This window comes from Panthera pardus, unplaced genomic scaffold, assembly GCF_024362965.1.
Source record: "Panthera pardus isolate Hobbes unplaced genomic scaffold, ASM2436296v1 HiC_scaffold_18, whole genome shotgun sequence".
NCBI lineage: Eukaryota > Metazoa > Chordata > Mammalia > Carnivora > Felidae > Panthera > Panthera pardus.
Window position 1 is genome coordinate 8,596,984 of NW_026526743.1, and position 72,089 is coordinate 8,669,072.

The 72,089-nt window shown below is 39.2% G+C and overlaps 2 protein-coding genes across 2 annotated transcripts; both read right to left on the reverse strand.

The window, feature by feature from the left end:
• Positions 1-20,792: 20,792 nt before the first annotated feature.
• LOC109260583 (KRAB domain-containing protein 5-like) lies at positions 20,793-34,954 on the reverse strand. Its single transcript, XM_053906467.1, has 5 exons — positions 34,940-34,954; positions 33,499-33,625; positions 26,728-26,855; positions 23,957-24,113; positions 20,793-20,922 (listed from the first exon to the last, which is right to left on the reverse strand). Exons 1-3 carry the CDS (start codon positions 34,952-34,954, stop codon positions 26,749-26,751), a joined length of 249 nt encoding a protein of 82 aa, XP_053762442.1. The 3' UTR covers positions 20,793-20,922; positions 23,957-24,113; positions 26,728-26,748.
• A 2,301-nt stretch (positions 34,955-37,255) lies between these two features.
• On the reverse strand, positions 37,256-43,908 carry LOC128772489 (zinc finger protein 429-like). Its single transcript, XM_053905825.1, has 3 exons — positions 43,633-43,908; positions 43,046-43,138; positions 37,256-39,341 (listed from the first exon to the last, which is right to left on the reverse strand). Exons 1-3 carry the CDS (start codon positions 43,664-43,666, stop codon positions 37,822-37,824), a joined length of 1,647 nt encoding a protein of 548 aa, XP_053761800.1. The 5' UTR covers positions 43,667-43,908; the 3' UTR covers positions 37,256-37,821.
• Positions 43,909-72,089: the final 28,181 nt, after the last annotated feature.

Here is a 72,089-nt window from a genome sequence, read left to right on the forward strand (position 1 = left end):
AACCCCCCCCCCCTTTTTTTTTCCTTCCCTTCTCCCATAGGTTTCTGTTAAGTTTCTCAGGATCCACATAAGAGTGAAACCATATGGTATCTGTCTTTCTCTGTATGGCTTATTTAACTTAGCATTACACTCTCCAGTTCTATCCATGTTGCTACAAAGGGCCATATTTCATTCTTTCTCATTGCCACGTAGTACTCCATTGTGTATATAAGCCACAATTTCTTTATCCATTCATCAGTTGATGGACATTTAGGCTCTTTCCATAATTTGGCTATTGTTGAGAGTGCTGCTATAAACATTGGGGCACAAGTGCCCCTATGCATCAGTACTCCTGTATCCCTTGGGTAAATTCCTAGCAGTGCTATTGCTGGGTCATAGGGTAGGTCTATTTTTAATTTTCTGAGGAACCTCCACACTGTTTTCCAGAGTGGCTGCACCAATTTGCATTCCCACCAACAATGCAAGAGGGTTCCCATTTCTCCACATCCTCGCCAGCATCTATAGTCTCCTGATTTGTTCATTTTGGCCACTCTGACTGGTGTGAGGTGATATCTGAGTGTGGTTTTGATTTGTATTTCCCTGATGAGGAGCAACGTTGAGCATCTTTTCATGTGCCTGTTGGCCATCTGGATGTCTTCTTTAGAGAAGTGTCTATTCATGTTTTCTGCCCATTTCTCACTGGATTATTTGTTTTTCAAGGTGTGGAGTTTGGTGAGCTCTTTATAGATTTTGGATACTAGCCCTTTGTCCAATATGTCATTTGAAAATATCTTTTCCCATTCCGTTGGTTGCCTTTTAGTTTTGTTGGTTTCCTTTGCTGTGCAGAAGCTTTTTATCTTCATAAGGTCCCAAGTTCATTTTTGCCTTCAATTCCCTTGTCTTTGGGGATGTGTCAAGTAAGAAACTGCTACGGCTGAGGTCAGAGAGGTCTTTTCCTGCTTTCTCCTCTAGGGTTTTGATGGTTTCCTGTCTCACATTCAGGTCCTTTATCCATTTTGAGTTTATTTTTGTGAATGGTGTAAGAAAGTGGTCTAGTTTCAATCTTCTCCATGTTGCTGTCCAGTTCTCCCAGCACAATTTGTTAAAGAGACTGTCTTTTTTCCATTGGATATTCTTTCCCGCTTTGTCAAAGATTGGTTGGCCATACGTTTCGAGGTCTAGTTCTGGGGTTTCCATTCTATTTCATTGGTCTATGTGTCTGTTTTTGTGCCAATACCATGCTGTCTTGATTATGACAGCTTTGTAGTAGAGGCTAAAGTCTGGGATTGTGATGCCTCCTGCTTTGGTCTGCTTCTTCAAAATTACTTTGGCTATTCGGGGCCTTTTGTGGTTCCATATGAATTTTAGGATTGCTTGTTCTAGTTTCGAGAAGAATGCTGGTGCAATTTTGATTGGGATTGCATTGAATGTGTAGATAGCTTTGGGTAGTATTGACATTTTGACTATTTATTCTTCCAATCCATGAGCAGGGAATGTCTTTCCATTTCTTTAAATCTTCTTCAGTTACCTTCATAAGCTTTCTATAGTTTTCAGCATACAGATCTTTTACATCTTTGGTTAGATTTATTCCTAGGTATCTTATGCTTCTTGGTGCAATTATGAATGGGATCAGTTTCTTTATTTGTCTTTCTGTTGCTTCATTATTAATGTATAAGAATGCAACTGATTTCTGTACATTGATTTTGTATCCTGCAACTTTGCTAAATTCATGTATCTGTTCTAGCAGACTTTTGGTGGAGTCTATCAGATTTTCCATGTATAATATCATGTCATCTGCAAAAAGTGAAAGCTTAACTTCATCTTTGCCAATTTTGATGCCTTTGATTTCCTGTTGTTGTCTGATTGCTGATGCTAGCACTTCCAACACTATGTTAAACAACAGCAGGGAGAGTGGACATCCCTGTCTTGTTCCTGATCTCAGGGAGAAAGCTCTCAGTTTTTCCCCATTGAGGATGATGTTAGCTGTGGGCTTTTCATAAATGGCTTTTATGATCTTTAAGTATGTTCGTTCTATCCTGACTTTCTCGAGGGTTTTTATTAAGAAACATTGCTGAATTTTATCAAAGACCTTTTCTGCATCGATTGACAGGATCATATGGTTCTTATTTTTCTTTTATTAATGTGATGTATCACATTGATTGATTTGCGAATGTTGAACCAGCCCTGCAGCCCAGGAATGAATCCCACTTGATCATGGTGAATAATTCTTTTTATATGCTGTTGAATTCGATTTGCTAGTATCTTATTGATAATTTTTGCATCCATATTCATCAGGGATATTGGCCTGTAGTACTCTTTTTTTTACTGGGTCTCTGTCTGGTTTAGGAATCAAAGTAATGCTGGCTTCATATAATGAGTCTGGAAGTTTTCCTTCCCTTTCTATTTTTTGGAATAGCTTGAGAAGGATAGGTATTATCTCTGCTTTAAACATCTGGTAGAACTCCCCTGGGAAGGCATCTGGTCCTGGACTCTTATTTGTTGGGAGATTTTTGATAACCAATTCAATTTCTTTGCTGGTTATGGATCTGTTCAAGCTTTCTGTTTCCTCCTGATTGAGTTCTGGAAGTGTGTGGGTGTTTAGGAATTTGTCCATTTCTTCCAGGTTGTCCAATTTGTTGGCATATAACTTTTCATAGTATTCCCTGATAATTGCTTGTATCTCTGAGGGATTGGTTGTAATAATTCCATTTTCATTCATGATTTTATCTATTTGGGTCATCTCCCTTTTCTTTTTGAGAAGCCTGGCTAGAGGTTTATCAATTTTATTTTTTCAAAACACCAACTCTTGGTTTCATTGATCTTCTCTTCTGTTTTTTTAGATTCTATATTGTTTATTTCTACTCTGATCTTTATTATTTCTCTTCTTCTGCTGGATTTAGGCTGTCTTTGCTGTTCTGCTTCTATTTCCTTTAGGTGTGCTGTTACATTTTGTATTTGGGATTTTTCTTGTTTCTTGAGATAGGCCTGGATTGCAATGTATTTTCCTCTCAGGACTGCCTTCACTACATCCCAAAGCGTTTGGATTGTTGTATTTTCATTTTCCTTTGTTTCCATATATTTTTTAATTTCTTCTCTAATTGCCTGGTTGACCCATTCATTATTTGGTAGGGTGTTCTTTAACCTCCATGCTGTTGGAGGTTTTCCAGACTTTTTCCTGTGGTTGATTCAAGCTTCATAGCATTGGGGTCTGAAAGTAGGCATGGTATGATTTCAATTCTTGTATACTTACGAAGAGCTGTTTTGTGACCCAGTATGTGATCTATCTTGGAGAATGTTCCGTGTGCACTCGAAAAGAAAGTATATTCTGTTGCTTTGGGATGCAGAGTTCTAAATAGATCTGTCAAGTCTATCTGATCCATGTATCATTCAGGGCCCTTGTTTCTTTATTGACTGTGTGTCTAGATGATCTATCCATTTCTCTAAGTGGAGTGTTAAAGTCCCCTGCAATTACCACATTCTTATCAATAAGATTGGTTATGTTTGTGAGTAATTGTTTTATATATTTGGGGGCTCCTGTATTCGGCACATAGACATTTATAATGTTAGCTCTTCCTGATGGATAGACCCTGTGATTATTATAAAATGCCCTTCTTCATCTCTTGTTACAGCCTTTAATTTAAAGTCTAGTTTGTCTGATATAAGTATGGCTACTCCAGCTTTCTTTTGACTTCTAGTGGCATAATAAATAGTTCTCCATCCCCTCACTCTCAATCTGAAGGTGTCCTCGGGTCTAAAATGAGTCTTTTGTAGACAGCAAATAGATGGGTCTTGTTTTTTTATCCATTCTGATACCCTATGTCTTTTGGTTGGCACATTTAGTCCATTTACATTCAATGTTATTATAGAAAGATATGAGTTTAGAGTCATTGTGATGTCCGTAGGTTTCATGCTTCTAGCGATGTCTCTGGTACTTTGTCTAACAGGATCCCCCTTAGGATATCTTGTAGGGCTGGTTTAGTGGTGACGAATTCCTTCAGTTTTTGTTTGTTTGGGAAGACCTTTATCTCTCCTTCCATTCTAAATGACAGACTTGCTGGATAAAGGATTGTCGGCTGCATATTTTTTCTGTTCATCACATTGAAGATTTCCTGCCATTTCTTTCTGGCCTGCCAAGTTTCAGTGGAGAGATCCGTCACGAGTCTTATCGGTCTCCCTTTATATGTGAGGGCACGTTTATCCCTAGCTGCTTTCAGAATTTTCTCTTTATCCTTGTATTTTGCCAGTTTCACTATGATATGTCATGCAAAAGATTGATTCAAGTTATGTCTGAAGGGAGTTCTCTGTGCCTCTTGGATTTCAGTGCCTTTTTCCTTCCCCAGATCCGGGCTGTTCTCACCTATTATTTCTTCAAGTACACCTTCAGCACCTTTCCCTCTCTTCCTCCTCTGGAATACCAATTATGTGTAGATTATTTCTCTTTAGTGCATCACTTAGTTCTCTGATTTTCCCCTCATACTCCTGGATTTTTTAATCTTTTTCTCAGATTTTTCTTTTTCCATAATTTTATCTTCTAGTTTACCTATTCTCTCCTCTGCCTCTTCAATCCGAGCCGTAGTTGTCTCCATTTTATTTTGCAGTTCATTGATAGCAATTTTTAGCTCCTCCTAGCTGTTCCTTAGTCCCTTGGTCTCTGTAGCAAGAGATTCTCTGCTGTCCTTTATACTGTTTTCAAGCCCAGTGATTAATTTTATGACTATTATTCTAAATTCACTTTCTGTTATATTGTTTAAATCATTTTTGATCGGTTCGTTAGCTGTTGTTATTTCCTGGATGTTTTTCTGAGGGGAATTATTCTGTTTCATCATTTTGGATAGTCCCTGAAGTGGTGCGGGACTGCGGGGCACTTCCCCTGTGCTGTCTTGAATGACTTGCATTGGTGGGCGGGGCCGCAGTCAGACCTGATGTCTGCCCCCAGCCCACCGCTGGGGCAACAGTCAGACTGGTGTGTGCCTTCTCTTCCCCTCTCCTGGGGGCAGGATTCACTGTGGGGTGGCATGGCCCATCCGGGCTACTGGCACACTGCCAGGCTTGTGGTGCTGGGGATCTGGCGTATTAGCTGGGGTGGATCAGCAAGGTGCACAGGGACAGGAGGGGCAGGCTCAGCTCGCTTTTCCTTCAGAGATCCGCTTCAAGAGGGGCCCTGTGGCACTGGGAGGGAGTCAGACCCACTGGAGGGATTGATCCACAGAAGCACAGCATTGGGTGTTTGTCTGGTACAAGCAAGTTCCCTGGCAGGAACTGGTTCCCTTTGGGATTTTGGCTGGGAGATGGGCGAGGGAGATGGCGCTGGCGAGCGCCTTTGTTCCCCGCCAAGCTGAGCTCTGTCGTCCGGGGCTCAACAACTCTCTCTCCCATTGTCCTCCTGTCCTCCCGTTCTCCAAGCAGAGCTGTTAGCTTATAACCTTCCAGATGTCAAGTCCCACTTGCTGTCAGAACACACTCCCTCCAGCCCCTCCACTTTTGCAAGCCAGACTCGGGGGCTCTGCTTGGCCGGTGGACTGCCCCTCTGCCCCGGCTCCCTCCCGCCAGTCCGTGTAGCGTGCACCGCCTTGCTGCCCTTCCCACCCTCTTTTGTTGGCCTCTCTGCGCTTGGCTCTGGAGACTCTGTTCTGCTAGTGTTCTGGCGGTTTTCTGGGTTATTTAGGCACGTGTAGGTGGAATCTAAGTGATCAGCAGGGCGCGGGGTGAGCCCAGCGTCCTCCTACGCCGCCATCTTCCCAGGATCCGTGAAAAAAATCTTTTAAATCAACTATAATATTATAGTCTTAAGGAATTAAAGCTGGGTTAGGAAGAACTAACTGCAATGGCCCCATTGAAATCAAGTGAACATTAACATCCCTGAACTCATGGAGGAGCCTCTATTTACCTGACTTGTTTGGAATGCAAAAATAGTGTTCCAGGAGCAGGTTGAAGGTTCAACATGTCCAAGATTAAGTTGTTCTTTTCTTAATATTTGAATTCGCTTTAACTTTTACCCTTTTAAAGATCATTGCTCCACCCAGACCGGTTCTCCAGCTTTCCAGGACAGTTTGAGGTGGGGGTGGGGGGTGATTTTGCCAACAATGGCCATTAGGGTAAATTTGTATGGACAGGTTTAATTGGGTAAGTAAGTCCGGACCCCATAATGATAGTGGGAGGTCAAGGACAAATGGGGCAATGGTAGTCTGGTATCCCTCCGTGTCAGTACAGACAGGAAATTTATTTCCTAACGGAAATCCTTTTCCCCTTATCCCATTAATTATCTGTGTTGTAGAGACAAGGGGGATTTCAGATGGCCAATCATGTGTCTTAATAACTGTAACATTGGCCCAGTATCAATTAGACCATTAATTGTTTGGTTTGCAATTTTTATTTGTAAAGTAGGTCTTACATGTTGTATGAGCATGGCCCAGAATGCTTCATCTTTAGGATTAGTACACTAAAACCTTTAGGGCCACGCTTAGCATTGGCAGTTGCCAGCACCCAAGAAGGTAATGTAAGAAATTATGCTATAGGGATATTTGCAGGAGTCTCTGTGTAAACAGAGAAAATAAGCATGATATGAATTTCTGCAGTAAAGTCAGAATCGGTAACTCCAGGTAAAAAAAAATACACCCTTTAAAATGGTGCTAGGCCTCCCTAATAGAAGTCCTGTGTAACTGGAAAGCAGGAGGCTGAAAATACCTGTAGGTCCCTTCTTGACTTCCCCCACAATGTTAAGGGTTAAATTAGATGTAAGGGCCAAATCAAGTCCTGCATTGTCAGAGGTGGCAGCCAGGAGATATGAGATTGTCTAGGTTTTGATCAAAGGGGTTGTTTACTTGAGGATCCATTCCTTGGCATTCACATTCCAAATTTGGGATGCCTGATTTCCATTTGTCTTGGGGCATGGGCACCCCCTTCAAGTTTCCCTGAATTAGGGTTACCTTGGGAATCTATTCTTGATCTGCATTGATTGTCCCAAGGATATCCTGTTTTACATTTCAGGCATTTTTTAATAGAGCATTTTAGGTCTTGTTTTCCATATTTAAAATATTTTGGGGGTTTTAATGCTGAGGCTAATAACACTGCTTTATAGGATTCAGTCCCCACATTTTGACAGGCTTTAATCATTTCAGCAATATTAAGGTTTTGTCCCCTTAAGGAAGCAAGGATCTTCTGGCCATCTTGCTTAGCATTTTCCTATGCCAATTGAAGGGTTAGGACATTTTGAGCATCCACATTATCAACCTGTCTTAAGATAGCTGTTTGTAATCTTTGATTAAAGGACATATAGGGTTCATTTGCACCTTGCTGGATGGTGGCAAAAGAAACCCATGGGTGTCTGAGTGTCAGGGATACAGGATCAAGCTTTAGATGCTGCATCTGAGATCTGGGGAAAAGTTCTGTGGTCCATGTTTATTTGAGGCTATATAGGCATATAGAGACCCTCCCCCAAAAGCATGTCCATTTCAATAGGAATTCCATTCTTTAAATTCCCCTTAGCTGGGGGCACCTGGGTGGCTCAGTCAGTTAAATGTCCCACTTCAGTTCAGGTCATGATCTCTCAGTCTCTGAATTTGAGCCCTGCATGAGACTCTCTGCTGACAACACAGAGCCTGGAGCCTACTTTGGATTCTGTGTCTCCCTCTCTACCTATGCCCTTCCCCTGATCATGCTTTGTCTCTCTCTGTCTCAAAATAAGCATTAAAAAATATTTTTTAATAAATAAATTCTCAATAGCTGTAATTTATAGGTATCTTTAAATTCTTGCAACCAGAGGGAATATTGAGGAGTACTGAGAATGATTTTAAGTAAAGTTTTCCAATCCCAAGGGGTCATCTCATATCCTCCCCCTTCTTCCTCTATAATTCCCCTGGTAAAGGTGCAGTAGAGTCCATTTTCATGTATGCTTTTATGGAGCTCCTTACACACCTGGAAAGGAAGGTGATCGTGCCAAAGTGCCTGACCTTGAGCCCATAGACTAGGGAAGGCCATAGCAAAATCTTCCTATACTTGTCCTTCCTTTAACATGCGTTCTACTAGAGAAGGTGAAGGGCTTGAGGGCATTAATGCAGGATCCACTGGCAGGACAGAGGAAGACATAGAGGAAAAGGAGCGTCCTGCATATTATTGGAGTTGGGGTTAGACATATTTGTCAATGTGCCTCAGGCTACAGGTTTTGGGGTCTTAGCCCTAACGGGAGATGGAGGCATTGAATTAGGAGGTAGAGGGACTAAGTCTTGGCAACTATTTGTATCCTATTTTTCTTGTAAAGCATGAATAGCAATATGGCATAAGGTGTGTAAACTAGAGATCATTATTGGGCCAAGAGCTTTTCCTTTTTCTTTCTTTCTTTCTTTCTTTCTTTCTTTCTTTCTTTCTTTCTAAGTAGTACCCTATGCACTCTCAATCAGCCACTTCAAGGGATCCCTTAGTGGAGTATCATGGGCATTGATGATAAATTATAAAAAAAACAATTGGGTTAAATCTTTGGGACTTTGCATCCTGATGAGTGCAAAAGCATATGGATTGCTCCTTGTGTATATTTTGCTGTTTAGATAGTGAAACTTCCATGACAAGTAAACATAAAAGTAAAAGAGACAAGAAGTTGAGGGGTTCTGCATGCCTGATTGGAAAAGGAAAGACAAGGTATATTTTGCTCATCGTGTCATGGGCACCAAGTGCCGGTAGACCCTACTTAAATGAGGTTTATGGGCACCAAGTGTCAGTAGATCCTACCTGAATGAGGGTTAGGGGCAGTGACTGCCAGTAGTTCCTACCTGAATGAGTGGATGTCCTTTTCCCTTTTTGGGGCTTGAGAGATGAACTGCATAGCTGGGAGCTACTTGATTCTGCTGGTCCCTGTTTGGACACCACTTGTAGCCATGTACTGAAGAAAAAGTTCTCAGATACTTAGACTGGGTGGATGTGCAGGGATGTCTTTGCCAGCAAAATAGCAACAGCAGCAGCCAACTGCACATACTCTCTGTTTCATGTTCACCAGGTATAAACATCCAAGAATGTTAAAGCATGGAAGGAAAACACAAAGAGCCTCAAGACATAGACCAAACACACATCTGGCGTTTACAGAGAAGCATGCAGGAAAGATGTGCAGTTTCAAGAACTGGTAGGTAGTTACAGTGGGTCAGTCTCCTAACTGGCCCCTGGGAGATAATGGGGCTCTGTTCTCATGGTGCTATCACGTCTGACAGCCTTGAGACCAGAACATCGCTGATGCTTCAGCAATTACCCCATTCACTTTCCCAGGGCTTACAATATACTTTCCAGAAATTACTTGATGCATTATGTGATCTTTTTTGGGGAATGTCTCACGTACACTTGAGAAGAATGTGTATTCTGCTTTTGGGTGAAAAGTTCTAAATATATGTGTTAAGTCCATCAAATCCAATGTGTCATTCTGAGCTGTTGTTTCCTTATAGTTTTCCTGCCTAGATGATCTGCCCATTGTTGTAACTGGAGGATTAAAGTCCACTACAATCACAGTATTATCATCTATACAGTTATTTATGTTTATGATTGATTTATATATTTTGGTATTTCCACATTAGGGTGTAACACATAGCTCCTCTTCATGGATAGACTCCTTGATGATGATATAATGTCCTTCTTTATCTCTTGTTACATTCTTTGTTTTTTTTTTTCATTTTTTTAACTTTTATTTATTTTTGAGACAGGGAGAGACAGAGCATGAACAGGGGAGGGTCAGAGAGAGAGGGAGACACAGAATGTGAAACAGGCTCCAGGCTCTGAGCTGTCAGCACAGAGCCCGACGCGGGGCTTGAACTCACAGACTGCGAGATCATGACCTGAGCAGAAGCCGGATGCCCAACTGAGCCACCCAGGTGCCCACATTCTTTGTTTTAAAATCTAATTTGGGGGCACCTGGGTAGCTCAGTCAGTTGAGTGTCCAACTTTAGCTCAGGTCATGATCTCACGGTTTATGACTTCAAGCCCCACATTTGGCTCTGTGCTGACAGCTCAGAATCTGGAGCCTTCTTCAGATTCTGTGTCTCCCTCTCTCTCTGCCCCTCCCTTGTTTGTGCTTTGTCTCTTGTTCTCTCTCAAAAATAAATATTAAAAAAAAATTGTAATCTAGTTTGTCTGATTAGTTATGGCTACTCCAGATTTCTTTTGATGTTCATTAGTAGGATAGATGGTTCTCCATCCCCTCACTTTGAATCTGCAGCTGTCCTTAGGTCTAAAATGAGTCTTTTATAGGCAGCATACAGATGGATTTATTTTTTCTTTTTAATCCATTCTGATACCCTGTGTCTTTTGATTGGAATATTTAGTCCATTTACATTGAGTGATTATTGAAAGATATGGATTTAGTGTCTGTTATGTTATCTAAGGTTTCATGTTTGTGATGATATCTCTGGTCCTTTATATTCTTGGCTGCTTTCCACTCAGTCACGCTTTAGATCTCCTGCACAGCTGGTTTAGTGGTCATGAATTTCTGTTTAGTTTTTGTCTGGAAAAGACTTAATCTCCCTTATTCAAATAACACCTTGCTGGATAAAGGATTCTTGGCTGCATATTTTTCCTATTTAGCACATTGAGTATTTCCTGCCACTTCCTTCTGACCTGCCAAGTTTCAGTGGACATGTCTGATACTCCCTCAGGTGTCTACCCTTGTAGGTTAAGGCCTGTTTGTCCCTAGCTGCTTTCAGTATTCTCTTTGCATTTTGCCAGTTTCACTATGATATGTTGTGGTGTTGGCCTGTTTTTGTTGATTTTGAAGGGAGTTCTCTGTGCCTCTTGGACTTGGATGCCTGTTTGCTTCCCCAGATTAGGGAAATTCTCAGCAGTTATTTTTTCAGGTAATCTCCTGCCTTTCTCTGACTCTACTTCTTCTGAAACTTCTATGATATGGATATTGTTTCATTTCATGGATTGAAAATGTCATTTCATGGCCTTACCACATTTTTCACATATATAGTATTCTATTTGAGTATGGATCCTGTGGTGTTGAATGAGACTTGAACATAAATTAAAGGGCTTGCCAAATTCTTTATATTTGTAACACCATCTCCAATATGCATTTTCTGATAAGTAATCAGGGTTTACATTGCCTAAAGACTTAACACAGTTTTTATGTGTATCATTATTCTCCAAAATGAATTTTCTAATCTGGAGTAGGGTTGAGCTGTTCTTACAAATACTGTCAATCTTAAAATTTGTAAGGTTCGCTCCAATATGAATTCTAGGATAATGAGTAAAGATGGAACTGTGATTAAAGGACTTCTCAAGTTCTTCACTTTGCTAAGAATTCTCTTCACTACAAATTTTGTGATAGTTGAGTAAGGCTTGAGTGGTAGGTCAAGGTTTTGGAACATCCTTTACATGTATTTGGTTTCACCTCAGTATGACTTCTGTGATGTCAAGTAAGAGTTCAGTGCCTCTTCAAGACCTTGTCACATTCTTTACCTTTGTAAGGTTTCTCTTGAGTATCAATCCTTTGATTTCTAATAAGGTTTAAATTATGGTAAAAGCCTTGCCACATTCTTTACTTTTATAAGGTTTGGGTTTATTTATTTATTTATTTACTAATTATTTAAAAATTTTAAATTTATTTTAAGGTTTGGGTTTTAAAGGATTTACTACATTATTTACATTTGTAGGGTTTCTCCATAGTAAGAATTCTGTGATGTTGAGTAAGGTGTGAGTGGCTCTTAAAGGTCTTGCCACATTCTTTACATGGGAAAAGTATGAATTCTATGACAGTGAGTAAGGTGTGAGTGGCTCTTAAAGGCCTTGCCATATTCTTTACATTTGTAAGGTTTCTCTTCAATATGAATTCTTTGATGTGAAATATGGTTTGAGTGATTGCTAAAAACCTTACCACATTCAGGGCACCTGGGTAGCTCAGTCAGTTGAGCATCCAACTTCAGCTCAGGTCATGATCTCACTGTCCACCAGTTCGAGCCCCATATCGGGCTCTGTTCTGACAGCTCAGAGCCTGGAGCCTGTTTCAGATTCTGTGTCTCCCTCTCTCTCTGCCCCTCCCTCACTCATGCTCTGTCTCTCTCTCTCTCTCTCTCTCTCTCTCTCTCTGCAAAAATAAATAAACTTAAAAAAAAAAAACAACAAAACTTACCACACTGTACACATTTATAAGGTTTCTGTCCCATATGAATTCTGTGATGTCGATTAAAGTTTGAGTGGTGGACAAAGGCCTTGCCACATTCTTTACATTTATAAGGTTTCTCTTTAGTATGAATTCTTTTATGTTGAATATGGTTTGAGTGACTGTTAAAAGCCTTGCCACATTCTTTAGTTTGGTAAGTTTTTCCCCCAGTATGGATTCTCCTATGTTCGTTTAGTGATAAGCCATAAAGTTTTACCACATTCTTTGAATTTGTAAGGTTTCTCTCCAGTATTCATTCACTGATGATAAGACAGTCTTGAGGGCAGGAAGTTCAGGGTGCCATGTGAAGATACAGCTGAAAGATACCAAATAACGAAAAGTAAAATCATTCTACTTCTTATTCTCAGAGGATGTGCTGACAACTTCTAATATACAACCTTAAAATCAGAATGTCAGCAAGGTGGCTGAGAAGCAATCATCAGGACATTATTCCTCCATAGACACATAATCTTGCACACAACTTAGTGACCACATAGCCTAATAGATAATGCTGTGGTATTGTTGTGGTATAGCACAAATCATTTTCTTATACCTCAAATACTCAGGAAAATACAACAGGAGCCCAAAACACCACAAGGAAGGAAATTTAAACAAAAAACGAAAATGAACAATATTGGATATAGCAAAACCAGGAAAATATCAACAATAGAGTTCATTTTCAGAACAAATGAACAAAATTGGCAAACCATTAACTAAATAATGAGAGACCAATTACAATCAGAAGTGAAGGCAGACACAGTATAACTGATATCATAGAAATAAATATAATTAGAAGAGGTAACAATAGAGAATTACATACCAAGAAACAGATAGTGAAAAATGGGTATAAATGTCAAAAACATAGAACGTACCTAGACTCTCTCATGAAGAAATATTTTTAAAAATCTCAACTGATCTTTAACTACTAGGTAGATTGAACAAGTAATTATGAGAAAGTACTTCAAATCTCTTCAAACATTTCCAAGAAGGAAAAAGAAGGGAGATTAAGAACACACTGTCTGTGACCCCAGCATTAGTAGGTTATCAAAGCAAAGGAAGACATCACAAGTAAAGAAGAGTACAAACTGCTACCTGTGGGAAATATTCATGGAAAGTCCACAATAGAACAAAGCAAATTAAATTTTAAAAATATTTTAAATCATTAGCAAGTAGGAAATCTTCTTGAAATTCAAGGGTGTTTCAATATATGGAAAACTATGAGTGTAAGCCTGTGCCTTAACAGAATGAAGATCAAAAATGGCATGATCGTATTAATCGATGCACAACAGGAAGTGAGCATATTGGACACAATTTCGTGATTAAAAACATTCAATAAAGCAGGAATAGAAGGAAACAACAGCAACTTAATAAAGGCCATGAATGTTGGAAAGCTGAAATCTCACATATTCAATAGTAAAACACTAGAAGCTTCTCCTGTATGATCAGAAACAAGGTAATGAAGTGACTTCACTACTTCCATTCAACATAGCACTGGATAGCCTATTCAGAACAATTAGGCAAGAAAAAAAATACATTAAAGGCATCAAAAACAGAAGAGAAAAAACAAAATGATTTCTGTTTACAGATGATTGATCTATAGAACTCCTACAGAATCCTTATTGTTATATTTTTTATGTTTTTGCTTTGTTTTGGTCATCACTTGTATTACTATTTCTGCTAATTTTATCTAGTAAACACTCCATTTTCAAATTTTTATTCTATCAATGCTTGAATCAAGTTGTTAATTTCAACATTTTTCTTTTGTTTCAATGTTTGAGAGAGTAAGAGGTGGAGAGAAAGAGCAGAGGAGGGGCAGAGAGAAAGAGAGAGAGAGAGAGAGAGAGACCGAGAATCCCAGGAAGGCTCTACACTGGCAGCACAGAGCCTGACTTAGGGCTTGAACTCATGAACAATGAGATCATAACCTGAGCTGAAATCAATAGTCAGACACAAAACTGACTGAGCCACCCAGGAGCCCCTCACTTTTGTTTTTGTAACATTACATCACAACGAACTAGAGAAAATAAAAAACTATAGGTAAAATTTAGTAGAGGAAGGAAATAACAAGGAAAATAATAAATAAGTGACAAATAAAATAAACAAATAACATTGAAAGTGATGACCAGTTTTTAAAATAAGCATAATAGGCAATGAGTTAACTAAGAAAACAGGAAAGAAAACTAAAAATCCAAATGAAAAATGGAAGAAAAAATGACACAATACCCCCAACAGTATATCATGTGATAACAGATTACTATAAACTAATCAGATAACTTAGGGAAAAAATAGATAAAATGCTTACGTTACCAAGATTGAAATATGAATCTTAAACCCAAGAAACAGGAACTCTTCTTAGACCACAAGAATGAAAGTTGAATTTGGAATAAAAACCCTCCCAGCACAAAAAAGCCCAAGACCACATGCCTTCATTGGTCAATCCTAACACACGCACATACAAACACACACACACAAAGATAAATAATGATCTTCATCCAAATCTTACAAGTACTGGAATAGAGGGAAGATGTTCAAAATCATTCTATGAGGGCAACATTACCCTGATAGCAAAGCAGTATAAACACAAGAACAAAAATGTCCGGTTTGTCCATCATAATTATTGTTACTCTTTCTTCTGACCTCCATTTGCATGATAAATGTTTCTCTCACCTTTTCAATCTGTAAGTGTCTTCAGGTCTAAATTGAGTCTCTCCTCAGCAGCATATACATGGGTCTGGATTTTTTAAGTCCATTCAGACACCTATGTGTTTTGATGGAAATGTATAGTACTTTTTTCATTCAAAGTAATTATTGATAGATATGGGCTTATTGCCATTTTATTACTTGTGTCAATATTTCTGGAGATTTTTTTCTGATCCTCTCTAGTCTTTGTCACTTTTGGTGTTTTCATTGCACTCAAAAAGTCCCTTTAACAGTTCTTGCAGAGCTGTTTCAGTGGGGATGAATTCCTTTAGATTTTGCTTATCTGGGAATCTCTTTATCTCTCCTTCCATTCTGAATGATGGCCTTGTTAGATAGAGTTCGCAGCTGCATATTTTTCCCATTTAGCCCATTGAAAATATTATGCCATTCCTTTCTTGCTTCCCAAGTTTCTATTGAGAAATCTCTAGCTAGCCATATGGTTCTTGTCTTCCCTTGCAAGTAAAGACTGCTTTTCTTTTGCTTTTAAGATTTTTTTTAATTTTTTTTTTCAACGTTTTTTATTTATTTTTGGGACAGAGAGAGACAGAGCATGAACGGGGGAGGGGCAGAGAGAGAGGGAGACACAGAATCGGAAACAGGCTCCAGGCTCCGAGCCATCAGCCCAGAGCCCGACGCGGGGCTCGAACTCACGGGCCGCGAGATCGTGACCTGGCTGAAGTCGGACGCTTAACCGACTGCGCCACCCAGGCGCCCCTTAAGATTTTTTTCTATGTCACCATATTTTGCAAATTTAATTCAAATATGTCTCCGTGGCAGCCTGCTTTTTGCTCATTCTGTGCCTCCTGTATGTGGATGTCTGTTTACTTCACCAGAATAAGGATGTTTTCTATTATTTCTTAAATTTCTGTTCCTTTTCTTACTCTGGAGCTCCTATAATAAGAATGTCATTAATTTTGATGGAGTCATTGAGTTCCTAAGTCTATTTTCATGGTACAAAATTTTTCTATTTTGTCTTCTAGGTCACTAATTTATTCCTCTGCTTCCTCCAGCCTGTTCATTGCATCAAGTCAATTTCTAATCTTGTTTATTGCATTTTTCTCCTCACTGCAGACCACTGATCTGCAGATGCTCTCCTTGCCTGCTGTGGACAGTGTTTTGTGCCTGGCCTGAATGTGGTTAGTGTTCACTAAGTGTGCTGAGGTCTCTTTGTGAAATCAGACCTGACACCAACTCCACCAGCACTGAGGCCCTGCAGAACTGTCTGGTCAGGAGACATGGTATGGTCAGGGGCTTATGCAAGTCTCCTGGAGAGGGGCTGACCTTGCTGGGCCTGAGGCAAGCTTCACTGAGAAGGACACTGCAACCACAGCACAGGGTGGTAGGACTTGGTGTAAGCAACTTAGAGAACCAGTCTCCCCATTGAGCTACTTCACTCAGGTAGCTCTGTGTTCATGATGAAGGGTGGGGGAAAAATGGTGCCACTCAGCTCCTTTGTTCTCAGACATCTCAGTGAATGCTGCCATTGAGGGAAGTGCTCATAGAACAGTGAATAATCTCACCCTTGTGTGTCCCCCAGTGATCTTCAGATCACTGTTTCTAACCTATCTGCCCCTCCCCCCCCAAAACACATACACAGATTGTATGCCTGCCTTCTCTCCAGGAGTAGTGCAGTGCCCTCCTATCTACAGCTCACCTTTAAAACTCTAGGCATTAAGCCATGCTGGTTCAAAGAACTCACAAAGTTCAACTCCTCTTGTTTCCCAAGCCACTGGCTTTGGGGAAATAGCCTCCTTGTGCTTCTCTTTCTCTGCAACCTCAGTTCTCTGCCCTCCATAGCAGTACAATCTGTTTCTCTCTAAGCCATGTCTCTGAACTGCCTACAGTCTTTGACGTGCTACTTCTCTCTCATTAGTTGGGTAGTTCCTCTGTCAATCTTCAGGTTTCTTTTTGGGATATTAATGATGATTTGACAGTCACCTAGTTGTGTTTTGGGATGTGATAAGCCTAGGGTCCTCCCATATCACCTCCATCATCCTCTTTTCTGAAGAATCCTTGCTTTAAAAAACCTGTTAAAACTCACACAAATTTTACAAAGTTGGAAATACAAACCCAAGACTTAAAAATTAACTGTTTCTATGCAACAAACAACAATCCCAAAATAAAGATAGATTTACAATAGCATTACAAAGAATAAAGTGTATATGGTTTATCACCTTGATAGAGGTCACAGCTACTGTGATGAAAACTATAAAATATTGTGCAGGATTGAAAGAAAAATAAGTGGAACCATATCCATGTTCCTGCATAGGAACACTTAACACTACTGAGCTATTGGAGTGCCTGCTGGTTTACTTGGTTAAGTGTCTGACTTTGCCTCAGGTCATGATCTCATGGTTTGCGGGTTCAAGTTCTGTTCAGGTTCTTTGTTGAGACTCTGTGTTGACACGTCAGAGCCTGGACCCTGCTTCAGACTCTGTGTCTCTCCCCCACCTACCCCCCAAAAAAATCACTACTGAGCTGTCAATACTACTCAATGTTATATATTTAATGCAATCTCTATCAAAATCCCAATGACATCTTAGGCAGAAAGATCAATACCCATCCTAACATTCATATTGATTAACGGGATATCACATAATGAGAATATTCATGAAAAAAAAAAAAGAGTACATTGGTAGCACCACACTTCCTGATTTAAAACATACTAGGAAGCCACAGTTATCAAATAATGTATTACAGACGTAAAGACAGGCATAGAACAATGGAAAGTGTTCTTTCCATTGAAAGCTACACATGTATGTCTCTAATGCTAATGTGTATGGCAATGAACTAAAACTCTTGTTAAAATTCATATTTTGATTGGGATTTCTGGGTGAGGTCTGAGTTTTTCACATTTCTCATTAGCTTCAATGGATGTCAACATCTTCAGTTCAGAAGCCATACTTTTGGGGAGCCTGTGTGACTCAGTTAAGTGTCCCTCTCTTGATCTCAGCTCAGGTCATGATCTCATGGTCATGAGATTAAGTCCCAAATCAGGTTCTGGGCTGAGCATGAAGCCTGCTTGAATTCTCTTTCTCCCTCTCTGTCTACCCTCAGCCACTTGCAAACTAAATAAACATTAAAAAGGATCAATACTTTTAAAAAATGGGTGATAAAATGGAGGAGTGCCTGGTGGCTCAGTTGGTTAAGGGTCCAACTTCAGCTCAGGTCATGATCCTAGGGTTTGTGGTTTTGAGCCACATATCAGGCTCTGTGCTGACAGCTCAGAGTCTGGAGCCTGCTTCAGATTCTGTGTCTCTTTCTCTCCTCCCCCCCCCTTCCCTGCTCATTCTCATTCTCTCTCCCTCTCTCTCTCTCTCACACAAATGAATAAACATTAAAAAATTACAACTTCTAACAAGAACAGAAACAACAATTCTTACTGAACATTTACTACACACTACAGACCATTCTAACAGTTTTTCATAAATTCACCCATGAGTCTACACTAACCTATGAGAACAGAATTGTTCTTCATCTTTTAATAAAATCTTGGCAAAACTTGAGAAATAGTAGAGCTTAAGTTTTACCCCAGCAAGTCTGACTTTGAATTCATCTAAGAGGAACACACAGACTACTATACAAAGACAACCCTAAAAGAAGGTTCACAGCAGGCTTCAAACTGACATGGTAATGCAAACACATTTACACCACACAACTGATCAACTAAAAGAAGTGAATATACAATATAAAATATGAAAATTACATATTGAATAAAAAAGAATAGAGGTAATAGAGTAAAAATTTTTTTCATTGGCATGGAAACTAAGAAATGTTTTCAGGGGCATAAAATTTAGAAATCTATTTGTAAAAGAAAGTTATAGTGTCTTGCAAACACACCACAGAGACAAGCACATACCCTATTTAACCAAAATAGCTATTTTTTGTGAGTCTCCTTTAACACTTAAAGTTTTTGTCTCATATCTTTTGTACTGAATTATATTTTACAATTTGAAGGCAGTGGAACATATATGGTGCATGTTTTCTTTCTCTGAAACAACAGAGCAGTGATAATGAAGATTGTGTCTGTGATAGGAGTGTGAAATAAAATGGAAACTTGTAGGACTGAGCCCTGACTGAAATACAATCTCCACTTCAAACACCACTATCTTCAACAAAAACAGGAGAGAGACCTCATTTTCCAAGGCAGACTCAAAACAAAGTGAAAACATGGAAGGGAGTTTCTAGAATGAATATCCTCTTGTAGTAAATCCTCCTAAGGTACTTAATATTAAATGAGAAAAAAACTATTAACCTTATGGTAGAGGGATGTGGCAGAGAGAAAATGAAGTTCTTAAACCTACTATAATGGATCACGTTGGTGTCAAGTGCCTAATGATTTTAAAAGGGCATAATAACTGCATTGAAATAAATGTCCAGATTAAGTATGTAAATCGTAATCTAAATATAAACGTAGGGGCATCTGAGTGAATCAGTCACTTACGTGTCCAACTCTTGATTTCTGCTCAGGTCTGGATCTCACAGTTCATGTGTTTGAGCGCTGCATCAGGCTCTGCACTGACAGCATGGAACCTGCTTGGGATTCTCTCTCTTCCTCTTTCTGGCCCTCTCCCAAGTGTCTTCTCTCTCTCTCAAAATAAAATGTAAAATAAAATAATAAAATAAGATAAAATAAATGGATAGCATCTGTTTTATTCAATTACCGAGCCCAATATAGCACCCATATCTTTTAACTATAATAATGTATTTGAGCTTTGTCTTTCATGAGTGATCAGAGACTTTCAGAAGCTCCTCTTTGAATTCTTATCAGCTCAATCACAAAAGCTTGGGCCAGAGATCCTGACATGAGAGATTACCTGATGTACAATGCTTGGAAAACTATGATCTCCTTTTGGTGTCCTTTCCTAATTTAATGATATTCTCCAGCGTTCCTGAAACATTGTGGGATTTCTCCACTGCAAAACAGATGGACTGGGAGTTTTAATAGAAGCCCTAGTCCTCATGCTGATTGATATCCTGTCCCTTTTTTTTTCTCTCAAAGATGATGTTCCTCTTTCTCATAGTGCCTATAGCACAGTATCTTTCTATAAAAACATTATTGATCTAGTAAGTAGAAGAGGAACAGGCAAAACTCATTTAATGCTTCATTCCACTGATTTAACAAGCACAGGTGACCCTGTGTACCCACCTGTATACCCAGGTGTACCCACCTCCCATGCTGTTGAAATCCATGTATAACTTTGACTCCCTAACAATTCATTTTAATAGTCTATTGTTGACAAGAAACCTTATCAAAGAGTCAATTAATATATAATTTATTTTATAGGTGTTAAATATGGTATTCCTGCAATAAAATAAGCTCAACAAAAGAAGATGCTAAGAACATCAGAAGGAAGATAAAATATAATACTATACTGTAAATACATCTGACTGTAAGTGGACACACAGTTCAAGGCCGTGAGATTCAAGAGTCAAGTGTGTTTTGTGTTACTATCTGTTTACCTGCAGCCTTGATGAACGTGGGGCCAGCTAAGGTTGGTGTAGGACAATAGTTCATCTATTACAGATCACTGATCACACAGTAAAATCCATTCACTGTTATTTATTAAAATAATAAGTTCAAAAACTCACTAAACAAACCACTGCAAGATCACTGTAGGATCCTTGGTCAAAATACCCATCACCAGCATTCAAGAACCATTCTTATTCCTGATATAATGATCTGTGACTTGTACTTCCCATGTTTTTCACACTGAGGCTAATTATTGAGTAAATGTGGATTTACAATATCTTGTGCTCTTATGGGAAAGTTAGCTGTACTTTCCTCAAGTATCTATGAAAATTTCTTTATGTCAACCCTGTAACAAACGTTCTTCTATGAATGGCTATTATGAAAATACAGCCAGATTTTAATGAATTGCTAGTGTCTTCTCAAACAGCAAGTGGCAAAACTATTTAAAATTAGACCGTATCTCTGTCTTACTTTAATGCAAAGAATGATGCCCTGAACACTTACTTCATGCCGACTTACATCACTTTTGTACATCAACAACAAACAGCATCTTCAGGTAGACTTTCTTCATACATTGTACATGACAGCCTCTTGAATCTTCCATCAAAAAGTAGGTATGAATGCCACATCGTATAAGAGCCTATGTGTGAGACAGCAACAATCAAATCACTTTGCATGCACACAAATAAAGCCATAGCATGAGATGATTTAAGAGTAAAATTATTAATATGCCTATTGCAAATACTCTTATAGTAAAAAAAAAAAAAACAAAAAAATGAGAGACACACTGATAATAACTATCCCTCTCCAGACATCCATCCCCTCCTTAATACTTTCATGCATATTAACAAACACAGTTGCCAGGGCCCCTGGGTGGCTCAGTCATTTAAGGGTCTGACTCTCGGTTTCAGCTCAGGTCATGATCTCAGGTTGTGAAATTGAGCTATGCTTCAGGCTCTGTGCTGACAGTGCAGAGAAGGCTTAGGATTCTCTGCCCATCCCTTCCTCTCAAAATAAACATTAAAAAGATACAGCTGACCATTGAATAACATGGGTTTGAACACTGTGGGTCCACTTATTCACACATATATATATATATGTGAATATATATGTATGTGTGTGTGTGTGTGTGTATATATATATATATATATATATATATATATATATATATATATATATAAAATACAGTACCGAAAACATGTTTCCTCTTTGGTTTGATTTTCTTAGTATTTTCTATTCTCAACCTTATTTTATTATAAAAATATCATATATAATACAGATAGCATGCAAAGAATGTGATAATTGACTTAATATTCTAGGTAAGTCTTCTAGTCAACAATATACTATTTCCATATAAAAGTAGGTATGGTTTTAAGTTTTGCAGACTCAGACATTACACACAGATTTTTAATTGTGAAGGGGTTAGTGCCCCTAACAATTGCATTGTCCAAGGCTAACGTATAATTGATCTGAGTGTTTTAAGTTTTCATTCTTCTATGTAATAAATACTCTGATTTTGAATCATGTCTGAAAACTAGTATTTACTTATGCTTTCTGCTGTGAATTCAGATTTTATATAGATACAGCTTTCTACTACATAGTTTGCTGATTGTTTACATCTTTCTGTTTTTATCCTTTATAAAGACTATTTTAGGGGGTGCCTGAGGTGCTCAGTTAGTCGAGTGTCTGACTCTTGATTTTGGCTTGGTCACGATCCTATGGCCATGGGATTGAACCCCACATGGACCTCTGCATTGAGCATGGAGCCTGCTTAGGATTTTCTCTTTTTCTCCCTCTGCCCCTCTCCCTCTCTCTACAAGAAAAGGCAAGACTGTATTTTGTACTCAAGTGTATTTCAAAAACAAAGGTCTGCCATCATTTTTTTTTTTTTTTACATTTCTAGGGTTTCTATCCAGTATGCTTTCCATAAAGACTTTGCCAATATTCTTCACTTTTGTAAGGTACCACCCCAGGATTTGCTATCTTCTGTTGAATAGTTTTGATTATGAGTTAAATGGTATGCCACATTCATTACATTTCTTTATATTTTATTTTGTAAATGTTTATTTTTGAGAGTGAGAGCAAGAGCAGGAGATGGACAGACAGAGGTGGGTAGGAGGGAGACAGAAGATCTGAAGTAGGCTCTGCACTGACAACACAAAGCCTGATGTGGGACTTGAGCTCACAAATTGTGAGACTGTCACCTGAGCTTATGTGAGAAGTTCAACCAAGTGAGCCACCCAGGTGCACACAGTCCTTACATTTTAAGGTTTTCTCCAGTACTCTCTGATGTTCACAAACTTTATAATTCTGCTTAAAGGCTTTGTCACATTTTATTTTACATTTGTAGCCTTCTCCCAGCTATTTATAAACTTATGTTTGTTAAGTTTTGTGTGGTAGTTAGCATCTTTGCCACATTTTATTTGTAAGAGCATTCTTCCCATTATAAAATCTCTGCTGTTGAGCAAATTTTGAAGACAAGTTAAAAGTTTTGCCACAGTTACTACATTTCTAGGTTTTCTTTCCAACAAGGATACAATGATGTATACTAATATTTGAACTTTCATAAAAGACTTTCCCATCCTTATTATTTAAGACTGATTCTCTGGTGTTGGGATTAACATTTTTTCCCAGATTCGTTGAATTGGTAAACTCTGTTTCCATTATAAAATCTTTGGTAATTATGGAAGATCGACTACTCACTGAAGATTTTCCTAACAACACATGAAAACTTGTTTCAAATTGTTCAATAGTATCACATAATACTCATGTTTAAAATAAATATCTAACCATGTTTGTCAAAATTAAAAGACTTTGGAACAAAAAGTGATGATGTGTTGGTGGAAGGAATCAAGAACCCTTCAAAAAAGACTTGTTAAATCCATCCCATTCAGAATTATCTTCATTGTTAAATATCTAACCTTCAGAAATGTTTCAGTGAATGATTAAACCAATGTTCTATATGAAGTGGTTTGAATGATTACTTTTAGCATGGACTAGGTGACTTTCCAGAACTTCCAAATGTCCTTTCAGAGAATACAGATGTTTCAAAAATGGATTTGGATCCTTTCATTCAAAGACAGTGTTGTGAAAATATAACTGACTTAATGTTGCCCCCCCCCCCCCCGCCAAGTTTTTATATTATTGATCTCTCCTGATAGTAAGGATTTCATTGTGGTGATTTGGCCACTTTTGTTATAACCATCATAACATCCTTTCTACCCTTACCACTGTCTAAGTGTAAATACTCAGAGCCACAGCCTCCAGATCTACCCAAATTAGGTGTAAGGAATGAATCTTGTTTTGCCAATCATTGCCAACAAGCATAGGGTGTTATGGAGAGACACAACTACAAAATATAAAAGAAGTTTTCCCACTCACTAAACTCACACAAACATACATTAAAATGCTAATGTAAAAAATTAGTTCCCATCACAGGACATCAGCAGAATGGAGAAATAGGAAATACCAGCACTTTGCTCTTCCATGAAATCAAAGTGGACCAAATTACCTTTGGAATGCCCCAGAAGCTGGTTAGGAGAACACAGCATACCCAGAAAAGTAAAAATGGAGAAGAGCCACATCAAAGAGACAATGAACATTGGTGAAACTTGCCCACAACTGCTGTTCACCCTCTCTGGCACTCCGTGGAAAGACCGTGAGAAAACTCTTACCTCCTCTAAGGAGAGAAACCATAAGTGACCTGAATAATGATCTGGCTTGTTTGCAGCTGCGTGAAGAACTTGTTTATCATGCAGGACATACAAAGCTGAAGGAATGAGAGGACCCACTGGATGCACCATGGTAGCTGCTCAGATAAAATGTGACTATCTGTTCAAACAACAGAAGGTACAGAGGTGAACGCAATCAGAAAAAGGAAGGTGTCATACATTCTCAAGTAACTACATTTTCTCAAACTTGGAAATTTAAAAAACTCAGACATTACAAATGGCCAAAATGTGTGACAGATGCCAGAATTACTATTATTTGTGTTTTCCTCTACAAAGCAACTTCATAAGCCCATGCCCAGAGGATTTTTTTTAACTCCCAAATCGAGAGATCACAAAGTATACAAAGAAAATGTAAAATGCATTGCAATCAGAGTAATAAAGTGCATCTTCAAAACTGACCCTAAATTAATAAGGAACTATTAATTGTCTGACAAAGATGTCAAAAAAATAATCATAAATGAGGCACCTGGCTGGTTAAGTCAGTGCAGGGTGTGATTCTTGATCTCAGGGTTCTGAGTTATATCCCCACATTGCATGTAGAGATGAGTTAAAAATAAAATCTTAAACAAAAAAAAAATGTATCCTAAAGATGCTCATGTAGGAAGAAGAAGAAAGAGGTAGGTAATGAAATAATATCAGAAAACTATGCATGACCAAAATGAAAATCCAAAGAGACAAACCAACAACCCAAAATTAGGAGCTGAGGAATACAATTACTGAATTTAAAAATACACTAACGGGACAGCAACAGACTTAATCAAGCAGAAGAAAGAACCAGACAACCTTAAGACCCCTTGTTTTAAATTAACTACTAAGAGAACCAAAGAAAAATGTGGAAAAGAACAGAGTCTAGGGACTCATGGGTCACCAACAAGTCTCATTCCCCATACGGAGAGGAGAGGAGAAAGAAATCATATGAAGAACTAAAGGCTTGTGGTTCCCATGTACGTGGAAAGAAGAGACCAACAAGCTCAGTAAATTCAAAGGATATGTGTCAAGATATGAACACAGTGACACACTTTAATTAACCTATCAAAAGTCATGATGATAAATGATGAATTGTTAAACACCATGACAAAAGCAGCTCATCTTCTACAAGAGAGCTCTTTTAAGATTATGAGTGGGATTCTCAGTAGACCTGATAGGAGGAAGTACATGGGACAATGTATTCAAGTACTGAAAGATAAAAAATATCCACCAAGAATACTCTACCTGGCAAAAGTAATTTTTCATGGATGTAGAAATGAAGTCTTTTCCAAGTGAAACCATGCCCAGGTTTACCAGTAGACCTCTCCTATAGAAATGTTCAAGGAAGTCCTTTTAGTTGAAATCAAAGGATTCTAAACGGTAAATGAAACCATATGACAACATATGCTCTCTGCTAAATGTAAAGAGTTACACAATTACAGATATCTTTAGTGTTGTAATTGGGTAGCACATGTCACTTTCATTTCTGCTAGCATTTTTTTTAATAAAAGCATAAAGATCATTAATCTAGGTAATAAAGTATACAACATAAAGAATAGAATTAGTCATATTTGTCAAGTGGGTACACGGGTGGAGATGATAAGTAGAAGAATTTTGCATGTAATGGACGCTATCAGTTCACACTGGTTTGTTAGTTTAAGATGTTTTAAGTAGTCTCTTGGGTAACCACAATGAAAATATATACAGAGGACACAAAAGCTAATGAGAATGGTATCAAAGCATGCCATGGGTATAATACCAGAATTAAGGATAAAATATAATATCTAAACTTGATACAGTGATATAAAATGTTTAAATATTACTCTCAATTCACAAAAAGGGTTTCTCTCATGCAGAGAAAACATAAATTCACCAATAACTAGATGCAACTCATCTAGACATGATATGATGTAAACTGAACACTAACCAGGAAAGAAATGAAAAACATGTGTCTCAAATTATGCATGGGTGGTATTTATTCAGGCAAATGCATAATTTTATGGGTGAAGGGCATAAAGTTGATTTACATTTGAGTTAAACTCATCCTGTCTTAAAATGTAGTGACATGAAAATTGCCTGTAACAAAATTCACAGGCAGAAATTTAATTACAACTAATGTTGTGAAAGTTCCCACCAAAAGGAACCACATTGTTATGGGATTATAAAATCAGAATAACAACCCCAAAATACTACATAAGATGAATTTTTAAAAGGAAACCTTCTATATTACTGTAATTTTAAACTGCGTAACCATGAAAAGCAAGCATTTTGATTTCTTGGCATGCTTCCATTGACAATAAAAGTAAAGAATATTCAGTAAAATCAACTATAAAATGCTCTAATTAAAAATTTTATGAATAGGGGGCCCTGGGTGGCTCGGTCGGTTAATCGTCCGACTCTGACTTTGGCTCAGGTCATGATCTCACTGTCCGTGAGTTCAAGCCCCGCGTCGGGCTCTGTGCTGACGGCTCAGAGCCTGGAGCCTGTTTTGGATTCTGTGTCTCCCTCTTTCTCTGCCCCTCCCCTGTTCATGCTCTGTATCTCTGTCTCAAAAATAAATAAACGTTAAAAAAAAAATTAAAAAAAATTGTATGAATAAACACTGAAAATACATTAAAAATGTATTATGTTACAAATTTGTATTATATTATGTGTTATGTCAGTATTATGTTACTAATTTCCATTCAAGGAGAACTACTCAAGTGACATTTTAACTTCCATCTTCCTACTTTACATTTGGATCTCACCCCTGTCATCTGCTTCATTCATTACCACCTACCCAGATGAGTGGCTACTCTCTCTTTTTGCTTCACATTCCAAGACTCCTTCTTTTGTTCCAAAATGATGACCAGGTCTAGTTTTGACACAATATGACCTGTTTATTAGAAAAAAAGGAACATTTGAGACAAATGAATGGCTCAGTCGGTTTAGCATCTGACCCTTGATCTAAGCTTGGGTCATGGTCTCCTGGTCTCAGGATCTCAGGATCTCATCAAGACCAAGTTGGGCTCTTTGCTGACAGTGAGGAGCATGTTTGGGATTCTCTTTCTCTCTGCTCCTTTCCTGCTTGTGCTCTCTCTCAAAAGAAATAAATATTTTTGTTTTTAATAAAGGAATATGAGTATTGATGGAGATTCTAACTTTCAATCCATTATTGTGTTCAGGAGAAAATAAAGAACATTGTATAATTCTAGACAGTGATTTCCCAAATGCTGTTGCCCAACAACCCCTTTAGAACATGCAGGAGGGATTTCTGAAGTTCAGATCTTGACCTCCACTTCCTAGTACTACCACTACATCAAGGAGTAGAAACTGGTATTTAAAATGTGAGAAATACCACTTGATTCCACTCAGTGTTTAGATTGCCACTAAGTACAGTGCCTGGGTGGTTTGGTGGGTTATGCATCTGACACATGGTTTCTGTTCAAGTCATGATCTCATGGTTCCTGAGTTTGAGCCCAGCATGGGGCTCTATGCTTACAGCATGGAGCCAGCCTAGGATTCCCTCTACCCCTCTCTCTGCTCTTCCTCTGCTCTTTCTCAAAATAAACTTAAAACATTTTTTTTTAGAATTGCCATTAATCCAAACAGAGCCTCTGAGTCTGGCTGGCAAAAGCGGAGGGGCCGGACGGACTGTGTTCCAACAGCAAGTGCGACTTAGCGTCTGGGAGGTCATAAGTTAACAACTCTGCTCAGAAAGCGGGAAGGCTGGAGGACAAAGGGAGGGAGAGTTGCTGAGCCCCCGGACGACAGAGCTCAGCTTGGCGGGGAACAAAGGCGCTTGCCAGCGCCATCTCCCCTGCCCATCCCCCAGCCAAAATCCCAAAGGGAACCAGTTCCTGCCAAGGAACTTGCTTGCTCCGTGCAAACACCCAACTCTGTGCTTCTGCGGAGCCAAACCTCCAGCAGTGGAGCCAAACCTCCGGCAGCGGATCTGTCTCCCTCCCCCTGCCACAGGGCCCCTCCTGAAGTGGATCCTCTAAGGAGAAGTGAGCTAAGCCTGCCCCTCCTGCCCCTGTGCACCTTGCCTACCCACCCCAGTTAATATGCCAGATCCCCAGCACCACAAGCCTGGCAGTGTGCAAGTAGCCCAGAGGGCCACGCCACCCCACAGTGAATCCCGCCCCTAGGAGAGGGGAAGAGAAGGCACACACCAGTCTGACTGTGACACCAGAGGTGGGCTGGGGGCAGACATCAGGTCGGACTGCGGCCCCGCCCACCAACTCCAGTTATACACCACAGCACAGGGGAAGTGCCCTGCAGGTCCTCACCACTCCAGGGACTATCCAAAATGACCAAACGGAAGAATTCCCCTCAGAAGAATCTCCAGGAAATAACAACAGTTAATGAACTGATCAAAAAGGATTTAAATAATATAACAGAAAGTGAATTTAGAATAATAGTCATTAAATTAATCGCTGGGCTTGAAAACAGTATAGAGGACAGCAGAGAATCTCCTGCTACAGAGATCAAGGGACTAAGGAACAGTCATGAGGAGCTGAAAAGCGCTTTAAACGAAATGCAAAACAAAATGGAAACGACGACGGCTCAGATTGAAGAGGCAGAGGAGAGAATAGGTGAACTAGAAGATAAAGTTATGGAAAAAGGGGAAGCTGAGAGAAAGAGAGATAAAAAAATCCAGGAGTATGAGGGGAAAATTAGAGAACTAAGTGATACACTAAAAAGAAATAATATACGCATAATTGGTATCCCAGAGGAGGAAGAGAGAGGGAAAGGTGCTGAAGGGGTACTTGAAGAAATAATAGCTGAGAACTTCCCTGAACTGGGGAAGGAAAAAGGCATTGAAATCCAAGAGGCACAGAGAACTCCCTTCAGACGTAACTTGAATCGATCTTCTGCACGACATATCATAGTGAAACTGGCAAAATACAAGGATAAAGAGAAAATTCTGAAAGCAGCAAGGGATGAACGTGCCCTCACATATAAAGGGAGACCTATAAGACTCGTGACTGATCTCTCTTTTGAAACTTGGCAGGCCAGAAAGGATTGGCACGATATCTTCAGTGTGCTAAACAGAAAAAATATGCAGCCGAGAATCCTTTATCCAGCAAGTCTGTCATTTAGAATAGAAGCAGAGATAAAGGTCTTCCCAAACAAACAAAAACTGAAGGAATTTGTCACCACTAAACCAGCCCTACAAGAGAGATCCTAAGGGGGATCCTGTGAGACAAAGTACCAGAGACATCACTACAAGCATAAAACATACAGACATCACAATGACTCTAAACCCGTATCTTTCTATAATAACACTGAATGTAAATGGATTAAATGCGCCAACCAAAAGACATAGGGTATCAGAATGGATAAAAAAACAAGACCCATCTATTTGCTGTCTACAAGAGACTCATTTTAGATCTGAGGACACCTTCAGATTGAGAGTGAGGGGATGGAGAACTATTTATCATGCTACTGGAAGCCACAAGAAAGCTGGAGTAGCCATACTTATATCAGACAAACTAGACTTTAAATTAAAGGCTGTAACAAGAGATGAAGAAGGGCATTATCTAATAATTACAGGGTCTATCTATCAGGAAGAGCTAACAATTATAAATGTCTATGCGCTGAATACCGGAGCCCCCAAATATATAAAACAATTACTCATAAACATAAGCAACCTTATTGATAAGAATGTGGTAATTGCAGGGGACTTTAACACCCCACTTACAGAAATGGATAGATCATCTAGACACACGGTCAATAAAGAAACAAGGGCCCTGAATGATACATTGGATCAGATGGACTTGACAGATAATTTAGAACTCTGCATCCCAAAGCAACAGAATATACTTTCTTCTCAAGTGCACATGGAACATTCTCCAAGATAGATCATATACTGGGTCACAAAACAGCCCTTCATAAGTTTACAAGAATTGAAATTATACCATGCATACTTTCAGACCACAATTGTATGAAGCTTGAAATCAACCACAGGAAAAAGTCTGGAAAACCTCCAAAAGCATGGAGGTTAAAGAACACCCTACTAATGAATGAGTGGGTCAACCAGAAAATTAGAGAAGAAATTAAAAAATATATGGAAACAAACGAAAATGGAAATACAACAATCCAAACGCTTTGGGACGCAGCAAGGCAGTCCTGAGAGGAAAATACATTGCAATCCAGGCCTATCTCAAGAAACAAGAAAAATCCCAAATACAAAATCTAACAGCACACCTAAAGGAAATAGAAGCAGAACAGCAAAGGCAGCCTAAACCCAGCAGAAGAGAAATAATAAAGATCAGAGCAGATATAAACAATATAGAATCTAAAAAAACTGTAGAGCAGATCAACGAAACCAAGAGTTGGTTTTTTGAAAAAATAAACAAAATTGACAAACCTCTAGCCAGGCTTCTCAAAAAGAAAAGGGAGATGACCCAAATAGATAAAATCATGAATGAAAATGGAATTATTACAACCAATCCCTCAGAGATACAAACAATTATCAGGGAATACTATGAAAAATTATATGCCAACCAATTGGACAACCTGGAAGAAATGGACAAATTCCTAAACACCCATACTCTTCCAGAACTCAATCAGGAGGAAACAGAAAGCTTGAACAGACCCATAACCAGCGAAGAAATTGAATTGGTTATCAAAAATCTCCCAACAAATAAGAGTCCAGGACCAGATGGCTTCCCAGGGGAGTTCTACCAGATGTTTAAAGCAGAGATAATACCTATCCTTCTCAAGCTATTCCAAAATTAGAAAGGGAAGGAAAACTTCCAGACTCATTCTATGAAGCCAGTATTACTTTGATTCCTAAACCAGAGAGAGACCCAGTAAAAAAAGAGAACTACAGGCCAATATCCCTGATGAATAGGGATGCAAAAATTCTCAATAAGATACTAGCAAATCGAATTCAACAGCATATAAAAAGAATTATTCACCATGATCAAGTGGTATTCATTCCTGGGCTGCAGGGCTGGGTCAACATTCGCAAATCAATCAACGTGATACATCACATTAACAAAAAAAAAAGAGAAGAACCATATGATCCTGTCAATCGATGCAGAAAGGCCTTTGACAAAATCCAGCACCTTTTCTTAATAAAAACCCTCGAGAAAGTCGGGATAGAAGGAACATACTTAAAGATCATAAAAGCCATTTATGAAAAGCCCACAGCTAACATCATCCTCAATGGGGAAAAACTGAGAGCTTTTTCCCTGAGATCAGGAACACGACAGGGATGTCCACTCTCACTGCTGTTGTTTAACATAGTGCTGGAAGTTCTAGCATCAGCAATCAGACAACAAAAGGAAATCAAAGGCATCAAAATTGGCAAAGATGAAGCCAAGCTTTCGCTTTTTGCAGATGACATGATATTATACATGAAAAATCCGATAGATTCCACCAAAAGTCTGCTAGAACTGATACATGAATTCAGCAAAGTTGCAGGATACAAAATCAATGTACAGAAATCAGTTGCATTCTTATACACTAACAATGAAGCAACAGAAAGACAAATCAAGAAACTGATCCCATTCACAATTGCACCAAGAAGCATAAAATACCTAGGAATAAATCTAACCAAAGATGTGAAAGATCTGTATGCTGAAAACTATAGAAAGCTTATGAAGGTAATTGAAGAAGATTTAAAGAAATGGAAAGACATTCCCTGCTCATGGATTAGAAGAATAAATATTGTCAAAATGTCAATACTACCCAAAGCTACCTACACATTCAATGCAATCCCAATCAAAATTGCACCAGCATTCTTCTCGAAACTAGAACAAGCAATCCTAAAATTCATATGGAACCACAAAAGGCCCCGAATAGCCAAAGTAATTTTGAAGAAGACCGAAGCAGGAGGCATCACAATCCCAGACTTTAGCCTCTACTACAAAGCTGTCATCATCAAGACAGCATGGTATTGGCACAAAAACAGACACATAGACCAATGGAATAGAATGGAAACCCCAGAACTAGACCCACAAACGTATGGCCAACTCATCTTTGACAAAGCAGGAAAGAACATCCCATGGAAAAAAGACAGTCTCTTTAACAAATGGTGCTGGGAGAACTGGACAGCAACATGCAGAAGGTTGAAACTAGACCACTTTCTCACACCATTCACAAAAATAAACTCACAATGGATAAAGAACCTGAATGTGAGACAGGAAACCATCAAAACCCTACAGGAGAAAGCAGGAAAAGACCTCTCTGACCTCAGCCGTAGCAATCTCTTACTCGACACATCCCCAAAGGCAAGGGAATTAAAAGCAAAAGTGAATTACTGGGAACTTATGAAGATAAAAATCTTCTGCACAGCAAAGGAAACAACCAACAAAACTAAAAGGCACCCAATGGAATGGGAAAAGATATTTGCAAATGACATATCAGACAAAGGGCTAGTATCCAAAATCTATAAAGAGCTCACCAAACTCCACACCCGAAAAACAAAGAACCCAGTGAAGAAATGGGCAGAAATCATGAATAGACTCTTCTTTAAAGAAGACATCCGGATGGCCAACAGGCACATGAAAAGATGTTCAACGTCGCTCCTTATCAGGGAAATACAAATCAAAACCACACTCAGATATCACCTCACGCCAGTCAGAGTGGCCAAAATGAACAAATCAGGAGACTATAGATGCTGGAGAGGATGTGGAGAAACGGGAACCCTCTTGCACTGTTGGTGGGAATGCAAATTGGTGCAGCCGCTCTGGAAAGCAGTGTGGAGGTTCCTCAGAAAATTGAAAATAGACCTACCCTATGACCCAGCAATAGCACTGCTAGGAATTTACCCAAGGGATACAGGAGTACTGATGCATAGGGGCACTTGTACCCCAATGTTTATAGCAGCACTCTCAACAATAGCCAAATTATGGAAAGAGCCTAAATGTCCATCAACTGATGAATGGATAAAGAAATTGTGGTTTATATACACAATGGAATACTACGTGGCAATGAGAAAGAATGAAATATGGCCTTTTGTAGCAACGTGGATGGAACTGGAGAGGGTGATGCTAAGTGAAATAAGCCATACAGAGAAAGACAGATACCATATGGTTTCACTCTTATGTGGATCCTGAGAAACTTAACAGAAACCCATGGGGGAGGGGAAGGAAAAAAAAAAAAAAAAAAAGAGGTTAGAGTGGGAGAGAGCCAAAGCATAAGAGACTGTTAAAAACTGAGAACAAACTGAGGGTTGATGGGGGTGGGAGGGAGGGGAGGGTGGGTGATGGGTATTGAGGGTATCCCTTTTGGTATGAGCACTGGGTGTTGTATGGAAACCAATTTGACAATAAATTTCATATAAAAAAAAAAGAATTGCCATTAATCTACAGAAATGATGATGTTACCCTAAGGAAGGGGAAGCTAAAGCTGAAAAGGAAACATGAAGATTTTTCTCTACATCTACAAACCCCTACTTTTTTCTCTGACTGCAGGCATCTGAATCCCACTCATGCAAAGAGGAAGCTTCCAAGAGACAGTCTTCAAAAGAAGGAACAAAACTCCAAGTGTTGTTTGGGAAGTCTGGAAGGAGTTATCCTCACCTAAGAAGAGGAGGTGTCCATAGTTCTTTAACATCACATCCCTGTACAATTCCCGCTGACTATGGTTCAGGCATCCCTGTTCCTCCTGAGAGAATTCTATGGCCACATCCCTGAATGTCAGCAACCCCTGCAATAAATACCATAGTTACCTAGTGGCCATAGGCTGAGGTCATAATGGTACCTAAGATGCAAGAGGGAGTTAATGTCACTAGCTAGAACCCCAGACCTGACCTTCACTGCTTGCCTGCTTATACCCACTGACCTTAAACCCACACTTTACCTAACCTCTTTTTTCTATCTTATCTTTTACTTAAGACAAAACACTCCATGCCATTGTGTCCTGTGGTGGAAACAAAAAGTATCCCACAAAAGGACATGACTACCCTGAGGAAGAGCTTGGATTGGCCCAATTTGAGCTTAATCCCTGACGTACTTCTAAGCAGCTGAACAAGAGAGTAAACCATGGAGTGAGGACAGTTACCTTTATCTCATATTAAAAAAATAATAAATGTTTATTTCCTTGAGAGAGAGAACACAAGTCGGGGTGGGGCAGGGAGACAGAGAAACAATTCCAACCAGGCTCCATCCTCAACGTGGAGCTGGACTTGGGGCTTGAACTCAGGAGTGAGATACTGACCTGAGCATAAATCAAAAGTCAGATGCTCAGCTGCCTCAGCCACCCAGACGACCCCTTTTACCTCATTATAATACTAAAATCTCCACCCAAGGAGGAGCACAAATCCATTTACTATGTAACATACAAAGTATGTATAGAACTGTTTTTTTAAGGCTCATGTGCAACCTTATCCTGACCTCTATATAGATGACCTCTCCTTTTTAAATATCCACCCTAACCCGAAATAAAAGGAAACCATTCCCACTTCCTCTGAGTCTCTGCTTTGGATGTATTCCCTGTGATCTTATTTTTTTTTAATGCCTATTTTTGACAAAGAGAGACACAGAGTGTGAGTGGGGGAGGAGCAGAGAGAGAGAAGGAGACAGAATCCAAAGTAGGCTCCACGCTCTGAGCTGTCAGCACAGAGCCCTACCCCTAGGGCTCGAACCCACAAGGCATGAGATCATGATCTGAGCTGAAGTCAGACGCTTAACCAACTGAGCCACCCAGGCACCTATCTTCTTATTTCTTGTAAATCAATTTTCCTTGGTCTGACATTCCTCCCCCCCACCCCCCCGCTCCATGTAGTTTATGATTCACCAAGGAGTGAACTCATGTTACTTCAGTTATATTAGGAGAACTGTTTCTGGCTTAGGTGAATTTCCTGCTTTCTGCAGTAAGAGAATTGGTAACACAGTATTAGGCTCTAGTATATTCTCTAAATTTGAGGTGAGTTGAGCTACCCATGTGCCCTGCAATTTCTACAGGCATGAAATTTCCCAAGGAACAGACAACAGAGCCTCTGGCCTTGGATGCAAGGCTTACCTGAGAACTGGCCATTTCTTCTTTCACCTTTCACCTTATCCTCTAGATTTCTTTCTCAGAAGATCTTTGTGGAGAAATCACAGCTGAATTAGAAGAAAATGCCTATAAAGCCACCAACACAACCTCTTCACCTGTAAACTGATCACTTGCAGGCAGGACTTTAAAATGCAGGGGTACCTGGGTGGCTCAGTTGGTTGGGCTTCCAACTTCGGCTCAGGTCATGATCTCGCGGTTTGTGGGTTCGAGTCCCACGTCGGGCTCTGTGCTGACAGCTCAGAGCCTGGAGCCTGCTTCGGATTCTGTGCCTCCCTCACCCTTTGCTCCTACCCTGCTTATGCGCTCTCTCTTTCAATAATAAATGAACATTAAAAAAATTTTTTTTCAATGCAGAAAAGGCCCAACTTCCTAGTCCTTTGTGTCAGGAGCTATTCAGAAACCAGGAGCTCCCACCTGGAAACCAATCTCTGAATTTCCCTTCCCTGCTTTCAGGGGGCCTCCCCCCGCCCCCACAGAAGCCCACAAATTCTGCTGGATCATAGCAACAGTGTGCTACATGGACCTGACCCTCCCCAACTCCTGTGGAGGAGACCCTTGTTACCTCTCCTTGAGCCAAAGCCTGCACCCAACTCTCATAAATTAATGGGAAGATTTCCTGCTTAACTCTGGGTCTCACTGAGAATTATGGTAGGAAAAGATAGGATTCTGTATGCAGAGAGGGAAAGATTAAGACCTGAAGACCTTGGGTGAGGAAAAACACATTTTAGAACACTGTGATTGCATTGTCCAACATGCCCTCCTGAACTGCCAGTGATCAAGGTCTGGACAATCACTGGAATCATCGTCATCCAATGGCATCTGGTCCTCAGTAGGATACAGGAATTCAAATTAAATCATGAAGGTGGTCTTCATGACTTAATCTTTTAATCTTCAGGAACCCACCACGTTTGCCAATTTCTTAATTCTGTGACATTTATCAGATGATGCCACCAAAGAGCTGCCTGTGACTTTGAAGTTAGAAAAGGGAGCCACTTTGGGTTCCCTCCCTCCACTGCAAAGAGCTCTTCACATCTTTTTCCTTTCCATACTTTTCCCACCTTTAATAAAATGAGATAGGTTATCACTGGTGGTGGGAAAACATTTCATTCTGTACACAGCCATGTCAACATGTCAAAAACCATTATGTCTTCTTAAAATGTGTTAAGTTCACACACAGACCAAGTCATGCATTTCCAATCCACCCAATTGTCATTGTTCAAAATGCAGACTATACGCCTTCCAAAATTATTTGTTGATAGTATGATGCGAGAATACAGATTTCCATAATTTTCAGGCCTGATATCATTCTTTAAAAATGCGTATGTACAATTTTACCCCATTTGGGGGAAGAGTTGGCTATCCTCTTTCTGATATCTGTGAGGATTTCTTCATTAAAACCACAACAACTGGCATTTTCTCCTTCTAACTATTGCTATGATGAATACACACCAATATGTTTTACTGCACTGCGACCTTTTTCCCTAAAGACCAGTTGGCAAATTATTTTATTGGTAACATTCAAGAATATTTTGTTTTAATACAGGGAGAAGAATGATGTTCAGAACACTTATCATGGTAACTTACATCAATGTTATAACCACAAACAGCATCTGAATTAGATTTTCTTAAATATTGTGTGTAATGTTGTCCTTTGTCTTCCATGGAAAATTACGCATGAGTCCCACCTAAGAAGAACATGTAGGGGCGCCTGGGTGGCTCAGTCGTTAAGCGTCCGACTTCAGCTCAGGTCACGATCTCACAGAGCGTGAGTTCGAGCCCTGCGTCGGGCTCTGGGCTGATGGGTCAGAGTCTGGAGCCTGCTTCCGGTTCTGTGTCTCCCTCTCTTTCTGCCCCTCCCCCGTTCATGCTCTGTCTCTCTCGGTCTCAAAAATAAACGTTAAAAAAATAATAATAAAAAAAAAGTCATATCTTTGCTTCAACAACAATGAGCCACGTAAGTTTCCAAGGAATGAATAAATTTCAGAAGGAAACTGAGAGTAGAAATGCATTGATACTTGGTAGTCATAAATGTCAGGATAGATTTGAGGGGGGAAAACTCATTTTTTATTTTTTTTTACAAATGTTTATTTTTGAGCGCTAGTGGGGAGGGGCAGGGAGAGAAGGAGACAATCTGAAGCAGGCTCCAAGTTATAAGCTGCCAGCACAGAACCTGATGAGGGGATTGAACTCACAAACTGGGAGATCATGACCTGAGCCAAATTCGGATGCTTAACCGACTGAGCCACCCAGGTGCCCCCAAAAAACTGAGAATGAAATTAGCTATATTTATGCAACAATTCATCCAAATAACCTTTTGAAGCATAATAGCACATACATTTTGAACAGGTTTAACTTTGTATTATTCCTTATAATGAATATTTTGATGTAATATATTAATAGTAACAACTGCTTTCTCTGTAAATTCTGGGATATTGACATTTGATGTTCAATTAAATGCTTTTATAAATATTTATAGCTTTCAAGTTACTTTTATGTACTCTCTGGTGTATCCTAATGTGTACATTTAATATGAAGACTTTCCTCATTATGTTTGTAGGGTTTACATCTAGTATGCACATTGAAATACTAAGGAACGAATTCCAGTTAAAGGCACTGCAACTTTCTCTATATTTTATGGTTTCTATTCTGTAAGAAAATAATGATATTGATCAAGTTGTGAGTTCCAGCTACATGCTTGACACATTCTTTCCCTTTGTATGTTTCTCCTGAGTCTAAACTCTGTGATGCTGAGTAAGGGTTGAGCAGTCCTAAAAATTTTACCACATTCTATACATTTTAAGTTTCTTTTCCAATATGAATTCTTTGATGTATAATGAAGCTTAACCTCAAATAAAGGCCTTGCCACATTCTTTACATGGGTAATGTTTCTCTTCAGTGTGAATTCTGCGGTGTGCCATAAGGTTTGAGGTCTGGGTAAAGGCCTTGCCACATTTTTCACATTGGTAAGGTTTCTCTCCTGTATGAATTCTCTGATGTACAAAAAGGGTTGGTTTCTGGGTAAAGGCCTTGCCACATTCTCTACATTGGTAAGGTTTCTCTCCAGTGTGGATTCTGTGATGTCTGATAATGCTTGTCTGGTGGGTAAAGACCTTGCCACATTCTTTACATTGGTAAGGTTTCTCTCCAGTGTGAATTCTGTGATGTACAGTAAGGCTTGAGTACCTTTTAAAGGCCTTGCCACATTCTTTACATTGGTAAGGTTTCTCCTCAGCATGAAGTTTCCGGTGTCCAATAAGGCCTGACTGCCAGTTAAAGGTCTTGCCACATTCTTGACATTTGTAAATTTTCTCTCCAGTATGGATTATTCTATGTTTATTTAGTGATGAGTTGTACTTATAAGTTTTACCACATTCTTCACATTTGTAAGGTCTCTCTCCAGTATGCTTTTGCTGATGTTGAATTAGTGTTGAGTGCCAGTTGAAGGCTTTTCCACATTCCTTACAAATGTAACCTTTCTGTCCAGCATGGATTGTCTTATTGATATTAAGTCTTGATGACTCACTAAACACGTTCCCAGGTTCATTGCATGTGTACGGGTTTTTTCCCACAGGACTCCTCGGATGATCACCAACATTGGAGGACTGGTTAAGAATTTTCCCACACTCAGTATATTCAGAAGGATTCTCTCCCAAATGTATTCTCTTCTGTCTAATAAGGTTTGAGCTTTGATAAAAGACTTCCCTACATGTAGTACAGTCACAATGGTTCCCTGGCAAAGGAGTCCGTAGATATTTATTAACATTTGAATCCTGGTTCAGTATTTTCTCAGATTCACTGCAATGAGCAATTCTGTTTTCATTGAAAATGCTGTGGTTTTGTTGTAAGGTCGACTGCTCAAGGAAGGACCCCTCAAATGGATACCACTTACCATTTTTGTCTTCCTTTTTCAATCTCTGACTTTCAGAAATATTTGACTGAAAGGGTAATGCAATCCTATTGTCAAAATGGTGCAAAGAAGTATTTTCAGCATGGGCTAGGTCACTTTCCAGATTCTCCAAATTTTTGTTCTGCAAATATGTGTGTTTGACCACTTGATTTGAGCCTTTGATTATAGAAACACACTGCCTTGCAGAATTAACAGTGTTAGAGAGGGGGGGTTTCCAAAATGTTTTATATCCTTCACTGTTTTGGGCAGTGAGATTCTTATAATGGGCAGTTGTCTCTATTTGCATATGTGTTTCATGAGATCTTTGATGCCCTTGTCTCTCCCCAACACAGTTCCACTCTATCACCAAGTGTCCATTCTCAAGGGCACTATTTTTATATTTATCCACTGACACCCTTTCGAAAATAGTTCCTATGCACATCTTTGGAAAGAGGCTCTGGGTATCGTGTGAAGATACAGCTGGAAGGTAACAAATGAAAGTAAAATCATTCTACTTTCTACTATCAGATGAATACAGTTAAAATTTCTTACACACAAGACTAAAATTGGACAACTTCGACTTTTGGAAAAATAAATCATTAGTTTTTCTACTTTTCAAGATGTATCTGAATTTAACCCAAGGATTCTTTTTATAAAGTGATTGTTGGCCTATTTTACAACTTTGGTGGTGTTTGTTTATTTAGAAATGAAAGGTTTTGGGGCATCTCAGTGGCTCAGAGGGTTGAGTATCAAAGTCTTCATTTCAGCTCACGACGTCACCTTGTGGTTTGTGAGTTCCAGCCCCGCATCCTACTCTGCACTGAGAGCACTGAGCTAGCTTGGAATTCTCTCCCTCTCTCTTACCCTCCTCCACTCTCTCTCTGTCTCTCTCAAACTTAAAAAAAAAAACTAAAAAAAAATAAAGAAAGAAATGAAAAGTTTTTCTTTCCTTAATATTAAAGAATGGATTATACCCTTAAATTCTGTGTAATAGGAGGGATCTATTAACATAATACATTTAGTCATCCATAAAAGTTTTCATTAGAGCTTCCCATGGTTGATTTTATGAATATTCTTTATAATTTTATGCCCATGAAGACATGCCAATAATTCAAAATGTTCCTTTTTTCATGGGTACACTGTCACAGTTTACAATTACAGCTACAGGGTGCTTGGGTGGCTCAGTTGGTTAAGCGTCAACTTCAGCTCAGGTCATGATATCAGGGTTCCTGAGTTGGAGGGCTCTGTGCTTTGTGACTCAAGCTCTCTGACAGCTCAGAGCCTGGAGGCTGCCCCAGATTCTGTGTGTGTGTGTCTCTCTCTGTAATTGTCCCCCGCTTGTGCTATGTCACTGTCTGTCTCAAAAATAAACATTTAAAAAAATTAAAATTATATACATTGCACACACACACACACACACACACACACACACACACACACACAGAGGAGCACCTGGGTGGCTCATTCGGTTAAGAGTCTGTCTATTTTGACTCAGGTTATGATCTCACTCTTCTGGAGTTGGAGCCCTGCTTCAGGGTCTGTGCTAACAGTGCAACGCTGCTTGGGATTCTCTCTCTCTCTCCCTCCCCTGTTTATGCTCTCTATCTGACAAAGTAAATAAACTTTAAAGTAAAATTATTGTAGGTTTCCTTTAATTCATTTTTTATATAGAATTTTTGGGGTTGTATTTTGTCTTATTCTGGTTTTGCAATTCCATACTGATGTGCTTCATTTTGTATGGGACTTTCCACAGCATTATTTAGGTGTGATTTTGTTTTTACCTGTGTATGTTGTTATAGTGACAATTTTCAACTCATTATGTTTTTGGATGATGTGAATGTAACTCAAATATGAATCCGTTTTATGCCCTGTGCCAAAAAAATCATCCATGTATTTGTAGAAATATTACCTATGCATACTTTGTGACTCATCTTGTGTATTTTTCTCCTTGGTTAGTGGTCAGTGAATGTTGTATCAGGTCTATGTGAATTGTCATAATAATGGAATTAATTTCATCATCTATTTATTGGTGAATATACTGTCTGTATTTTCATTGTGGTTACCTTAAAGATTCCTTAAAACATCTTAAAGGTATAATGAACCATCATAGTGCTGCTAGCACAGAGCTCAACACAGGATTTGAACTCACAAACTATGAGACCATGACTTGACCTGAAATCAAGAGAGGGACACTTAACCAACTAAGCCACCCAGATGCCCCTATGTAGCTATAATTTTAAACTGTGACTGTGTGCCCATGAAAAAAGGAACATTTTGAATTATTGGCATGTCTTCATGGACACTAAAACTGTCAAGTATATTCATTAAAATCAACCATGGAAACCTGTGATGAAAACTTTTATGAATTAAGCACTTAAAAGACATAGATCCCTCTTATTACAATGAATTTAAGTGCATAATCCATTCTTTAAAATCAGGCAAACAAAACCTTTCATTTCTTTTTTTTAAGTTTTTTTTAAGTGTATTTTGAGAGGGGGAGTGCAGAGAGAGGGGGAGAGAATTCCAAGCAGAGTCCACAGTCAGTGAAGTGCAGGACATGGGGCTCAAACTCACAAACATTGAGATCACGACCTGAGCTGAAATGAAAAGTCAGATGCTCAACCCTCTGAGCCACCAAGATGCCCCAAAACCTTTAATTTCTAAATAAACAAACACCACCAAAGTTATAAAATATGGCAACAATTGCTTTAAAAAAATCTTTGGAAAGAGGTTAGAGTGGGAGAGAGCCAAAGCATAGGAGACTGTTAAAAACTGAGAACAAACTGGTTGATGGGGGGTGGGAGGGAGGGGAGGGTGGGTGATGGGTATTGAGGAGGGCACCTTTTGGGATGAGCACTGGGTGTTGTATGGAAACCAATTTGACAATAAATTTCATATATTGAAAAAAAAATAAAAAATAAAAAATAAAAATAAATAAAATAAATAAAATAAAATAAAATAAAATAAATAAATAAATCTTTGGGATTAAATTCAGATACATTCAGAGGAAAGTAGAAAAACTATTTCATTTCTCTTGAAGTGAAATTACAATTAAAACTCCTTTTTTTTTTTACATGGGAAGTTTACTAATTACCTACTTTACTTTTTATAAAGCACATGCCCATGTCACATCAGAGCGTTCGATCTAATCATAAAGGAATCTCACTCAGAAAGTGAAAACACATATGACAAAGTCACAAGAACTTCATATTATAAGGACAAAAGTATAAAATAATTCAACTATTAGGACATAAGGTAACATTTGAGACTTTATTATAGGCTGCAAATTTTAAATTCTAAATGTTCTAGCTTCCCCATGCCTTTAGTTTATATAGGAATTCTAGGAAATAACAGGTGTTTTAAATTATTTTACCATTGAATAATGAAATTCATAGAGTGGAAATTTCTTATTTTCATTAATACAAAGAAAATGAACTTTAAAAATTTTTTTTAAGTTTGTATTTATTTTGAGAGAGAGACAAAGAGCAAATGGGGAGGGGGAGGGGGAGCGAGAGAAAACCAGACAGAATCCCAAGCTGACTCTGTGTTGTCAGCAAAAAGCTCTCTGTACTGCTGGAACTCACGAACTGTGAGATCATGGCTTCAGCCAACGTCAGACGCTTAACCAGCAAATCCACTCATGTGCCCCGAGAAATGAACTTTTGAAGTGAAATAAAGGATTAGATTTTCTCATTTGAGAGAGGCGCTTTGCTATCTGATGAAATTACTGGGTTTCATATTTGTGCAACTAAGATTAAAGCTTCCATAATACTGGAAAGCATAAACCAGATAACATGTAATCTCTGTCTCCAGTGTTCCTGGGATTTCTGCACCAAACCCCAATATGCCCACCACTACCCTGACACACTTCTCACGAGGCAAAACAGAACTCAGTAATGGATTAGCATAAAGTTCCTCAGAAATAGAGATTTCCCCAAGACCCTCAAAGCAATGAAGAGCCAATCACATTATGGAGACCCTCACAGTGGAACTGAAGGAGAATCTTAAGAGAAAGCAAGATCATGATGTGTTGGAAAGCAGATATCTGCTGAGAGGGAGAGACATAAAGCTAGGCTTCTCAAACTTATTTCCATTTGAGGAGAGCTGCTCAAACCACATTTAAGGTCCATCTTCCTCCTTTGCATTTGGATTTCACCTCTGTCATCTGTTTCATTCCCACCTACCTGGGTGTGAGGCTACTGTGTGATTTCTCTTCACATCCCAGAGCTCCTTTTGTTCCAAAAAGATGACCAGGTCTGGCTTTGACAAAACAAGACCTGTTTATCAGACAAAAGGAATATGAGTGTGGCTGGAGATTCTACCTTTCAACCCAGTATTGGACTCAGTAGACAAGAGAGGACATTGTAGAATTCTAAAAAATTATTTCCCAGATGATGTTGCCCAACAACCCCTTTAGAACACATGGGAGGGTTTCCAGTGTTCAGATCTTGACCTCTACTTCCAAATAATACCACTACAATAATGAGTTGAAATTGGTATTTAAGACGTGGGAATTCCCATTTTATGCCACTCAATGTTTAGAATTGACATAAATCTATAGAAATGACGATGTTACTCTACAGAAGGGAAAACTAACCTGAAAGGAAACATCATGAAGATATTTCTCTACATCTAGAAACCCCTACTTCTTTCCCTGACTGCAGGCATCTGAATCCCACTCATGCAAAGAGGAAGTTCCAAGAGACAGTCTTCAAAGGAAGGAACAAAATTCTGAGTGTGGTTTGGGAAGTCTGGAAGGAGTTATCCTCACCCAAGAAGAGAAGGTGTCCATAGTTCTCTAACATCACATCCCTGTACAGTTCCTGCTGACTGTGGCTCAGGCAGCCCCACTCCTCCTGAGAGAATTCTATGGCCACATCCCTGAATGTCAGCAACCCCTGCAATAAATACCATAGTTACTGAGTGGCCATAGGCAGAGGTCATAATGGTACCTAAGATACAAGAGGGAGTTAATGTCACTAGCTAGAACCCCAGACCTGACCTTCACTGCTTACCTGCTTGTACCCACTGACCTCAGTCCCACATTTTACTTAACCCTTTTTTCTACCTTATCTTTTACTTCAGGCAAAACACCCAATGGGCATAGTGTCCTGTGGTGGAAACAAAGTATCCAATAAAAGCTAGTGAGTACTCTGAGGAAGAGCTTGGATTAACTCAATTTGAGCTTAACCCCTGACTCACACCTATGAAAATGAACAATAGAGTAAACCATGGAGTGAGGTCAGTTACCTTTTTATCATTATGCTAAAAAAATTAAATTTTTATTTCCTTTAGAGAGAGAACACAAGTGAGGGTGCAGCAGGGAGGGAGGGAGAGAGACAAAGACAGACAAAGAGACAGAGAGGCAGAGACAGAGAGAGAGAAAATTCCAACCAGGCTATATGCTCAGTGTGAAGCTTGACTTGGGGCATGATCTCAGGACTATGAGATCATGACCTGAGCCTAAATCAAGAGTCAGATGCTCAACTGACTGAGCCACTCAGGAGCTCCCTTTTAACTCAATATAATACCCAAATCTCCACCCAAGAAGGATCACAAATATTTTACTATGTAACATACAGAGTATGTACAGAACTGTTTTCTTAAGGTTCATGTGCAACCTTATCACAAGCTGGACATAAGATGATGACATACCCTTTCTGAATATCCACTCTAACCCTAAATAAAAGTAAACAATTTCTCCTGCTTCTGAGTCTCTGCTTTAGAAGTTATTCCCTGTGACCTCTTATTTCCTGTAAATCAATTTTTCTTTGTCTGACATCCCCACCTGGTGTAGTGGTTTTGTGGTTCACCAAGGACTAAACTCCTGTTAGTTCAGTTATATTAGGAGCACTGGTTCTGGCTTAGGTGAGTTTTCTGCTTTCTGCAGTAAGAGAATTTGCAACACATTATCATGCTCTAATATATTCCCTAACATTGAGATAAGAACATTTATAAATATTGTGTTTATTCAAGTGAATTTGTAAAATGAAGGCATCAACACAGCCATACACATTTTTGAATCCTTTATTTACATCATACAGTACATGTGTCTATTTCCTAAGTGGAAAGTTTTGGTGAGTTACAAATGTACTTAGCATATTCTAATGTGAATTAGAGTTTACCACAGTGCACTGGGGATCCTATTAAAATGCAGATTCTGTTCAGTTCTGGGATTGGGTGGGTGTCTGCATTTCTAACAAGGCATTAGTCTATGGGCCAAGGGATACATATTTCAATAACAAAGAAGTAGAACTCAAAGACAAGAACTCTTGGAGGACTTGGAACTGAATGGGTTTTATAGCAATTACAAGTTCTTCTAGGATAGCAAGAAAGTTGACAAGCCTTTCCAATCATTTCCTGGTTAGTAGATAGCATCTAACAGGTTCTCATAAACTCATGGAAAATAAATAATAATGATCTAAGAGAACAAACACATTATTCTTCCATTTTTACGGAATATTTTGTCAAATATCCAGTACATGGTACAGATCAGGTTTTAACCCAGGTTAACTGACCTAAAGTTGATCTAAAATGACACATAGGTCAATAAACAGAGGGGACCCTAAAGCAATGTTTATAGCAGGTGTCAAGCCTGAGAAGAAGGTATCCACACAAAATTGATCTTTATACATTCCATGCACACATCCATTCTGAAAGTAGTTATATACACATTAAAAGTGATAGAATAGAAAATTATCAGGATGACTAAGAAATATATTTAATGAGGGGTTCGCCAGATGACTCAGTCTGTTAGGTGTCCAACTCTTGATTTTGGCTCAGGTCATGATCTCATGTTTCCTGAGTTTGAGCCCCATCTCAGGCTCTGTGCTGAGAGTGTGGAGCCTGCTTGGGATTTTCTCTCTTTCCTCTCACTCTGCCCCTCCCTCTCTCTCTCTCAAGAAAAAAGAAAGAAAGAAAGAAAGAAAGAAAGAAAGAAAGAAAGAAAGAAAGAAAGAAAGAAAGAAAGAGAGAAAGAAAGAAAGAGAGAAAGAGAGAAAGAGAGAAAGAGAGAAAGAGAAAGAGAGAAAGAGAGAAAGAGAGAAAGAGAGAAAGAGAGAAAGAGAAAGAAAAACATTTTCAATGCCATGAAACTCATAAATCTAGTTATAGATGATCATGCTTAGGTCTTTCACTCGACTATCAACACAAACACATAGAATTATATAAATAACACAGTATTTGTGAGTCTAGTATGATTAGGGATGCAAGAAGAAAAATGTTCACCTTCAGCACAAAGACTGCATGTTTTTTATTTTTTTAAATGTTTATTTATTTTTGAGAGAGAGAGACAGAACATGAGCAGGGGAGGGGCAGAAAGAGAGAGGGAGACACAGAATCCAGAGCAGGCTCCAGGGTCTGAGCTGTCAGCACAGAGCCCAATGCAGGGCTTGAACTCATGAACCATGAGATCATGACCTGAGCTGAAGTCGGATACCTAACTGACTGAACCACCCAGGCACCCCTAGATAGTTTTGATAAACATCAAATAAAGGCTGGTTCCTCCATTCTGTTTTTCAAGTGTTTATTTATATTGTGAGAGATGCATGGGCTATCAGGGTGTGAAAGGTGGAGGGGCAGAGAGGGAGAGAATCCCAAGCAGGCTCCAATCTGTGTCTGAGCCACCCAGGGGCCCATGGATGATACATTTTAAAGGGTCTCCTGACTGCCCTTATATCTCACTAATAGTTAATGAGCTGAATCATAAGCACCAAAGAAATCTTGCAGAAGTAGTTTTACAAGTAGAAAGCTAAAGTAACATTTGTAATTGAACTCTCAGTACACCTACCCTTCCCCTTGAACATACATATAAGCTCCAAGCAGCCAAAGTACGGTTCGTTCTGCCCACGGGTCCTGTCCCTGTGCTATTTCAGTAAATTCCCTGTCTTGTACCATACAGTAACTCAAGAATAGCATCTTGACCATAGTACTCAATGATCCCATAACATACTAGTTCTTGGAAAGCTTTTTAAAAATTATTTTTGAAAATTCTTACTTTATTTTTTATTGAGAGAGAAAGACAGAGGGCACAAGTGACTGAAGGTGTGGGGAGGGAGAGAAGGGGAGGGAGGGAGAGGGGGAGGGAGGGAGAGGTGGAGGGAGGGAGGGAGCAGGGCACAAGTTCACCTGAAGTGGGGCATGCACTCAACTGAAGTAGGTCTTGAGGTCACACCAAATGGGACTCAAATCAACAAACCGTGAGATCCTGACCTTAGCCAAAGTCATATGCTTAAGGGAGTGAGCCACCTAGGTGCCCTGAATTCTTTTTTTCTTTCCTTTAGACATTTACTTATTTTGAGGAAGAATGAGCAGAGAGAGATAATTCCCAAGCATGTTCCAAGCGAAAAGCATACAGCCTGACATGGTCCTCTATCTCATGAACCATGAGATCATGATCTGTACCGACATCAAGAGTTAAGGCTTAACTGAGCAAGCCACCCAGGGGTCCCTCATTGAAAGCTTTTGTTTCAATCATTATTTGTGCTCTATTGTATTTCAGGATTTTAAGACACTCAAACATGCTAATTGTGTGATTTGTCTTTTTCTGAATATCCAAAAAGTAAATACAGGAATATGTCTGTGTCATGACTATGGAGTGAAATAAAAACCTATGGGATGAAGGAGCTCCTGGGTGGCTTAGTCGGTTGAGCGTCTGACTTCCTCTCAGGTCATGATCTCATGGTTTGTGAGTTCAAGCCTCACATCGGGCTCTGTGCTGACAGCTCAGAGCCTGAAGCCTGATTCAGATTCTGTGTCTCCTTCTCTGCTTCTCCCCTGCTCACGCTGTCTCTCTCTCAAATAATAAATAAACATTAAAAAAAAAAAAAACCTATGGGATGAAGGTCTGTTTGATTTAGAACCTCTACTCCCAGAAGTCAATAGCTCTACTACATAAAGGTGAGGGGCTTCATTGCCCAATGGAAACTGATGTGACATGGGCCAAGAGCAAATACTCAAAGTATCTTGAGGACTTTTTGCTGAAAGAGACTTTTTATTAAAGCACAGGGATAGGATCCAGGGGAAGAATTGCAATGTGATTGGGAGGAACCACTGATTATATACTTCTAAGGGGGAGGGGGGAGGGAGCTGTGGGGGAAGCCGAGCTATCCCAGTCTGATGGCAAGGCCCAGGCTGTGGACAGATTGGTGACTGCAAGGCGGCCCACCGACAGTGAAGCTTCTTGTACTCCAGGTTTTAGGTAATTTGGCCTTACTAAAAGTACCTGGGGTATTGTCTGTTGGGGAACTGCCCTCGACAGGCCCCCTGGAAAAAGAACCATTAGGAAATAAAATAAGGTTCTGCAAGAAATTGTGCAGCCCTATATTTAGCCCTTGCCATCCCCTATGGAGACTCCTCTATGTACAGGAAGGATAGCCTCATACATTTGCCAGCAAAGGAGGCCAATAAAGGAGAGACATATGGATTTGAAAGCCTCACTCTGGCAACTAAGGACTGTATCTACAGGCACAAGTCACTCTAACCCTAGTCCCACTTGGCCCCCAGGAGGCATTCCAGATGATGATAATGATTGAACCTAGTAGGTTAAGGTAACAGGATGGTTCATTAGTTCCTAGGTTCATTGTCTCTCTGAGAATCTATGAGGCATGGGTTTCTAAGGCTTTTTTGGCCCCTTCCCCGCACCTCGGATGGAGGCAAACACATTGTTCTTCTGGCTTCAAGTGGTTCAGGAAAAACAACTAGGAGGTCATGTCCCTGTAACTGTTCCACTTGAGGTGTTGAGAGATATATGACCTTTCATGAAAACAGCAAAGCAAATGCTTTATAGATTATAGATAAACATAGACGCATAATGGAATAATGTAAGAAATTAAACAACAATCAAAGGGTATGAGGGAACATTATGAGAAAATCGCCATGCTATTTCTTAAAGGTTGATCACACATAGGAACATTTTCAAAATTAGGTAATGTTAGAAAAACATAGATGACGTATGCTACAAGGAAATCACTAGCAAATATAATGCCACGTTTGCTACAATAAATCGGTCAGTTCAACACACTGCTGTTGTCCGTGTCCATTTTTATTTTTTGTTTTTATTTTAGTTTTTTATTTTAGTTTTGTTTTATCTTCACTTTCTCCCCAACGCCATTCATCCTTCAGGAACCCTGGTTGCTGGAGCTGGACTCCAGCAGTTGGGGGTGGGAGGGGGAAGGGGTGGAAATAATAGATGTTTCTAAAGGATTTTTATATGTTAAGGACTTACAGGATACTGGAAGTCTGGCTATTGTCAAGCTAAGGTTGCTTTTGCCTCTATAAAAGCATTAACATTAAAGCAGTTGTGAATTCCTTGAGGAATATCTTCCTCTGCCAGCCTCAAGTATTTGTCAATGGGTTGCAAGTTGTAAGAAAACTTATTTTTATCTGCATTTCTTTTGCCTTTGTTTTCCTCATCAGAAACTACAAAGAAGTGGTTCCTGGGTGGCTCAGGCAGCTAAGGGTCTGACTAGATTTCAGCTCAGGTCAAGGTCTCATGGTTTCATGAGTTCCAGCCTTGAGTCTGGGTCTGCACTGACTCTGTAAAGTCTGCTTGTGATTTGCACACTCTCTTTGCAACTCCCCTGCTCCCGCTCTTTCTCAAAATAAACAAACTTTAAAAAAAAAATACAAGGAAAGAGAAACTAGGAGAAAGAAGGTTCCAATTTAAATGTGATGGTGTCTGGAAATCGCTCAGGGAATCTGCCTAAAATCATTACAACAGATAAGAAGGAAAATATGAACGTTACGGGTGGGGGGGGGGGGTAATCTGGCAGAAAGCTGAAAGCCAAGTAAAAACAAAAGGTAACATCAACTGTAAGGAAACAAATTGATATCAGTGCCTATAGCTCTGGACATGGGATCACTGGTATGTTCTTGAGACCCACAAACAGTAAATCAGAATATAAACAACTTTGAGGATACAGTGGATTTATACAGACTTCAATCACATATACTTTCCATTTCCTGTAATATCTAGTATATCTTCAATAGAGTATGTTTTCCACATATTAAAAAGCAAGAATTTCTTTTTATAGAATGTTCCAAGTTATTCTGTGCCTCATATCCATCTTGTGTATTTGTGAGTTTTCATAATCCTACTCTACCCAGAGCAGAGAAAGCATTCAGATTAGACCTAAATGGGAACTGTTTTCCTTGAGTGCTATCCCAGAACCAGCAAAAGGACACTTGGATTCAACACCTTCCCCTCTGGATCTGTCACAAAGGGACTATTTTCAATACTTGCAGGAATTTAATTCTAAGTGACAACTGTTGTTGCCCTACTGGAAGCCATGTCGGAGAGAAGGGAGAGAAGTCTATGGGATATGGGGGAGGAGTGTTCTAAAGACATAACCTAGATTATCATTTCTGAAAGGTTAAGTATTAGGTGAAAACATAAAGCAGAACCATCAGAACTAGAAAGAAAGAAAGAAGGAAGGAAGGAAGGAAGGAAGGAAGGAAGGAAGGAAGGAAAGAAAGAAAGAAAGAAAGAAAGAAAGAAAGAAAGAAAGAAAGAAAGAAAGAAATCATTGGCTTTTTTTTTTTTAATTTTCTTTCAGAGAGAGAGTGTATGTGCATGCAAACAGAGGAGAGAAACAGAGAGAGAGAATGGAATCTTAAGCAGGCTCCATGCTCAGCACTAACCCCGATGCAGGGATGGATGGCAGGATCCTGGGATCAGGACCTGAGCTGAAATGAAGAGTCTGATGCTCTCTGAACTGAGCCACAAAGGTGCTTTGCAATTTCTACATGCATGGAATTTCCTGAGAAAAAGACAACTGGGCCTCTAGCCTGGGAAGCAAGGCTTACCTGAGAACAGGCCATTTCTTCTTTCACCTCCTCCATTAAATTTCTTTCTCAGAAGATCTCTGTGGAGAAATCGCGGCTGAATGAGATGTCTTTAAAGCCACCAACACAGCCTCTGCACCTATAAACTGCTCACCTGCAGGCAGCACTTTGAAATGCAAAAAAAAGGCCCAACTTCCAGTCCTTTGTGTCCTGAGCTATTCAGAAACTATGAGCTTCTACTTGGGGACAAATTTCTGAGTTTCCCTTACCTTCTTTCAGGGGGCCTCCCCTCCCACAGATGCCCACAAATTCTGCTTGAGCATAGGAACAGTGTGCTACATGGACCTGACCCTCCCCAACTCCTATGGAGGAGACCCTGTTACCTCCCCTTGAGCAAAAGCCTGCACTCAACTCTCATAAATTAATGGGAAGACTTCCTGCTTAACTCTGGGCCTAAGAATTATGATAGGAAAAGATAGGATTCTGGAAGCAGAAAGGGAAAGATTAGGACATGAGGTCCCTGGGTGGGGAAAAACACATTTTAGAACAAGGCTGGGAGTGTCCAAACACAGCAAACCCCTTCAGGCATAAGGTTTCTTTTAACACTGTAACAAACACTACCTACTCACCCCCAGGTTTCCCTCAAGAGTTTGACTAAAAGACCTAACTAAAAATAAGTAATAGACCCAAGACTTAGAACCCCCAAGAAACACTATGGCCATAAACCACCCCTCATACAATGGAAACACACCAATAAAATGTCCCCTCTCTCTAAACAGAGATTTTCTACCACACTTACTTTCTTATATTCTAATAAATTTTTTCCTGTTGCTCATTTTGTGTCCACTTCTTCATTCTTTGAAGCGAGAAGACCAGGAATCCCGGGTAGTGAGGGAAAAAATCCTGCAACAGAATTCCCTGGAGCACTTCAATAGCACAACACTGTGGTTTCCACCCACTTAGTTGAGGGAATCTGGGGGGGGGAGGGCAGCAGCAATGATCCTTCTTGAAACTCCACACGTGATCCTATTGGGAAGCATTTGGGGAAGTGACCACGCAAAAAACGGTCACCAAGTCTGTGGTTGTTATCCAGATTTAAATCCTTTCCCTCTCCACTGATCAGTTTCTGGAGATTTATACATTCTCCCTCTTTCTGCTTCACAGAGGAAGAGACCCTTCTAAATGGCACTTTCCGGCTTTCCCTTATACATGCAAATGTCTCTTACAAAAGGAAACTATACTTTTATAAGTTTCCTTTGTAAGTACAAAGTCGAACGAAAATCAAAATGGCAGCATTAAACCATCAGCGAGGCTTGTTATTAAACGTATAACTTCTTTTTCCCTTTTGGAACCCCCCCCCCCCCCCTTATGTCTTCTTAGCCTTAAAAAAAAATGTTTTTTAATGTTTATTTATTTGTGTGTGTGAGAGAGAGAAAGAGAGAGAGAGAGAGAGAGAGAGAGAGAGAGAGAGAGAGCGCGCGCTGGGAAAGAGCAGAGAGGGAGATATGGCTCCAAAACTGACAGCAGCGAGACTGATGTAGGGCTCGAACCCACTGTGAGATCATGACCTAAACCAAAGTAGGATACTTAACTGAGCCACCCAGGCGCCCCTCTTAGCCTTTTTTTTTTTTTTTTTTTAATGAGAAATCGAGGACCACACTGAAAACATGATGAACAAGGCTGGTAGGGCATACACAATGCCTGTCAAAACCGGATGGATCCTTTATTTCCCTACACCCCACTGGCCCCTTCCTGGAGGTGGGCTTGCAGTTCTGAAGGCCCTAACCTGCCTCAGCCTCCTCAGCCCCCCAAAGCACGAAAGCTACTCTTTCTCTTTATCTTTATCTCTTTATCTCTTATTTTGACTCTGAAGCACCAAGGTCAGTTTTCAATGGAATGAATGTGTAAGAGAGGAACATATTTTTTCTTAATTTGTTTTCTACTCTTTGGCTAGTTTAATAATTCAACTGACAAGACAGTTGCACAAGAGAAAAAGTATTCTTAATTATAGGAACATCAATTATTTGAGGCTCAAAGACAGGGGATTGATGTTTATGTGCCATTGTGACTTAAGGAGAAGGGGGTAGGGATTCAGAATTTCAAAAAGGGTCAAGTACATTCACAAGAAAAAGGAAAGAGTAAATTTTGCCAAACAAATATTTGCCATGCCAGGCCAGTAGCTCTTTATAAAAAGTTCCTCTCTGGTATTAGCTCTTTTCTCAAAAGAGGTCCCTCATCTAATTTATATTTGGTATAGCAGGCTCAGAAATGGAAGACATCTCCCTTTGCTGCAGCAGAATAATCCTAGAGAAAATTCTGTTTTCACACTGGGTTCCTTCCAGCTTGTCTCTTGGCTCAGGAGGGAGACCCTGAGGAGAAAGCAAACCTGAGGGGAACAGGAACTACTCCCTCAAGCCACAAGGACTGCCCTGAACCAGAAAGACCCCACCCCTGATCGAATCCTAGACAATTACATATTTAATCTGCACTGTCTACCTGCAGGTACCCACTCACTTTTGCCCCCGTTTCCCTTATATAAACCTGTGTCTCCAGCACATTGGAGACAATCTGTGAGACATTAGTCAGCCATCTTCCCAGTGTTGACCTCTCTGAAATAACTTCCTTTCTTAACTCACCACTTCTCATCTCTCTGCCTTTGGATTTTATGTATGTCAAGTGGCTGAACTTGATCTGTTTGGGACCCCAGAGACAGGCGCTCTTGCACCCCTTCCTGCACACCAGGTAGCAGAAGAGAGATGAGTGGTGGCAAAACCAGAATAGGATTTTTGTCAGCAAGGCCAATACTGAGAAGGCAGTGGACTAATGTCTCAAACACGGTCTCCAAACTGCTGAACATTCTTCCAGGTTCATACAAAGAAAATGTAGGACAAAGGGTGGTGGTACATGCAGATGGTGAAGGTCAGGCCGATCACTGCATTGTTGTCAGGGATGTGGGGTCTTGCTCTTTCAGGGCAGTCCCTATTGCTGGGGGGAGAGGGGGGGAGTTTCCTTTCCCATCCTGGGATGCTTTGCCTGCTGGGGCTTCTACAGGAGCTAAAAGATGAGCTGGAAAGGAGTGAATCAGGAAATATAGATGAAGGTCAAAGTGGAGACAGTTGAAGGCACTGCTGGGTCCTCTTTCCATTTCACAACATCTATGTATATTTATTTTTTAAAACTTGAGTGACCATTAGATGTTCAGAAATGGAAAACAGGGGGCTCAGTGGGTTGGCTTTTGAAGTTACCATGGCATAAATTTGGAGAGTCCACATACACATGGACATTCCAAAGTCAGGCAGGCAAAATGAGGTATAGCTCTCATCCTGAACTAAGGAGAAGGGAGTAGGAGTCTGGGATTTCAAAATAAAGAAATGCATTGACAGGCTGAATAGGAGAGGAGCAGGTGTTTGGTGAAGAGGTTCAGGACAGTCACTCCCATCCCCACCCAGAATGTCCCACTTTGGCATGTGGATTATTCTGAGCTGAAAGTACTTGAAAGCCCCCATGGTCTCAGGGGAAAGGTTTGTTCTTCCCTTCACCATACAGAAGAATCTAAATTGAAGGTCCTTTCCAGAATAAAGGTTATTAATGAATAAATTTTCTCTGAGCGACTCATCTCTATGGTAGGGCAAATGTCTCATCACTAAACTTCTACTCTTCCTATCACCCTGTGAAGTACATTCCTTTCCTTGAAATCCCAGGCACCTACCCCCTTCTCCTCAGTTCAGAATACCTGTATACCTCATTTTGCCTGCCTTAAAATGTCCATGTCTAGGTGGATTCCTTGTACACATGCCATTACACTTGATTTTCTCCTGTTAATCTGTCTTCAGTCAATTAGACCCTTGAAGGGGACATAAATTCTTGCCATGTGACATAGGTAATTAGATGTTTGCTCTGCCATACACATGGATCACTCAGGTAAAATTTATCCTGGGTAATAATCCTTGTTTTGGAAAGGGCACACAATTTGGAATCCTGCATGTAGTTAAGGAAGGTACCAAAGTTTCTCTGGAGCCCACAGGGTCTTGACTGCCTCCAGCTCCAAATAATCCTAATATGCCAAAGTGGTACATTCTGGTGGGGCCTGTCCCAACCCCTTTCAAAGCATATTATGTAATGAGAAATTATGAGATTAAGGCACCAAAACATACAGCATTTCCTTCAATGTATCTGACTTGGGGTTTCAGCAAAATATTAGCGCCTACCATTGAGACATGGGAGGAGCAGTGAGCCAAACCTCTGACCTCCTTTAATCTGTTCAGTGAGGGGAGAGCCCAGGGTAGGGCCAGACCTGGAAAAGCTTAACAACAGAGGGTTCTGGATGAGCTGTAGAGGCAGAGGGCTCTAGGCTACTAATCTCCCTGCCTGTGGGATATTGTCAGTTTTGTCTCTCTAAATTTGTCTAACAAAAACTTTGTACAATTCTACTCTACTTAAGTCAATCCCCTATTTTATGACATGAAATGATAAGTGATTTAACAAACACTTAGAGGTTTCTGGGACAATACTATAGTTGGCCCTTGAAACACAGGTTTGAAGTGCATGGCTCTTTCTGCATACAGTTTTTGTTTGCATAAACACAGAATACTGTAAATGTATTTCCTTATGATTTCATTAATATTTCTCTACCTTACTTTTATTGCAAGACTGTGTGTGTGTGTGTGTGTGTGTGTGTGTATAAAATACAAAATGTGTAATTGACTATGTTATCTGTAAGGTTTCCAGTCAACAGTTGTCGGTTAAGAATTATGTTTTTGAAGTGTCATAAGTGATACAGGGATTTTTCACCTGTATAGCGGTGTTGGTGCCTCTAACCACTACATCGTTTAAGGGTCAACTACATTTTATTCTTTACAAGGTAAACAAATACAAGTATTACTACTACTAACAACTAGTTTCTTTGTGGATGGCCTTCAGGGGCCACCTTTGTACTCACAAAACCACAGAGAAATGAAGTCATAACCCCCCATAAATCATCCCTTCCTTGCAGTTACCCCAAAACCTTAAATTCAACCATTTAAACATTTGCTCTGTGAGACTGGAAGTCTCTCAATTATAGAGGTCATGGCACTTCATCTGTTTTTCTAATAACCATATTAAATATAAACCATCACTTTCTCTATCAGTTTGCATCTCCAAACCTCCTCAGAGTTTGTCACGGTACCTATAAACACATTTTAATCCTGACAAAAACATCAAATTCCATATTACAGATTAAAAAAACAAAAAACAAAATAAAACAAAACAAACAAACAAAAAACCCCACCAAACCAGGGTTTCTCAAACCTGAATTGTATAAAACTTGGGAAAGAATGAAAAACTGATACAGAGCAAAGGATATTGCAGGGAGATAATGACTATAAATTGCTATTTTGGATAACATCCTTGTGGAGGAAAAAAAAAATAATTGACATTAGTGAAATAATAATTCTGTAATTCTATAATATTAAGGTGCCTTGTTAGTTGTATGTTTTGTCAAAAGTACCAGAGCAATGTCTGACGTCAAGAACAGGGAACAGGATGAGGAGTATATGAGAACTGTGTTCTCTCTGCCACACTTCTGCAATATTAATTTCTTACATAAAAAAAATTCACATTAAAATTATAACTTTATAGGGTCCCCTGGACTGCCCAGTCTATTAAGCCCCCGACTCTCTTTTTCAGCTCACTTCATGATTTCACAGTTCAAGAAACAGAGCCCACCCTGGGCTTAAAGGCTTTGTCATAGTCTCTGCATTCGCTGGGTTTCAACCCAAGGATATACACTCTGATGTGAAGGAAAGTCTGAGCAATGGTTAAAGGCTTCAGCAAATTCTTTACGTTTCCAAGGTTTCTTCCCAGTATGAATTATCTGATACCCATGAAGGCATCAACTCCAGGTATAGACTTTGCCACATTCTTTACATTTGTAAGGTTTTTCTCCAGTATAAACTCTATGATGTGAAAAAAATGTAAGTACTGGTGAAGGGCTTTGCCACATTCTTTACATATGTAAGGTTTTTTCTCAGGTTGGAAACTTTTTTTTTAATGTTTATTTATTTTTGAAGGAGTGAGAGACAGAGTGTGCGTGGGGGAGGGGCAGAGAGAGACACAGAATCTGAAGCAGGCCCCAGGCTCTGAGCTGTCAGCACAGAGCCCAAAGTGGGGCTCCAGCTCACAGACTGCGAGATCATGACCTGAGCAGAAGACGGACTCTCAACTGACTGAGCCACCCAGGTGCCCCTCAGGTTGAAAACTCTTGAGCAAGTTGTGAAGGCTGCTTAAAAACTTTGCCACATTTACTACATTTCTAAGTGTTCTCTCCAGTCAGGAAACAATGACATTTAATAAAGTTTGAGCTTTGATGGAAGACTTCCCCAGATTTATTTATTTTATACTCATTCTCTAGAAACTGAATGCTCTGTTTATTAGGATTTGATGCACAGTTAACCTTTTTCCCAGATTCATTTCATTAAGTTGTCTCCATGGTAAACACCTTGGTAGTTATTGAAGACAGAGTCCTCACTAAAGATCTTCCCTAATTCACAACATGTGAAAAGTTGTTCCAAACTCAGTATTATGTGATCTTATTGAACAGCAATGCTTGGATAAAGACCTTCTCATAATTATCAAAATTAGAGACTTTGGAACAAAGAGGTATTATTTATTGGTGAAACAATAAAAAACCCTCAAAAAGAATACCTCAAACTGATCATATTTAGAAATTTTATCTTCACTTTTAATTTTCAAGAAATCAGAAATGTCGGAATAATTGATCCAATCCTATATTTGAAATGGTTGCAATGGTTACTTTTGGCATGCACTTGGTGACTTTCTAGATTTTTCAAATTTCCTGTCAGAGCATATACATGTTTAGAAAATGGACTTGGGTCTTTGTATTCATAAAGACATTGTTCCACAAAGATAGCTGTCTTAAAGTGGAATTCCCCCAAATGTTTTATATCTTCAAACTTTTTTTAATGTGTGTGTGTGTTTGTTTGTTTGTGTATGTATGTATGTATGTATGTATGTATGTATTTAGGAAGCTAAGGCATAAAGAGAGGAAGAGAGAGAATCCAAGGAGGCTCCACACTTTCAGTGCACAGCTTAACACAGGGTTCGAATCATAAACCATGAGATCATGACCTGAGTCAAAACCAAGAGCGATACTTAACTGACTGATCCCACCAGGTGCCCCTCATCAATCTCTTTAGGCAGTAAGGATTTCATTGTGGGTAAATGCCCAGTTTGGTTCTATCCATCATGATACTCCTTCTGCTCTTCCTTCTCCCCTTCACCTTCCCAATCTTTCATTAACTGTGAATTCTCAAAAGTCACATATCTTCCCAATAGCACCTCATGGAAAGAATCTCCTTTGCCTGTCTTTGTCAACAAGCCCAAGGCATAACTGAAAGATACCAAATAAATGATCCCACAACTGCACTTGCATCAATATACGGTAAGGTGCTAATGCAAAAACTTAATACACATCACCAGACAGCAGACTTGAGAAATAGGAGGCACAGAGACTTTGCTCCCCCAAGGAGAAACAGACTGACCAAATTGCCTTTTCAAGTGCCCCAGAATCCAGTTGGGAGAACAAAGCACTTCCAGGCAAGGACAAACTGAAAAAGACTCACATCAAAGAGGAAAGAAAAGTTAGTGACACTTTCCCCCAATAGCTCTTCTAGTACTCTACCTAGTACTCCATGGCAAGATTATGAGAAAATGCTCAACTCTGTGCAAGAAATAAGACATGAGTGACCTGTGTAAAGATCTGGCTCTTTTGTAGCTACCTGAGGGGACTGGATCCTGTCATACAGGACACTGAGGGCTCAAGGAATGGAAGCATATTATGAAAGCATTATGCTGGCTGCTCAGAAAAAAAGCTGAGTATTTCTTCAAACACCAGAGACTGCAGAACTTAAACCAAACAACAGGAGAGAGAGGTGAATCATGTGCTCTAAATAAGACCCAACACACACTTTCTTAACTGGGTAATTACAAAAGCTCATACTTTATACATCCTCAGAATATGTTTCATAGGACCCAGGATTTACTAGCACAGCTTTTATTTGTGTTCTCCTTTACAAGGCAAGTTCATAAAGCCTGGGACCAGAGGCTGGGTTTTAAATTCCCAATTCTCAGTGAAAGATCATAAGGCATAGCAAGAAACAGAAAAATGTGTTCCAATTGAAGGAATGAAGTAAAGCTCCAAAACTTACCATAAATTTATACATAACTATTCATTACCTGACAAAGAACTCAAATTAATCATCATAACCATGCATATGGAGAATGAAGAGAGAACAAATAGGGAACTAAATGATATCAGAAAAACTATGTATGGCCAAAATAAAATTCAAACTAACAGAAAGTATGCAAAACAATGAAACAAAATTAGGAGCTAAAGAGTCCAGTAAATACATTTTAAAGACCAGTAAAAAGGGGGTGCACGACTGGTTCAGTTGGTACAGCATGCAACGTTTGATCTCAGGGTTCTGGGTTTGAGCCCCATGTTGGGTATAGAGATTACTTTAAAAAATTATATGTTAAAAAAAAAATAGTAGGGGCACCTGGGTGGCTCAGTCGGTTAAGCGGCTGACCTCTGCTCAGGTCATGATCTCCTGGTCCGTGAGTTTGAGTCCCACATCGGGCCCTGTGCTGACAGCTCAGAGCCTGGAGCCTGTTTCAGATTGTGTGTCTCCCTCTCTCTCTGCCTCTCCCCCGTTCATGCTCTGTGTCTCTCTGTCTCAAAAATAAATAAACATTATTTTTTTAAAATAGTAAAGGGTTAACAAAAGTCTTAATCAGAAAAAAAAAAAATCAGAGAACTTAAAGGTCACTTGTTTTAAATTGTCCACTGAAGGACCAAAGCAAAAACAAACACACAAAAATTAACAAAGGACAGAGTCCAATGAACTTTTGGAACACTAACAAGTGAACCAATATACATATTAAGACGACCCCATATGAGAGGAGAGTGAAATGGAACAGAGAGCTTACATGAAAAACTAATGGCTCATAATTCCCATATTTGTGGAAAGAAAAAAGCCAGAAGCTCAGTGAATTTTTATGCAGGATAAATGCCAAGTCTTAAATTTATATCTTAAATTATAGTGACACACTATAATTAACTTATCATAAATCAGAGGTGAACAGAAAACTTTGAAACACTATGAGGAAAGCAACTGATCTTGTCCAACAGATCCAGTGTAAGATACTAGCAGTTTCCCCACATACCTTGTAGGAAGCAGTGCATAGGATAATATATTCAAGTACTGAAATATCAAAAAATATCAACCAAGGGGTGCCTTGGTGGCTCAGTCAGGTAAGTGTCCAGCTACAGGTCAGGCCATTATATCAAGGTTCCCAAGATTGAGCTCCATTGTCAGACTCTGTGCTGACAGCTCAGAGCCTGGAGCCTGCTTCAGATTCTGTGTCCCCCTCTCTGTCTGCCCCTCCCCCACTCATGCTCTGTCTCTCTCAAAAATAAATAAACGTTAAAAAAAAAAAAAGAAAGAAATGGAGAAAGGAAGACTTTCTCAGGAAAAACCACTAGAAGTTTAGCAGTAAACTGGCTCTATAAGAAACATTAAAGGGAGAGTCTTGTTAAAATACGATTCTAAAAGTAACTGAAGTGTAATGAACATATAAAACTCTGCTCAATATATTTAAACCAATATAGAAACCTGGAGTTCATAATGAGGAACCAAAAATAAGTTTTATTTCTGTGACAGAGTATTTTAAACAAATAATAAAAGCATAAAAATCACAAACCCATGTCATAGAGTATACAACATAAAAAGCAGAATTTAGGATATTGGTAAGACAAAGTAGGTGCAGTGGTGAACATGATATGTCTGAGAGATTTTAAGTCCTTCTCATGGTAACCACAAAGAAAATTCCTATAGAATACAGAAAGCAGATGAGAATGTCATGAAAGCATATTATTACAAACATCAAAGAAACAAAATGGGATACAGGAAGAGAAGAAATGTGTCATAAAATAGCCACAACAAGTACAGAAAACTATTTAAAAAATGGCAATAGTAGTGGTTCCCTTTCAGTAATACTTTGATTGTAAATACATGAAAGTGTCCCAATGAAAAGATATAGATTGGCTGACAGTAACAACAAACTCCTACAATCTCTTGTCTATAAGAGATTCACCATAGATCTAAGATCACACACAGGATTCAAGTAAAAGTATGTAAAAAGACATTGCGTGCTAATGGGAGCCAAAAGACAGCATTGGTGTGTCTATACCAATACCAAATGACTAATGCCAAACAAATACACATTAAAGGTTAAAAATTTTCATGACAGAGGCTCCTGTGTGGCACAGTTGGGTAAGTGTCCATCTCTTGGTTTCTGTTCAGGTCATGATCTCATGGTTCGTGGGTTTGAGCCCTGCCTAGGGTTCCACACTAACAGTGTAGAACCTGCTCAGGATTCTGTCTCTCTTCTGCTCTCTGCCCCTCCCCCGTTCTCTTCCTCTCTCCTTTTCTCTCAAAATAAATAAACTTAAAAAAATATTTTAAAAAGTATTTAAAAAAATTTTTAAATGTCATGACAGAAAAAGGACATAATATAAAGACTTGAAATTACAGGACACTATAACAATTATAATTATGTGGCAACCTAACATCAAGATCCCATACAGGTGAAGTACAAATGACAGAATTGAAGCAAGAAATAAACAGCATCATAAGAGTAGCAGAGGTCAACACTCCAGTTTAACTGGATAGAAGGACCACATTCAACTTCAGTAAGAAGCACCCTGAAGCAACATTACAGACCAATTTCATATAACAAACATAAACAGATTGCTCCACCAAGGAAGAATATATTACACAATAATCTCCATTGAACATTGATCATCCTGTATAGATGATAGTATACAAAACCAGTGTTAAGAAATTTGGAAAGATTAAAATCATACAAGCATGTTTTTTGGCCACCATGGAATGAAACTAAGTTTTAAGAACAGATGGAAAATTGGAAATTCTACAAACATTTAGAAACTGAACAATATGCTCTTAAACAATCAATGAGTCAAAAGATATTGAAGAAAAGGACCAGAAAATGCCTTGAGCCAAGTGAAATGACACACAATATACTCAAACATATGGAATTGAAAGAAAGTAATTCTAAGGAAATAGTGGAGTGAATAGGCAACCTGTGAAATGGAAGGAAAGTTTTTACAGAGCATTTAGAGCATAAGGAGTTAATATCCAGAATATAGAAAGAACTTGTGCACCAACAACCAAAAAGCAAATAACACGATTTAAATTTGGAGGGAGGATAGAATGAGCACCATCCAGTGATGATATACAAGTGGCCAACCATATGAAAGAGACTCAAAACCATTATTCCTTAGAGAAATACAAATCTGACCACAGTGGGTTATCACATTACACCACTTCACATCCCACTATTAAACAAATAAAAACAACACATGTTGGAAAAGATGTGGAGAAATTGGAACCTTTATGCACTGCTAGAGGAAATGGAAATGATGCAACCACAATGGAAAACAAGATGAGAGTTTGAGAAAAAAAATTTCAATGGTATTATCATAAAATCCAGCATCCCACTTGTGGGAATATAACCAGAAGAATTCAAAGTTGGGTCTCCAAGAGAGGTCTTATTCAGAAAAGCCAGTAACAGGAGAAAGCAACAGAAATGTCCATGGGTGCATGAATAAAGAAAATGTAGCATATACACACAATGAAATAATATTCAGCTTTGAAAGAAAGAACACATCTCGTCACATTATACAACATGGCTAAAATGTGATGACATTACACTAAGTGAAATAAATGAGTCAAAGAGACAGATACACTGATTTCACTTACTTAATGTAATGTAGTGAATCTCATGAAGAAAGAAAGGAAGGAAAGGACAGAAGGAGAAAGGAAGAAGATGCACTTGGGGCTTAGAATACATACAAATGTGGAAGTGGCTGTTTAACAGGTACTGAGTTTCAGTTTTGCAAGATGAGAAAATTCTAGAGACTGGTTTTGCAACAACATAAATATACTTAACACTACATTTTAAAATGGCCAAAATGGTAAATTTCATGGCATATGTTTCAACCACAATTAAGAGTAAACCATAAAACTTAAAGTTGATACAAAATTATGAGTTTAAAAAAATTACCTTCAATGGGGCACCTGGTTGGCTCAATTAAGTGTCCGACTTTAGCTCAGGTCATGATCTCTCAGTTTGTGAGTTTAAGCCACTCATCACGCTCTGTGCTGACAGCTCAGAGCCTAGAACCTTCTTCAGATTCTGTGTCTCCCTCTCGCTCTCTGATCCTCCCCCACTCATACTCTTGTCTCTGTGTCTCTCTCAAGAATAAATCAACATTAAAACAAAATTAAAATATTACCTTCAAGAGGTATTTCTCTCACAAAGGGCATACACATTCATCCATAAATAGATTATGACCTTAATTTTGTTGTAACAACTCACCAAGATAGGAAAAAACCACTGACCACTAACCAAGAAAAGAAACAAGGTAAGTCATGACCAAAGAATGTATGGGTAATATTTATACAGACAAATACAGAAGTAATTTTATTAGGAATCTGCCATATGTCAATTGCCATTTGAATTAAACCCTAAACTGTCTTCAAACGTATTCAGTTGAAAATTGTTATCCACAAACATAAAACATAGATAAGAAACAAAAACAAAATTAAATTAATGTTGTGGAATCTATCATACAGAAGGAAGCATGGTTACAGAATTGTCAGACAAGAATAAGAGAAATTTTAACCATCAAAATCCTGAATATCATAGATATTTATTGATAAAAAGGATCCCACTACAACAAAACAAAAACAAAAACAAAAAAAACCCTTCCACTTCCAAATATTATTGATACAATAACAAGGAGTGGAGATGAGAATTTAAGAAGTAGTCAATACCATTTAATGTCACTATTTAGAGTTGTCACTCATCATCAGTAAAGGATGATGGTACCTTAAGAACGGGGACACTAAATATCAAGATGAAACATCGGGAGGACTTTTATCTCAACATCTACAAATTCCCACTTCTTTCCCCTGCAGCAGGGATCTGAATTCCAGTCATGCAACAAGTAATCTTCCAACAGACGTTCCTCCAAGGAAGGAACAAAACCCCAGGTTTTGGCCAGCATAGGGCAGTTTGAGCTCCAGTATAGTTTCATGTAGAAGATAGACTATGAAGTGTCAGACACTTCCCTGTACCTCAGTATAATGTTAAAATCTCCACCCATAGAGGGGCACAGCCTTCATTAATATAACATAGGACACACGTTTAGGCTTGTTTCCTAAGTACACATGGGCTTGAGCCTGCCTTATTCCTACCTTTACATAGGATGACAAAACTCCCCTTTAAGATATTCATCCTAACCCTAAATAAAAAGAAGCCACTCACCCCTGCTCTTCAATATACAACTTTGAAAGTTATTCCCCTCATCTCCTTATTTGTTGAAAATAAAGTTTCCTTTGAGCGACAATTCCACCTAGTGTAGTCTCAACGTGTAACTCACGATGGAGGAAATTCGCGTTAGTTCAGATACAGGAAGTCAGCCCCACCCAAGAAGAGGAGGTTTCCATATTTTTGTAAGCTCACATCCCTGTACAATTCCCACTGAGGGAAGCTCAGGCATTCCCACTCCCCCTGAGGGAATTCTATGGCCACATCCCTAAATATCAGCAACCCCTGCAATAAATGCTACAATTGCCAACTGGCCACTGGCAGTGTTCATTACGATACCTAAGATGAAAGGAAAGAGCTGGGACAAGTGGTCCTGTCTTAAGTGAGTTTCGTGCCTTACTCAGTAAGATAATTTTTAACACAGCTATATACTTTCATATATTCTCTACCTTTGAGATAAGAAGATGGCATAATATTCACAGAACCACTATAAACACTCTATTTCTCCAAGATCAACTGTAAACTGAAGGTATCAACAGAGGCACATGCATATTTGAGGACTTGCATTTACATCATATAGTATAAGTTGTATACATTTCTTAGATGGAAAATTTTAGTGGGTCAGAAATGTTATCGAATTCTAATGAATTTCACAACAGTGATTTGGAGATGGTATTAAAATGCAGGCTCTGGGGCGCCTGGGTGGCGCAGTCGGTTGAGCGTCCGACTTCAGCCAGGTCACGATCTCGCGGTCCGTGAGTTCGAGCCCCGCGTCGGGCTCTGGGCTGATGGCTCGGAGCCTGGAGCCTGTTTCCGATTCTGTGTCTCCCTCTCTCACTGCCCCTCCCCCGTTCATGCTCTGTCTCTCTCTGTCCCAAAAATAAATAAAAAACGTTGAAAAAAAAAAAATAAAAAAAAATAAAATGCAGGCTCTGATTCAGGAGTTGGGATGGGAACTGAGTCTGCATCTCTAACAAGGTATTAATTAGTCTATGTGGGAAGGTATTCACTTTTGAATAACAAAGGAGCAGAAGAACCAGGAAAGAATTATCAGAGTACATGAAATGAATGGGTTCTATAGCAATTATAGATTCTACAGGTTAAAGCAAGAAAGGCAACACCAATACATTCTAAGCATTAATAATTACTAGATTCTAAAAGTTTTCATAGATGAACACACACACACACACACACACACACACACACACACAAATAATCTAGGGGATGAAACATTTTTTCCCTTTACAGAATATTTTTTCATACTTCCAGTAAATGTAAAAAACTAGATGTTCTTAAATTAACCATTTTATTTATTTATTTATTTATTTATTTACTTATTTATTTGAGTCAGAGAAAGTGGAAATGAGGAGAAGGGCATACAGAAAAGCTGAGAATCTTTTTTTTTTAATTTTTTTTAAACATTTATTTATTTTTGAGACAGAGAGAGACAGAGCATGAGCAGGGGAGGGTCAGAGAGAGAGGGAGACACAGAATCTGAAACAGGCTGCAGGCTCTGAGCTGTCAGCACAGAGCCCGACGCAGGGCTCGAACTCACAGACCGTGAGATCCTGACCTGAGCTGAAGTTGGCCGCTTAACCGACTGAGCCACCCAGGTGCCCCAGAAAAGCTGAGAATCTTAAGCGGACTCCACACTCAGTACAGAACCCCACGCGGAATTCCATCCTACATCCCTGGGATGACCTGAGCCAAAATCAAGAGTCAGACACTCAACCTACGGAACCACCCACGTATCCCATGAAAGTGAATTTTAACCTGGGTTCCCTGACCTAGAATTTATCTAACAAAAAACATTAATCAATAGACACCAATGTAAAATTACATTCATAGGTTTCAAAACTGAGAATGGTGATAAAAACAAGAAGATATCCACACAAAACTGATCTACCTTTTACATTTTATGCACATATGTAAACTTTCATTTTATCTTCAAAAATTTTGAGGAAAAATATACACCCATGTGTGGCTTGAGCTTACAACCCTCAGATCAAAAGTTTCATGCTCTACTGACTGAGCCAGCCAGGCACCCCTGCACATATCTAAACTTTTCAAAAGGGCAATATACACATTGAAAGTGAGAGCAAAATGTTGTCTTGGTGACTTAAATTAAGAAACATTCTCCCAAAACAATACCTCAATGGCATAAAACTTATAATTCTATTTGTGGATGATTATGTTTCTGTCACTTAATCACACTATGGACACACACGCAGAGTGATATAAAGAAAATAGCTAATATTCCTGAGTCTTGTATTTCTCTGTAATTTTTCATTTCAATCAGCATTTGTGTTATATTGTATCTTAAGATTTTGACACTCTACCCTGTTAACTATGTGATCCTTGTTTTTTTTTTTTTTTCCTGAAAATACAAAGAAGAAAAGAATGTCTGTCACATGAGTAAGAAATACAATGAAAACTTACAATTTGGAACCTCCCTGACACAGAACCGCCTCTCCCAGAAGTCAGTATCTCTAGTACACAAGAAAGAGAGAAAGAGAGAGAGAGAGAGAGAGAGAGGAAGCCTTCACTTTCCGGTGGAAACTACAAGCAAAGAGAAACTCAGAAGAAAGGAGTCTCCAGTTTGAATGTGATGGCTTCTGCACATGTCTTAGTAAATCCATCCAATCCATAGGAATGACTAAGAGACATATTCACGTTATATAAGAGGAATGTGGCAGAGAGCACCAAGCCAAGTAAAAGAAGTTAACATTCGCTTTAATGAAGCCAATTGTTATCAGTGCCTGAGGCAGACGGAAGGACGCATTATCACACCCGTGTTCTAGTTGCCACCCAAAAGTAAATCAGAATAGGAATCTAATTGAGAAAAAACAGTGGGTTTATAAAACTCACAAGCCACAAATAGCGCCAATTCCCCCTTAATGTTGAGCGTGTTGTAAATACAGCATCTTTTTTTTTCTTTTTCCCCTTGCATCCTGGAGAGCAAAGCTATTTCATTTACAGAACTTTCAAAGTTATTTTGGGCCACATGTCCATCTTGTTTATTTGTGCATTTGCCTAATCCTAGTCCACAAAGAGCTGATAAAGCATCCTAATGTGACTTAAATATGTTCTGTTCTCCTTGACTGATACACCAAAACACAAGCCCATCTACTCTAGGAGTCTCAGATTCAATGCCCTCCCCCACAGACCTCTCCCAAAAGGAACATTTTTAAAAGTTGCAGGACAGTAATTCAAAATGACAGTTTTCATGTCCTATTGGAAGCCAGTTTGGAAAGAATGGTGAGAAGGCTCTAGAATAAAGCAAAGAAATGCTCAAAAGAGATAACATTCAATATCATGTTTTAAAAGTAGGTGAAAAGACTCATAAGACAGTAATATCAGAACTAGAGAAACAAATTTTTGCAATTTTTGAATGCATAGAACTTCAGGAGGAAAAAATGACACATAGCCTCTAACCTGGGAGGCAAGGCTTACCGGAGAACCAGCCATTTCATCCTCTTCCTCCTGTGCCCTAGCTTTCTTTCTCAGGAGATACTTGTGGGGAAGTCACGGCGGAACGTGAGCATTTGCCTTTAAGGTAAAGTCTCTTCACCTGTTAACTACTCATCTACAGTCAGGACATTGAAATACTAAAAAGGCCCAACTTCCTACTCTTTTCTGTGTCAGGAGCTATTCAAAAACTATGAGCTCCTACAACAAGATCAATTCTCCCAGTTTCTCTTTCCTGTCTTCATACAGCCTCCTCTCCAACCGACATCCACACAATCTACTACAGCATAGGAAATCTGTGCTGTGTGGACCTGACCCCTCCAGACTCATGTAGAGGAGACAGTGTTATGTCCCTGTCCCTGTGTTAAGGAGCAAAGCCAGCACTCAACTCTAATAAGTTTCTGAGGGGCCCTCATGTTTTACCATAGCCTCACTTAGAATCACCTGGAGCACTTAATTAAAAGAACCCTGAGGCTCCTATGGAGACTTATTGGCAGAATCTGTGGGCACGGTTACCAGTGATGATTATATTTAAAACACCATGTTATTCTAATGGAAAGACTGAGCTCAGAATCAAGTAACTAAGGCTCCTTGAGCTTTAGTGTGCATAGAAATTATGTATTCCAGAAATCCACTAGGTATTTATAATGTTGCAAGTTTGGGGTGGGAGCCAAGAAGTAGCATCCTAGAAGTTCCATGCTAGTCGTAGTGTCGCACCACATAGACCCAGAATCAGTAGCACTAAGTGACAGAAAAAAGACCCAGCACACCTGAGCCCAGGCACTCACCATCTTGTCTCCACACAAGCACTCTTGGTTCCCAGTCCTGAAACATCACATTCCTTGCTGGTCGATTGAAAGTTACCAAATGGTAAAGAAGGCAATAATGTCACTCAAACCTGAGTTCAGTTGCTCCATGCTAAAAAGACAGTACTCGAGAGACAAGTGTTGGTGATGTTAACCTTAAAAGTAGACACTGACAGTCATTTTATCAGCAAAATATGGGATTATTCAGGAATAAATCAGAATTGTGATCCTGTACAAAAAAGCTACAGCAAACCCTACTTATGCCTGGGGAACAAAGAAGAGACAAAATTTAAAAAAAGAAAAGAAAAAGAAAGGATAAACAGAGTATGTTGTGAAGGTTGTAATGAACTAAAAGTCCTTTGGAGTAACCTGGTAGTTTGATGTGTGGTGGCTTCATTGTTGGTTCTATTGCCCAGGATGATGATGACAGAGTCTCTTTCTGACTGGAAAAGCAGAGTAGTATCTGGGCACAAGGTTTAGTCCATTTCAGGTCAAGTCCATTTTTTATTTCTGGGTATACAATTAACCACGAGTGGGAGGCCTTAAGACCTCCCCTTGCCAAAACCACCCAAATCGATTTTGGTGAGGTTTCCCATTACTAAGTTTCACATTCCCCTTTTTGATCAAGATCTTTCCTTGAAAGGATCACTTATCAACAGTCAGGTTCTTTATGTTTCATGGTTTTTTCCTCAGGGCCAGGAAGGACCTTTCCTGGTTGTCATGTCTCAGGTCACAGGGAAAGTACTTGGCAGCTGGAAACCACTGAAGCCACACATGAGTGATAGGGAGGGTTAGAAGGGAAAAACTCTCCAGTGCTCCCATCTGAAGTTTGTATCTTCTCAAGGCTGAGTATTTAACCAGCATCAACTAATGCAACACATCTTTCTTGTAAAAGATTGATTAACAGCAATTACAGATCAAAAACAAATGACAATTTGCAACTGTATGTTGGATATAAACCAGGACCTTGGGTCTGAAAGTAGCCATCTGAAAATATTTATTAGCACTTATCTGGACTTAGGGAAGAAGCATTTCTTTCTATGAAGGCAAGAATAGTATGCCTCCTGAAAATAACCTTTTAAACTTCTTATGAGGCAAAATAGTGTAATATTATGTGAAGCACTGAATTGAACAATTTAGCATATTTGGGAACATATAATACAGTATAAACATGAAGCACCAGTTAATGAAAATTTGCAGGATTGCACATGGAACATTCTCCAGAGTAGACCACATACAGGGACACAAATCAGTCCTCAACAAGTACAAAAAGATTGAGATCACACCGTGCATATTTTCAGACCACAGTGCTATGAAACTTGAAATCAATCACAAGAAAAAATTTGGAAAGGTAACAAATACTTGGAGACTGAAGAACATCCTACTAAAGAATGAATGGGCTAACCAAGAGGTTAAAAGGAAATCAAAAAACTTCATGGAAGCCAATGAGAATGATAACACCACAACCCAAAACCTCTGGGATGCAGCAAAGGTGGTCATAAGAGGAAAGTATATAGCAATCCAGGCTTTCCTAAAGAAGGAAGAAAGATCTCAGATACACAACGTAACCTTAAGCTTTAAAGAGCTGGGAAAAGACCATCAAATAAAACCCCAAACCAGCAGAAGTCAGGAAATAATAAAGATTAGAGCAGAAATTAATGCTATTGAAACAAAAAAACAAAACAAAACAAAAAACAAAACAAAACAAAACAAAACAGAACAGATCAATGAAACCAGAAGCTGGTTCTTTGAAAGAATTAACAAAACTGATAAACCACTAGCCAGTTTGGCCACAAAGAAAAAGGAAAGGACCCAAGTAAATAAAATCAAGAATGAAAGAGGAGAGATCGCAACCAACACAGCAAAAATAAAAACAATAATAAGAGAATATTATGAGCAATTATTTGCCAATGAAATGGGCAATATGGAAGAAATGGACGAATTCCCAGAAACATACACTACCAAAACCGAAACAGGAAGAAATAGAAAATTTGAACAGACCCATAGCCAGTAAAGAAATCGAATTAGTAATAAAAAATCTGCCAAAAAACAAGAGTCCAGGGTCCAATGGCTTTCCAGGGGGAATTCTACCAAACATTTAAGAAAGAGTTAACACCCATTCTCTCGAAGCTGTTCCAAAAAAATAGAAATGGAAGGAAAACTTCCAGACTCTTTCTATGAAGCCAGCATTACCTTGATTCCAAAACCAGAGACCCCACTAAAAATGAGAACTACAGACCAATTTCCCTGATGAACATGGATGCAGAAATCCTCAACAAGATACTAGCCACTTAGATCCAACAATACATTAAAAAAAAATTATTCACCACGACCAAGTGAGATTTATACCTGTGAGGCAGGGCTGGTTCAATATCCACAAAACAATCAATGTGATTCATCACATCAATAAAAGAAAGGACAAGAACAATATGATCCTCCCAATAACTGCAGAAAAAGCATTTGACAAAATACAGCATCCTTTCTTGATAAAAATCCCTCAAGAAAGTAGGGATAGAAAGATCATACCTCAAGATCATAAAAGCCATATGAAAGACCCAATGCTAACATCATCCTCAATGGGGAAAAACTGAGAGCTTTCTCCTTAAGATCAAGAACAACACAGGGATGTCCACTCTCGCCACTGTTACTCAACATAGTATTGGAAGTCTTAGCCTCTGCAATCAGACAACACAAAAAAATAAAAGGCATCCAAATTGGCCAGGAGGAGGTCAAACTTTCACTCTTCACAAATGACATGATACTCTATATGGAAAACCCTAAAGATTCCACAAAAAAACTGCCAAAACTGATTCATGAATTCAGCAAAGTTGCAGGATATAAAATCAATGCACAGAAATTGGTTGCATTCCTATACACCAATGGTGAAGCAACAGAAACAGAAATCAAGGAATTGATCCCATTTACAATTGCACCAAAACTCATAAAATACCTAGGAATAAATCTAGCCAAAGAGGTAAAAAAAATCTATACACTTAAATCTATAGAAAGCTTATGGAAAAAATTGAAGATGACACACACAAAAAAATGGGAAAATAGTCCATGCACCTGGATTGGAAGAACAAATATTGTTAAAATATCGACACTACCCAAAGCAATCTACATATTCAATGTAATCCCTATCAAAATAACACCAGAATCCTTCTCAGAGCTAGAACAAATAATCCTAAAATTTGTATGGAACCAGAAAAGATGCTGAATAGCCAAAGCAATCTAGAAAAAGAAAACCAAAGCAGGAGGCATCACAATCCCAGACTTCAAGCTATACTACAAAGCTGTAATCAAGACAGTATGGTACTGGCACAAGAACAGACATTCAGATCAATGGAACAGAATAAAGAACCCAGAAATGGACCCACAAACGTATGATCAACTGATCTTTGACAAAGCAGGAAAGAACATCCAATGGAATAAAGACAGTCTCTTCAGCAAGTGGTGCTGGGAAAACTGGACAGTGACATGCAGAAGAATGAACCTGGACGACTTTCTTACACCATACACAAAAATAAACTCAAAATGGATGAAAGACCTAAATGTAAGACAGGAAGCCATCAAAATCCTTGAGGAGAAAACAGGCAAAAAAAGCTTTGATCTTGACCGCAGCAACTTCTTACTCAACACGTCTTTGGAGGCAAGGGAAACAAAAGCAAAAATGAACTACTGGGACCTCATCAAAACAAAAAGCGGAGAAGATTTTTGCAAATGACATATCAAATAAAGGGTTAGTATCCAAAAT

Bases quoted from the DNA above. Each gene is read 5' to 3' on its own strand.
- LOC128772489 (XM_053905825.1), bottom strand. From the start codon at position 43,666: ATGTTAGAGAACTATGGACACCTTCTCTTCTTGG. The intron at 43,139-43,632 runs GTGAGGATAACT...TCTGATAAACAG, and splicing joins TGGACACCTTCTCTTCTTGG to GTCTTGTTTTGTCAAAGCCA. The intron at 39,342-43,045 runs GTAGGTGGGAAT...GTTACCTTCCAG, and splicing joins CACAGTAGCCTCACACCCAG to CTGTATCTTCACACGATACC.
- LOC109260583 (XM_053906467.1), bottom strand. The intron at 26,856-33,498 runs GTGAGGATAACT...TCTAATAAACAG, and splicing joins TGGACACCTCCTCTTCTTAG to GTCATATTGTGTCAAAACTA.